The 57103-nt window shown below is 40.4% G+C and overlaps 9 protein-coding genes across 11 annotated transcripts in view; 5 read left to right on the top strand and 4 right to left on the bottom strand.

Annotated features, from left to right (window-relative positions):
- efemp2a (EGF containing fibulin extracellular matrix protein 2a) overlaps positions 1 to 5139 on the bottom strand; it is a 9405-nt gene extending 4266 nt beyond the window's left edge. Inside the window, exons 1-4 of the mRNA XM_068583031.1 lie at positions 5002 to 5139; positions 1077 to 1298; positions 425 to 473; positions 93 to 278 (exon numbers count right to left, since the gene is read on the bottom strand). Coding sequence (XP_068439132.1) covers positions 93 to 278; positions 425 to 473; positions 1077 to 1178 — 337 coding nt within the window. The 5' untranslated portion in view covers positions 1179 to 1298; positions 5002 to 5139. The remainder of the gene's footprint in view (positions 1 to 92; positions 279 to 424; positions 474 to 1076; positions 1299 to 5001) is intronic.
- Positions 5140 to 6553: 1414 nt separating this feature from the next.
- Positions 6554 to 12470, bottom strand: fibpa (fibroblast growth factor (acidic) intracellular binding protein a). 2 transcript variants are annotated; one of them, XM_068584318.1, is made up of 11 exons: positions 12154 to 12470; positions 11947 to 12031; positions 10565 to 10763; positions 9334 to 9460; positions 8968 to 9068; positions 8614 to 8747; positions 8003 to 8126; positions 7829 to 7892; positions 7635 to 7721; positions 7392 to 7489; positions 6554 to 6860 (listed from the first exon to the last, which is right to left on the bottom strand). In XM_068584318.1, the coding sequence occupies exons 2-11, from the start codon at positions 12029 to 12031 to the stop codon at positions 6791 to 6793; spliced, it is 1089 nt and encodes a 362-aa protein (XP_068440419.1). In that variant the 5' UTR covers positions 12154 to 12470; the 3' UTR covers positions 6554 to 6790. The 2 variants fall into 2 exon arrangements, with proteins under 2 accessions (XP_068440419.1, XP_068440428.1); XM_068584327.1 differs by having other exon boundaries at positions 8003 to 8111.
- Positions 12471 to 14975: 2505 nt separating this feature from the next.
- Positions 14976 to 17618, top strand: ccdc85b (coiled-coil domain containing 85B). Its single transcript, XM_068585993.1, has one exon. The coding sequence runs from the start codon at positions 15762 to 15764 to the stop codon at positions 16362 to 16364; it is 603 nt and encodes a 200-aa protein (XP_068442094.1). The 5' UTR covers positions 14976 to 15761; the 3' UTR covers positions 16365 to 17618.
- A 1421-nt stretch (positions 17619 to 19039) lies between these two features.
- On the bottom strand, positions 19040 to 21858 carry fosl1a (FOS like 1, AP-1 transcription factor subunit a). The gene is made up of 4 exons (XM_068592594.1): positions 21750 to 21858; positions 21159 to 21410; positions 19888 to 19995; positions 19040 to 19775 (listed from the first exon to the last, which is right to left on the bottom strand). The coding sequence occupies exons 1-4, from the start codon at positions 21852 to 21854 to the stop codon at positions 19230 to 19232; spliced, it is 1011 nt and encodes a 336-aa protein (XP_068448695.1). The 5' UTR covers positions 21855 to 21858; the 3' UTR covers positions 19040 to 19229.
- A 2718-nt stretch (positions 21859 to 24576) lies between these two features.
- On the top strand, positions 24577 to 29608 carry yif1a (Yip1 interacting factor homolog A (S. cerevisiae)). Of its 2 annotated transcripts, none has more exons than XM_068584494.1 (9): positions 24577 to 24696; positions 25072 to 25113; positions 25850 to 26091; positions 26607 to 26711; positions 27341 to 27419; positions 27507 to 27564; positions 27663 to 27818; positions 28020 to 28113; positions 28914 to 29608. In XM_068584494.1, the coding sequence occupies exons 2-9, from the start codon at positions 25083 to 25085 to the stop codon at positions 29070 to 29072; spliced, it is 924 nt and encodes a 307-aa protein (XP_068440595.1). In that variant the 5' UTR covers positions 24577 to 24696; positions 25072 to 25082; the 3' UTR covers positions 29073 to 29608. The 2 variants fall into 2 exon arrangements, with proteins under 2 accessions (XP_068440595.1, XP_068440604.1); XM_068584503.1 differs by lacking the exon at positions 24577 to 24696 and adding an exon at positions 24727 to 24996.
- Positions 29609 to 30597: 989 nt separating this feature from the next.
- Positions 30598 to 34856, top strand: si:ch211-145o7.3 (forkhead box protein N2). The gene is made up of 5 exons (XM_068590829.1): positions 30598 to 30736; positions 31624 to 32277; positions 32595 to 32716; positions 33124 to 33179; positions 33598 to 34856. The coding sequence occupies exons 2-5, from the start codon at positions 31666 to 31668 to the stop codon at positions 33948 to 33950; spliced, it is 1143 nt and encodes a 380-aa protein (XP_068446930.1). The 5' UTR covers positions 30598 to 30736; positions 31624 to 31665; the 3' UTR covers positions 33951 to 34856.
- A 401-nt stretch (positions 34857 to 35257) lies between these two features.
- On the top strand, positions 35258 to 44302 carry atl3 (atlastin 3). The gene is made up of 14 exons (XM_068589167.1): positions 35258 to 35524; positions 36637 to 36859; positions 37338 to 37472; positions 38484 to 38588; positions 38670 to 38720; positions 39100 to 39156; positions 39256 to 39348; positions 39440 to 39578; positions 39688 to 39815; positions 39897 to 39953; positions 40050 to 40121; positions 40250 to 40441; positions 40648 to 40887; positions 42097 to 44302. The coding sequence occupies exons 2-14, from the start codon at positions 36656 to 36658 to the stop codon at positions 42157 to 42159; spliced, it is 1536 nt and encodes a 511-aa protein (XP_068445268.1). The 5' UTR covers positions 35258 to 35524; positions 36637 to 36655; the 3' UTR covers positions 42160 to 44302.
- A 1932-nt stretch (positions 44303 to 46234) lies between these two features.
- cfl1 (cofilin 1) lies at positions 46235 to 50742 on the top strand. Its single transcript, XM_068589154.1, has 4 exons — positions 46235 to 46333; positions 49302 to 49612; positions 49697 to 49773; positions 50238 to 50742. The coding sequence occupies exons 1-4, from the start codon at positions 46331 to 46333 to the stop codon at positions 50348 to 50350; spliced, it is 504 nt and encodes a 167-aa protein (XP_068445255.1). The 5' UTR covers positions 46235 to 46330; the 3' UTR covers positions 50351 to 50742.
- A 1116-nt stretch (positions 50743 to 51858) lies between these two features.
- prss23 (serine protease 23) lies at positions 51859 to 55647 on the bottom strand. Its single transcript, XM_068586947.1, has 2 exons — positions 55392 to 55647; positions 51859 to 53650 (listed from the first exon to the last, which is right to left on the bottom strand). Exon 2 carries the CDS (start codon positions 53634 to 53636, stop codon positions 52473 to 52475), a length of 1164 nt encoding a protein of 387 aa, XP_068443048.1. The 5' UTR covers positions 53637 to 53650; positions 55392 to 55647; the 3' UTR covers positions 51859 to 52472.
- Between the last annotated feature and the right edge of the window lie 1456 nt (positions 55648 to 57103).

The raw sequence follows: 57103 nt of genomic DNA, 5'->3' as shown, positions 1-57103 counted from the left end.
ACACACACACACACACAAACATGCTTAATGATCACCCATCCTGTCGCCACCTGTCCACCTCCAACCCCCAGACACACAAACCAGACACCCACCCACACAGCTGTCTCCCTGCGCCTCGTAGCCCAGAGGGCAGGGGTTGGTCTCGATGGGCGTGATGGGGGGCTCTGGGGCCGGGATGACTGACGCGGAGCGGGGAAGGCACAGGTAACCTCCGTAGTGGTTGAAGCACTTCATTTCCCCTTTGCATGCATCTGGAATGGTCTCACACTCGTTTATGTCTGATGGGAGATGTAGAGACAAGGAATTTAGGAATTTATCAAAAGGACAAGACAGAGCATGGGGAGCTACGGGAGGATGCCAGCTGTTGCTGTAAACAAGAATCAGGCGGTGAGATAGGATATGTGTAGGTAAAAGAGTGCTTTACCTTTGCAGTGCTCAGTCTGATGGTCCCAGTGATACCCATCTGTGCATTCCTGCAAAAAGCACCAGAGAGAGAAAAGAGAGTGTGAGAAAATAATGGAAAGAAACAGGCATTCAGAGCCAAGTAGTTGCATAATAAATTCATAATAAATCCCCAGTAGTGGAACTTTAAAAAAGAAGCAGAGGATAGAGAAACTTGGTTCCTGTGTAGGGGTGTAGTGCTGGGCCAAGAAGACAAGACGGCTGCTGCCGTGAAAGTCTTTGTGACATTTTAAAATACTTTCCTTACGCCCAATGTCAGTTTAGAAACAAAGAAATTTATAGCCACTATTTGGAAAAAGGGTAATTATCATTCTGGAAAAAAATATGATGCTATGAGCTGCATGGAAAGAAAGTGTGGCATAAATAAACATGGAATTAAATTACCCCCAGCTACGATAACTATAAAAGGCCGGTAAGGGAAAACTGCTGTGGAATATTAAACAAGACGAATATGAGGAATTAAGAAATGGTGCTCAGAGAGAAGAAAGAGGATATGAGGTCAACATTTAAACACAAAACAAATGTGTGATGTATCATATAGAAGAAAGGAATATGCCCAGAAAGGAAAAGAAGAGAGAGAAGAGAAACAGGTAGTGAGATTTGTCCATCCTTACCGTGTAGGTGTCACTTTCTGTAGGTGACTGTGAAATAGCACTGCGGAGGAGCACAGACACACATATGCACACGCACAAGACTGACACACAAGCTCCCTGCATACTAATGCCCTAATGTGGGGAAGATGGGACGGTAACACACGTAAAACATGCACACAAACACTCTGCTATCACACAGGTAGCGCTGCTTTAAAGATGGGGGAGGCAGCCAAGAGGTGGTGTCTGTATTACACAGAGAGACAAAGAGAAAGACACAAAAAAGCAACATCAGAAACTCAGAATCACAAAATGGTCTGATTCAGTCTCATTCTGTGAGCTGCTCCCACAGCTGACATGGATAAATCAACCATTAATCAATCATTTTGAAGCGAAAGGTACTGGAGTCAGTTTTCTTTTAAGTAGACACGTCAGTGAGTAAGCGTCTTGGACTCGGTTCACTGTTTTTCAACCAAACAGTTCCCCGTTGATCGGAGCCGAAATAAATTGAATGAATCACTCTGCAAGGTAAAAACATAAACATTGTGACGTACTCCATCCCTCAGCTGAAAATAACAAAGTCAACATCACAGAAATACTTTCATATTAGCTGCTCACAGAAGACTCTCTGTGTCTCCAGACTGGCAGACTACAACTCACTGGAACGATGGTCTCGCCGCTCAATGCCTCCAGAGATTCGGTTCACTGTGTATCACAGCAGCGTCGCTTGGAGCCCATGAATTATGGCCATATTTTATAGCAGCATCTCCTGCTCTGCTGCTTCCATCCGTGAGGTAGATTTTAAGTTAATTTGTCTCTGTGACAAAGAATCTCCTCTGGAGAAGTGTTGTGTTTCATCATTGGTGCAAAGTAAGTCAAATACTATACATATTGTAATGTAATACGTCTAGTCCACTACTATTTCAGAGAGTAATTTATACACAGCAAAATGTGCAAAAAGTTGGAGGAGCCTTCTCGTGGAAGCTCAGTTTTAAGGTCATTTGATGTTTTGAAACATTATTATAGGCGCTGCAGGCGCTGTATCGTCATAAATACACTGGACCTTCTGATAGGTAACAGGCTAGTTTTGTATTTTATTATGATAAAGACATTTCTGCCACTGTGATGAAAAAAATGTTATGGAAGTCAAAATAATAAAAACACTTTCTAAAAATAAGTATGGCTAAATGAGAGATTTTCTCATTATAATTACTTATTTTAAATCACAGTGACGTAAATGGGCTTCCAGTGCGTTTGCACTATTAAAGGCTGTGAATCAGCGCGCTGCAGGCCCTTCTCTTGCTTTTAAAGTTTGCTGTCCGAGAGCCCAAAGGCACCTGATTTAGTTCCATTAAATCCATCTGAGGACTCATGTTAGTTACTTTGATTTTATATCCTGCAATATTGCTTCGTTCACATAATGGATCAAAGTACTTTACTACACTGGTATGTACAGTGTACACTGTAGAGTATTTCAAGGTATATTTATAGTGTATTATATTTGCTGAGTATTCTGAAAAACTGGGCTTTTCTCCCAGCAAAGACACAGTTACCCTTCAGTTAATGTTCCTGGAGAGAAGCTATAAGTGTTTAAGCTGACATAAACATAAACAAACATAAACAAATCACCTCGTCCAGCTCCCGCAGACCCAAAACGTAGAAAAAAAAAACTGGCTAATTGAAGGAATGAAACCGATTCTGAGAGAGTTGTGTTTGCAGAGCCAGTGAGCTGCAGCTAAAATACATGACAGGAACGTCACTGCCTGCCTACGTGCACAGGCACATGCTCGGATGTAAACTCAGGAGGCCACATCTGCAGGCGTGGCTTATTGTTCTACTTCATGTTGAGACAAACAGAAGGCCGCAGGGTGACGTGGACACACTCGAATACTTGATGGATGACATCACAGGCCGTTCGTGAACCTTTGCGTGGTCAAAAGCAGCCAAACATGCCCTCACCCTGTAAGCACAGACGGTAACACATACCACTGTGCAATCAGGCGGCCGCAGTACGTGACCTCTCTGAGTTGGCCCGCCGGACCTTTACAACCAGCAAGAATGTGACCCAAAACCACTCAAAAACAAAACTGACCATCGGTCCGGGGTCCAGGCACTCACTGGCTACTGAGAGTGGGCATGAGGGATGCATGGGTGTATCCCTGATGCTGCTGGAGACCAAGTGGCGGTGGACCTCTGGAATGCCCGTGGCAAGGATGTGGGCGCCAGTTCCCAGCTGGGATGCCCTGCCACGGCAGTGGTTCCCAGAGTATCAGGTTCTGGGAAACCCCCCATGGTTCACATAAGAGGATAGCTGGTGCCAAACCTCCAGCCACTGCTGCCCTAACCTCTCATCTCTCCTCGTTGTGTAGGTGGATGTCAGAGAATGTGAGCCAAGAGAACTCATCGCCTGGGTTGTTTGACGTAGAGAGAAACAGGTTGACTGTGAAACCACATCACTACAAAAAATGGTTTCATTGTTTCTGTTGGTTCGGACGGCCGGTCAGACAAAACAAGACATAGTTTCTGGAAACTTGTTCATGGGTATTTGTTTTAATTTTGGCATCTACTTGGTGGAACATTGAATATAGAAACTCGTCAGCAGATTAATCTGGAATAAAATAAGTTGTTGCCCAAACTATTACCGCTCTGACACCTGTTCTGTACAGCGGCGACACTACTTCTAATATAATTAACATTTCAAGCTAACCCAGGCCTCAGGAACAGTAAGCTGACTCATTTCTAAATCCACACAGTCAGCAAAATTTAACATGATGTCAGGCGGCTTATAAAAGTGACCATATGGGGACCAAGAAAAACACGCTGTTGGACCACACACACACACACAGACACACACATTAACACACACATGCACACAGAGTGCAAACTGCAGGATAGTCATGTGTTGTAGTGTATACATAGCTAACTTTGTGTTGTTCTGCTCGGTTGTGCATGGAGCAGCCTGAGAACATGGTGGCCCAGCGGGCTAACACTGTGCTATGTTAACTCTGTGGTAGTGAACCGGCAAATCCACAACCAGGGGGTCACTTTCAAACACACACACAAATACTCACACACACACACACACACACACACACGGCCTAACTCTTGTCCTGGAAAACTCCCTAGTCAGGGATGTATAGTAGCCTGCAGGAGAAATTCACACACTGTAACTAATAAATCCCTCTGGTGCGGTTTTGTTCTCCCAGAGGTGATACTGCTCTGTTTCCCTGTGTAAATTGGGGTTAAAGAGCTGTGATGTATTAGTTTATGCATACAGTATGGCACAAGATGATGGGCTGCTCTCAGGGGAACTGTGCCTGCTTCCGGTTGCCTTTATAATCCCACTGATTCATTACAGTGACGCTGGGGCCGTCACATGTTAGCTATTAGGAGTACACAGAATAAACAGTGACAAAATGCACTGTCAAATAGTTGTCAGGCAGCATCCTACGCTGTCTGTGAGGTTAGCCAGAGTGTTTTGTGCGTGTATGTTCCTGTAGCTGCCACCTGTTTCTTCCTTTTGTTCAAAAGACGCTGCTGCTTTCCCAGAAAAATCTTAACCGGATGGACTGAACTGAGATTGTGACACTGACTTCAAATGTTGTTCAAGAGGGATGATGTGGAAGAAGTTTTGTAACATACTGTGCGATAATACGTGCCCTGTGACTCATTACCTCTCTTCCTGTCCATCCCCCTATTACAGTGCCAAGAAGCAAACTACTCAGACTGGGAGCTATGTTATCTTGGCTTTTGTAAGCAGTGATATGAAGCTGGGAGAGCAGAGCCGAGAGCAGAAGTCGTGGTGCCACTGTGACGTGTATGGCCTGTACCAGAAAAGAAGTCATCTGAAAACTCTCACAAACATGATCAGTCATCCAAAGGTTCTCTTTTTCATAGAAATCTATTTGAACATGGGTGTTAGACATTAAAGAAACAAAAGGAAACTCACAAATGAATCTTTTTCGGATGGGTGTTCTCCTTCTGACCGGTGTTGTCCTTCTGCTGGCTGCGGTCGTCCCTGCTGAGTTGGCGCAAAGAAGTGGTCCCTTAAACTCCTGCCTGTCTGACCCTGAGAGAGTGAGTGGGGAGACCGACAGCTGGAGCAGCTGAACACATGCAAAGGGAGGGAGAGAGAGAGAGAGAGCAAGAGACGTAGAGAAGAGAGAGGGAGGAGAGAGGGACAGCCCATTCTTACCCCCCCCCCCCACCTCCTCCCCCTCTGGCCCCCTGCACTGCCATCCTCCTCTCTCCAAACCCCCTCTCCCTGACCCCCCAGGATGCAAATTCCTGGTCTGCGGCCCGAATACCGAAATTCCAAATCTGTCCAAATCGCAGGCCGAACAACAACTCACAGATTCACACACTTGCCCCCCCATCCTCTTACTCAGTGCCCCCTCTTACTGGTCCCGCAGCACACCTGGTTTCATTTAAACTAAACCCCCGCAAAAGCCCAAAGCTCTCCCACCCTTTCTTCCCTCCCTCCCTTTTCCCATTTACCCCCCATCTATCTATACTTATACCTCCCCCATCTTTTACTCTTTTTTTTTTCTTTCCATAAAGCGACTTAGACCTTCGCTCTCGTCCAATCTGACATGCAGGATATTTATAGCCGGGGAGAGAGAAGTTAATGGAATGTGGACAAAAATTAGAGAGTGGAAGAGAAACAAAGTGCAGACTTATTCGGAAAATTTGTCAGCTTATTTCTCAGAATAAACTGGAGGCGCTTTATGGGATGAAATAGAGAAAATAAAATACTATCATTATTCTTGACCAGCTTTGCTGCTTAGCATGACTAATCCATTACTGCACTTGGAATCATTTTAGCAGCACTTTGTCTTGCTAAATTATCAGTCTGCTTTGCAACCTGGTTAAAATGTTGCTTAACCCAGTTTTTATAAGTCAAATCCATTACAAAATCACTGCATGCATTCAAGATTAAAGCAACTTTTCTGTCATACTAATCTTTATGTTTTTAAGAGTGCACAATCATGCTGTTTTTTAACATTGTGGGAGCAATACGTTTACATTTTTTCTCATGTTTTTTGTTTTTTTTCTTAGTAAACTGTTCAAAATAACCTTTACTTAGCCCAAGATTGTTTATCTGTCCTTTCTTTCTGGGTGGTGGTAGAGATGGCAGCTGTCATTACGGGAGATGCTGTAAAAGTCACACTGACGACCCCCTACCTGGACCAACTGTGCCCCCCTGGCTGGTCCCTCATGCCCACGGCCACACACAGACACTGGAAGAGGTCTCAGTCCATGACACATGCAGTCTGCTGGCCATATTCAATTCTAAAACCCAATACAGTTTAGATTGATGAAGCAGGGCTTTAACAATCTGCCCTCTTCACTTCTGTACTATGATTTACATCTCTCTCTCTTTGTCTCTGACCTCCATCCAATTCTCAGCAGGATTAGTAAAAAGTTCCTGGAATGAGTTAAAGACAACAACTCCTCCATATAACACTGCAGATAAAATGATAACACAAAACAAAGTGACATTTTGATGTAAATTAGTTAATTTTTATTGACAAACAAAATGTACAGACACTGGAGGGACTCTATAGGTGCAAACAGGGAGACTGAAAGCAATAATGTGGCTTAAGAAGCAGAATTCATCACAGCTGACTAAACGAAACAAACCGAAGGGTTAAGATGATGGCTTCGGTGGGGGGGAGCCAGAAAACCAACGAGGGAAAAGCGTTGAGAAATGAGGGGCGAGCTGCGAAGAAACCGCTTCAGTCGTGATACATTTTGAAGATACAGCTCTTGACAACGCCCATGTATCTGTCCCACACAACCTGATGTCTGAGGGGCAGAAAAGAGAGAGACAGAAAGAGAGCAAGCTGTAAGTAAATGGAGCAAAGAGGTAACGCAAGACTCATGACAAACTGTAATTGTGAAATCTGTGTGAAGAGAGTAAATGAGGCAATCTTGGGCCACTCAGTGTAATACGTGGGGGGTGGGTTGTCTGTTTCTTTTTATGAATATCTCTTTGTTAAACATGTGCAGGGCTGTGTAAACCCTTAACTACATTCCTGAGTGTTTGCATGAGAAACAAGGTAACTACAGTTTGAGAAATCAGGGGCGAGATAGGGTGACACCCACTGGTGGAGCTGAGGCGTTAATATTAGAGAGGATTTAAAACACAACTTTATGCTTGAGCAGCTATAATGAGTGCCAAAGTGCATACTGTATATTAATTGGTTAGTTTTCTCAAAGAGCTGGGTCACAAAATACTAACTGTATTTTGCGGCCCCTGAAGAATTAAAAGTCCTGGTAGGGTTGGAGTCACGCTCTAACTGATAAACTTTACAGAATAAAAACACATCAACTCACTTGAATGTGTCAAGCATGTGTGCAGAGTTGTTGTAGTGAGTAAGGTAGAGTCTAATGTCCGCAACTGTCCATCGGTCGGAACGACACGGCTCAATAAACTGGGGGAGAAAAAGGAGGGGAGGACACATTACGTCACACAGTCTCAATGAAGACTTCAAGACTGGACTCAGAAATATGAGTTGAATGATCTGTCTTTGCGTCAAACGCATAAAGATAGAAACTACATTTTGTAGAAGAACACACCTTCTCCACAAGATCAATGAAGAAATCTCTGACATCCTTCGTGTTGGTTAACTTTGCGGCAATGTTGACAAGGCCTCTGGATAGATTCTACAAAAAGAAGGAAATAATAACGTTCTCAAACTATTATTTACTTTTACTGTAAAAGTTACTCACTGGTTAGATTTCTGATATTCTGAAGTTGTTATTTCTCTCACCTTAAAATTAGTCTCCATTTCATTAAAAGCTTTAGTCTTTCCTCTGAGAGCTGTGCAGACCAGACTGGAAGGAAAGGGGGGAAAAGAAAAATAGATATTGCTAGTACAAGAAAATGAAATGCCAAAAAAAAAATCGGAAATAGAAAAGAACGTTTAGGTTTTTCTTCATGTTACCTTTTGTGTTGATCCAACATATCTTTGTCAGTGATTAAAACCTTCAGCTCTTTCAGCTCTTGTAAAAACTCTTTATCGAGATCCACGTCCATGTCTTCCACCATGTTATCTACAAAGTCAGACACTGTCAAATCTGTTCAAAAGAGGGTTTCTTTTTTCCTTCTTTTTACTTCCATCACTGTTTAATAATTTTTCTGACAATTATTATCAGACTGGTCTACTCCAATTAACATTGTTCACTTGACACATTTTAATTTCATCTTTATTGTAAAAGGATCTGCAAAACCTGAAGGACCTCTGGTGGTCAGCTGCCCTCAGTGACAGAGGCACTGCTCTGAATGTTCCTCATGCTTAATAGAAAACATCAACAGCATACCTATTGTACTTATATGAGACATTTCATTAAAGTCCTCTTTATAGTTTGTGTTTTTTTTTCTATTTTGGTTGTTCTTGGATTTACTTCTTATGTTTTATCAATCTGTAAGCCTCAAACTAACAGATTTAGATGGTTACATGGTTGTTACGTAACTGAATAAAATGTTATACATGTCCTTTATATCTCAGATCAAAATGACAGCAAACAACTGAAGGAAACCAGACAGACGGCTCACCAACAGCCCCAACAGTCCAGTTGCTGATAAGCTGCCCAGCACAGAAAGCAAAGTCCTGGAATGTGAGATATTGCAGCTTTCTTTTCCCCGTCTCAAAGCGATTGTTTGCAAAGAAAACAATGGCAGCATAATCCCTGAAATAAACGAAAGAGGCATTATAAAAAGCTAACAAATAAATAACAAAGATTGTTTTATTTCCCTCGTTCAAATAACCATGAATTCAAGCCTTCCTTCACAGGAGAGGTTTTGTGAGAGTTAGCTAAAAATATAAACCCATGTAGTAATTCCTCATAACAACTGCAACAACACAGAGGCAGTCAGGGAGGTTTGTACTCTGCTCTTCACACGGATTACCTTGCAAGCTTGTCAGAAAGCAGAAAGTGGTGACGTATGTTCTCCACCAGGGGTCCCTTCAGCTCTTCCACAACTTTAAAAACACGTTTGAAGTTGTCAAACTGAAATTAAACATATGACACATGAGATTTACAAAATTTACAACAACATGTATAAAATCTGCACAAAATATATATCAGACAATAAAATAAATGTTAATTTTAAAATAATAGAAGTGTCAAGAATTCAGCTTTAGTCATATTAGGACCAGAACAAAAATATATCAATATTTTTTTTAACTGCTGAAGATTTCTCAGATTAATAGGGAGCAGTAACTATATTAAAACTTATAACACAGACAAACAGTCCTTGTGGTGTTGCTCTTACCTGTCGTCTGCAGCTCTTCAGCGTCACACCTGTCTTAGCTCCAATATCGTCCAAGTCTTTCTTGGTTCCTTTGGAGAGTTTCTTTCCCAGAACCTCACGGACAAATGCATCATCGAAGGTGTAATATCTAAACATGTAAATACAACTGTCAGAATATATTCTCATTAATTATGTCAGGAAACAAGAATAAAGTAGTGGTGTTTAATACAATTACAATACGGGTAGATGAAATGAAGCATTCTGATTGGTTGAGAGTGAGTCACAGGGTGTACTGTATTGAGCCATAAAGTCCTGTACAACCTGTTTACATCAATCAAAGCGGTCCATATCAATGCGCACTCAAAATAACGCGTAGATTTTGCACAACTGTTAGTTGTCATTTCAAGCTTAACAGTTACCAAACATGTTTCATGTAAACTTTGATATTTTTGGGGGAATTTTACTGAGAATGGCAGCGGTGAATGTTGGGGGCGAGTGGAGAGCTGATAACGCTCCGACTGAGCAGACTGATTAGCTAGTGTGCGTAAAATCGGAAACTAAGATGTGGAATGAAAAGGTTTTGATAGCTAATCACAAAATCGGATGATTTCCAGCGAGAGATAATTACCGTTGGTAATTTCCTGACGCGAGGCAAGTTCTCTAAACATCATGGAGGGGGGAAAAGTGACGGAGAAAAGATAAACAGAAAAGCAGCGAGAGCACTTCTTTACATCGGTGGCTGAGTGGCTGAGTCATCCCACAGCAATGTGAATGAATGATGATGTGAGATTGAGCTAGTCTAACAAACATGATGTTCCCAATGCTGTTTGTTATTGCATCGCAACAGCCACACATACGGGACCATTTTCTCTAGGCTACTGAAATGCGATACACAACGTTTGGTGGCTTCAACTATTTTGTACTATTTACTTACTATTCATAATGTTGCAGGCAACTGTATTATAAAAGCAATAAGGTACTCGAGGCAGTACTGTATCTACAGTGTATCTCCTGCTACGTGTCGGGCCTAACAACAAAGTAATACCTCTCCTACCTTAAGGCTCAAATACATGCTGTGATAATATCTGCCTTGAGAGAGGAATAACCTAGTTCAAGGAAGGGGCATATTTCCAAGATGAAATATCACATGAATGTTGATTAAATATTGGCGATAACGTGCATCATATACCCTCAGACACTGCAAACACATCAGAAATTTGAAGGTGTAAAAATCAGAGCATCATTACTGCACCTCTCTATGAGCATGGCTTGTCGATGAGGTGGGATCTGGAACAGTAGCTGGTTGCCTAGTTTGGATGGACTGTGCAGTAGACGCTCACACATCTGGAAAGTCCTGTATTGGTCCATGGTGTCACTCAGCAGAACATCTGCACTCGCCTCACACTCCTCCATCACTCCTCCATCTATTCGTACCTTCACTGCATCGTTCACTGTTGAATAAATCAGACGAGCTTTGTGATTCATCCGTAGCTGTGGTTATGTGTAATAACCTATCTGAAAAAAACTGCTGGTGTGAATATACAGCAGCACTACATAAGATAAGATGAAATAAGATAATCTTTTATTAGTCCTGCAGTGGGTAAATTGCAGGATTTCAGCAGCAAGAGACGCATGGTAAAATTAAAAACAATATAAATAAACAGCAAGACAGTAATAAAACAGTACAAAATCTACAATAACAGTATTATATATACATACATACACTTAAAATGTATTTATATTGCACCAGTTGAAGTAATTAAAGTGAGCAACATGATTTAAGTGTTATTAAGTGTTTATCTAAACATGGGAATACAACTGTCAGAACATATTCTCATTTATTATGTCAGGAAACAAGAATAAAGTAGTGGTGTTTAATCAAAGATACATGTTGAGGTAACATCTGCCTTGAGATTAAAATAACCTGTGTGTGTGTGTGTGTGTGTGTGTGTGTGTGTGTGTGTGTGTGCGCGCGCGTGCATGTTTTCATTACGTGTTTTCCAATCCTGTCACACCTTTAGCACATTCGAGGTTTCTAATCTTTAGCCTATTCAATTTACGACCCCAGCTGCACTGTGGTGTCGTGTCTGGCACTGTCAAATCACAGCAAGAGGGGCCCGGTTCAGTTCCCGTTCTGGGCAGTCGTTCTGTGTGGAGTGTGCATGTTCTCCCCGTGGCAGCCTATGTTCCCGCCAGGTTCTCCGAGTTCCTCCCACAGTCCAAAGACATGGAGCTCAGGTTAACAGGATACTCTAAATTGCCCGTAGGTCTGAATGTGAGCGTGGTTGTCTGTCTCCATATGTGGCTTGTGATAAACTGCCGACCTGTCCAGGCTGAACCCTGCCTTCACCCTATGTCAGCGAGGATCGGCTGCAGCTGACTTTGAGTAGGATAATGGCATTTACGACCCCTCAGATTATTCTTGTGACCTCTGGGTTGGTCCTGACCACCAGATGGTGAACCACTACATTTGAATTATATGTTCAGTAATAATACAATAAAAGCCTCATCGTGTTCATCTTTGTAAGATAACTCCAACAAACAATGACTATGTATAAGCACCGCTACTCATCAGTGTGTTCACACTCTGCTAGAGTACAATGTGACCTGGAGACCCACAAATCTGACTCATACCTGTGTATCCATCCAACCAGAGCTGGTACACCTCCTCGTCCATGATGGTGGTGTTACCCACAAACACATCCAGCTCCATTGTCATCTGCGTGGTGTCAGAAAAGTAAAAGCAAGGAGATATTTAGTTTAGCATCAGTAACGTTAGCCATCATCAATCAGCTGTCAGATTATCTCAAAGCCACTTGAAGCACCAAACACACACTATACCTTGGTATGAGTGTTTCCCCGAGCCGTTTCAAGCACAGAACTGCAATAAAAGCTGCAAAGTAACGTAAACGGTTAAATTGTATTGGCTGATCTGAACTCCTCTTGCCATGGCCGCCTAGCAAACTCCCTCCATTAGAGGCTGCTTCTTCTCCGAGCTCTGCGAGCAGCTTCAGCGGAGACTGAACCGACAACCAGACAACAAAACGGCAAACTGAGATCAAATGAACGTTAGCGCACGTGTTTTGAAAGAGGATCGTCCACCAAATGGCAGGGTACTGTATTGCTATGGGCGCTCGGTGTCAACAACCGCAGTTACGCCAAACGGATTTCCGGTTTCGTGACGTCACAGGAAAGGTTCTATACGTTACTGTAAATGTCCATTTCATTACACATCTTCTCAAAACACAACTGGCCTTTTGTTATTCAATGCTTTCCATTGTAATCTTAATGTCGGGTTACAACGTAGTTTATATGTCAAATTATAATATATTATTAAGTGCAGATCAGAGGAAGTGTCCTTGCATACAGTAGAGTATAGTTAATAGTTTTACCCAAATCCACATCCGAGCACACATTTTAAAAGCATTGTTACCACATAGCCTGCTGATCCTAGTGCATGATGATAGTGTAAGATTGTTTGTTTTCAATTTATTCATTTTTTTTTTAATTTAACATATTTGTAGAAATTTTGCTTTTATTCTGAAACTACCTCGTGTGTCATTTTTGCTCTATCATCCGTTTATTGTCAGTCTAAGGTACTTCCCCTGTCAGAGCGTCGTATATGATCTACTATTTGCATGGCTTCAACAATCTTAGTATCTGTGTTCTTTTCTGCCTCCTGTCTCTTTTATTCGCTACATTGTAACACTGAACGCTCCAACGAACACAGTGACGAGTCTGTGTGTTCGACTGCTGCAGTCACAGCCAGAGCAGACGTCTCTGAGCCATCGGGGTTCAAATATGGCACAATCCCGATATGATAACGCTTCTAAAGTATGCTTCGTAAGAAAAGTATTATATATATATATATATTTAATATATAAATTTAATTGTGTCTTTGGTTGAAATACACATGTATGTCTGACTAGTGAATATACGACTGCAGACAAAATTGTGGTGTAGACAATTTAATTAATTAATTAACATGGAATCACTGATGAAAACAGAAATGGACAGCGTTTTGTAGGTTTCTACCAAATTCAATCGATTTGAATTGGATATATTTGAGGGATCATTTGTCGTAACACTATTTCATTAAGGATTATAACCACTTTAATCGTGGTGCTAACAATTGACCTCGGGTTGTTTTGTTTATTTCCACTGTGTTCATCGTCCTACTTCTAAACCCAAATCTACAGTTGAGGATGTCTTGCCGTTCCCAAAATGCGTATACTCAGAACCCTTAACGACCTACTGCATATGCGCCGCAAAGTTGGCCTGTGTTTAATCCTGTTGGCAAGAATTCATTTCAAGTAACAAACCCGCCAATGGCTAGAAGAAATTAACAATATGAACGATAATGTAAAGACTCAAATCACTACAGCACATCTGTCAGCCAGTAGCCATTTCTGCCCTTCCATTTGTGCTCTTAAGTTATTTTTAAAATATGTATACGATCCGAGATCTGTGTGAGCACAAGGCCCGTGCCTGCTTGCTGCGTGTTCACAATCTGCTCTCTTTTCCTCCGGCGATTAATCTAAATAAATCCCTGCAAATCCCTCTCCTCGCCCTCCCTTTTGGTGTTTCTGCATGTGTCCTTCAAAATCACAACATAAGGGAAAACGGCTCAGTCAACACGTCTTTTTTTGTGGGATCTCTCGCTGCACATCAACACTCTCACTTCTAACCCCACATGACACCCTGATTCCATCCCCAGCTCCCTCTTGCACGGTTAACACCCTACATTGTTATGGCCTCAGCTAAACAATGGAGGTGGGACAGAGGGCGGAAGGATGTGGCTGAATGCCTCAGCATAAACTCATGGGAAAAAAAGCCTGCAGTCACACTTTCCGCCAATGTTCTTTGAAAAGAAACAAGTACAGCCACAAGTCACTCATGATACTTCTGCATTGTACTGCACAATGCATGAAGGCATGGAGGTCCTATATTGATGTATCTCATATGTTTGGCAACGGTTTGGGCAGAGCTAAGATCTGGTCAAACAGCATGTTTTGGGTTTTTGAGGATGATGAGACCAAGCTGATCAGATAATCCAAGATGCGCAGACCTTTCCGAGTCATTTCCTTCAAGAAATGTGCATATCCATGTTGTTTTTGGATTCACGGCATGATAAAGGTAAAAGTAAAATCCAAATGGGGGCGCACATGTTCCTCTCTGAGAGGACACATGCAGCAGGTCTCACCCCTCACATCGGGTGCTTTTCATAGCTGAGAATGCCAGAGTCAGATCAGCGAGATCACTGAGCTCAGCTGTTCAATTATATGTTGTCATTCTTCACTACCATGTTGCAGGCCCTATGGTATACAAAGAGCCTCAGAGGAAACCACATTAACGTGTCCGATTGCTCTCTAACCGACGTGTCAAAACAGCAGTCATCGCAAAAAAGTGAAACTTCCGGAAAAAAAACATTAAAAATAACTTGATTGTTGAGGGACATGGCTGTATTGAAACCTGACAAAGACAAATGTCAATACAAGTAAAAACGTTGATGAGTAAAAAGTCTACATTGTAGTTAAATACAATATGTTCTCACTATTTTCATTAAAAAAAAGGTAACAAGTCGATGCTCTTATTTTGAAAGCGTCAATTATTGTTTCCGGTTGTCTCCAGCTTGACGAGCAGCTTGCTACTTGGTGGAGTCACAGCCGTGAAAAGTGGCGGAGGCGGACATTGTTGTGGTAACAGTCCAGCCCCAGAGGATGAACAGCGACGATGCATTCATTTTGAGCGGATAAAGAGCGAGATTGTATTTTAATTTGTTTTGTTTGTTTTTTATCTAAACATTAGTCCGTTTTCAAGAACCGGGGGAAAGTCGCTGCACCGTACGGTTCCTACACCGGGAAACGGAGTTCATTCAGCCGAGGCGAGCGGAGCACAGTCTGGTGAGACGATGCCAGCGACGTGAAAAACACAACATCTGCAGGGTGTGCATCCGACGAAGCTGCTGGATTTAAGCCTCCGTGGATCGCGCGGTCCTTTGCACATAAAGGCCGACGAAGAGCCCACGGGGCGGCTGTCGCCTTCAAATACTGAGAGAGGAGGTAAAATAAGGACAGTTGTACTCCTGGAGGCCTTTGGAGAACACAGTCTGCTGTTGAGAAGATGACAGATTGACATTAATGTGGGTCCGCGGCGCAACACGACCTCATTAAGACAGCATCCACGGAGAACTGGGTTCAGCACAAATTAGGGCTTAAGTCACAGAGCCTTGGAGAAAGCCATCTAAAAAAAAAAACGAAAATCACATTTTTGTGCCATGATTTGGCCTCCGGTGCTGTGGTGATCGCATAGGCTGACATCTGGAAAACACTGTATGCAGAGGAAGAAGATGTGATGGCTCTGTGTTAAGCAGTGAAGCACCCAGCTACACCTCAGCGCTTTTAATACATTCTCAGGTACCCTCTAGTGTAGTTTTTTTTAAATAGAAAATGGGTAGCGACGGCGAGATAATAAATAGAGAGCTGTCAAAGATGTCTGACGAGGATTTGCTGGCGTGCTCCAAAGAGGAGCTGGTGAGCCGGCTGCGTAAAGAGGAGTCGGAGAAAATATCAGCTCTCATCCAACGAGGAAGGCTGATAAAAGAGGTAAATAAACAGCTACAGGGACACCTCCTTGAAATCAGGGAACTGAAAGTCATCAATCAGCGCCTGCAGGAGGAAAACGTGGAGCTGCGGGACCTGTGCTGCTTCTTGGACGACGACCGGCTCAAAGTGAAGAAGCTGGCCAGGGAATGGCAGCTGTTCGGGCATCACGCGGCTAAAGTGATGAGGGAGGACCTGGGCGGGTACTTGAAAAAGCTTGCCGACCTCGAGCGCATGCAGGACGGGCTGATGAAGGAGAATTTGGACCTGAAGGAGCTGTGTCTGGTCCTGGAGGAGGAGTGTGTCAGCAGGAGTGACTCCAGCCCCGGAGGGTCCACCGAGCTCAACCTGCCCTGCATGGTGGCCCGGGACCTTGGGGACGGAAGCTCGAGCACAGGCAGCGTGGGAAGCCCAGACCAGCTCCACCTGGTGTGCTCACCTGATGACTGATGGCAGGTTTATGTCAGCAGTCAGGGCTTCTCCGACTCAAATGAAGAATCTGTAGACTAGGGGTGGTGTGGTTGACATAATGGAGACACAGAAGCTTTGACAGACTATACAAATCAATTTGGTGCAAAAGCATCAGGCCTTCTGAATGCTGCAAAGATGTGTGTGTGTCACCAGGTTTAGACTTGACAAAGAATCTACCACTATTGACATTTTCAGGACTTTACAAAGACGTTTAATAGATGTTTGCCAGATGATAATGTATCAACATTTTACAGTATTTGTTTTCTAATGAGTCCTCTGTTTTGGGGAAATCCTCCTTTTTCAGTGGTCTGTTGAAAAAAGAAATGGGACCAAAAGAATGGGTCACATATACAAATTTATCTCATGCACTGGACTAGCCTACACTGGTAGAAGCCTTTTTTTCTATTGCACTGGACAGCATTATCACGGATCTTTAAATCCCAGATCTAAAGATTAATTTCAATCCAGTTTTGAGCCATATTTAGTCCACTGAATTCCAATAGCACTGAAATAGAGTTGTGATAAAAGAAAAAAATGAAACTATTTGATATTTGCTTTTGCTAGATGCCCAATAATGTGTACTATTTTATGCACTCTCTTCCTCAGGACAGGATTGGAGTGCCATATGTGCATGATGATTGTCACAATTTGTACAGGCCTGTTATCCAGTCTGATGTGAGGGCCCTTCAGGTTTACTGTGGGTGGGGCTGCTGTGCATAATGTGCATGTGCTAGCTGGAGTCTAGAGCCAGCACACATGTTATAGTTTGGGGTCAGACATGGTAGATGTCCTTGGACCTCACTCAGAGCTGAACTGAACAAGTTCTGTCACTTTTTTAAAAATCCAACTGGAAACTCTTTGTATCAAACTGGAAGGTCTACAAGTTTTAATGATTTATATTCTATTCAAACCAAGTTGTTTAATTCACTTGTATTACATTTTTCTTACATTGTTGTTGATGTTCAATTAGCATATCACAGAGTTTGTTTAAGTTGATGACAGTCAGCTTTGTCTTCTGTAACTCATGCTTTGTATTTATCCTGTAACATTAACTTTGACCCTTCTTTATCTTGATTTATCTGTATTAACTAGCATTAGGCTACTAACCGATTTCAGTTTCAATCATAGATAATGCACATGGATTAGAAAAGATTTATTTTGTTGTTAGCTGTTTATTGGTGGGCTATGCTCGTAGTGCATTGAAGAGCTTTAAATACAGTGGGTATGACACTTCATGCTGTTCTGACCTTTCTTTGTGTGTTTGACTTTGTAGAAACATGTGTCATGTACACATTTACGTGACAAAAAATGAACGAATGAATGATTTCTGCACTTGTTTTGACCTTTGTGTCGAAACCAACTGCACTTGATAGATGCTCCCGTCATGTCACACAGACTGACTTTATGGATGTTCATCAGTTTTATTTTTGGATCCCAGTCCGGAGAGCTGAACAGAGCAGTAATGCTTTTAACCACTTAGCGATGCACAGACGTCCTGTGACAGCAGCAAACTCACCATTTTTTTTCTTCATCATGCTCCATAGCTCTCAATCTGACTCTCGTTCCATCTCTATTTCTCTCTCCAACCCCATTTTAGCAGAGCAACCCAATTCCCTCTGAGCCATGTATGTATTAGCAGGAGATTCACTTTTTTGAAATGGTGAAACAGAGAACACAGTGTTCATGGTTGAGGGACGTAGTGCTGTCATTCTTGCAGTAGAATCACTTCTAACAAGTGTCAGTAAAGGGGTCAGGACTATTTTCATTTAATATAATTATCTCAATTAGTTGTTTCTTCTAATGTAAGAAAGGAGAGAGAAATAAGGCCATTATAATTGGGTCAAAGGTCATGTCTTTATTTTTTTGACCAACACACACAGATATTCAGTTTTCAATTATATAAAACACTGCAGCACATCCTCACATTGAATAAGATGCCACCTGAAAATATTCAGCTTTCTTTTTTTGGGGGGATTAATCGCAAAATATCTGCAGAATAATCTTCTATCAGATGACTAATCAAATACTCGTGTCAGTCCAACAGTATTTTCAATTGAATTTGATGAATGTCTTGATTTTGAGATGTAGTTAAGTCTCCTTCTTTTGTTTGTTTTTTACATTAATAATATTGCATCACAAATGTCACACAGTCATGGACAACAGTATATTTGCTCTTTATTGTCTTTGAAGTAGTACAGTTTTAAGAAGAGATTAATAAGGCACTGCCCATCAAAACAGTTCATCTGTCAGATACAATAAAAACAATACCAAAAATATATTACACTCTCAAGAATAAATATGTGGTAATACGATCTATGTAATAACTCCTATGGCCCAGCCTTAGTGGTCAAATATTTGCATAGACAATATTCGTTATCATAAAAGATTGATAGAAAAATAAGTACTCTATTTCCCTAGGTGAGAAAATTCATAAAATGTTACATAACAATAAGGTTATATTAAGTTATGCAATGTTATATTAAGTTATCGTTATTAATAAATTATTAGATAGTTATCACAGTTGTCTTATTCTATAATTCTGCATGCAATACTGTGTTTTGAAAAACAAATTAATTTTACCTGATAGCTTTTAAAATGAGAAATATAAAGACTTTAGATCAATACTTGAAAAAGAGTAACATTCGTATCCTGATAGTGCAACTAACTTACATATTATATAAGTAAATAATTAACTTTCTAAAGAAAAGAAATGACAGATGCACACAGCTCATTTTGAAATGGTTAACAGAATCATCATTTTCATTTCCCTCATGTTTTCCAAAGATCCTTTTTGTCACATATGAAATCAACATTAGTGTTTTGCTTGGACGAGACGGCAGTAAATCACAGAGTGAGGATAGTCGGGGAGTGCAGGGAGTGATCTGATTGGTCTCCACTGCTGCTGCTGCGGCGATGAGCTATTCCACAAGGCTGTGGGATCTGAGACTGGTGGATGTTTCCCTGGTGTAATGTAGCATGGGATGTGATGGAGGCGCTGGTGTCTAAAGAGGCAGACGGATAGGTGAATACCATACCAGCTGTGAAGGGTAGGAGAGAGGGAGTGGATGTGAGAACCGGGGTGTGGAGAGATTCTGATTCAGAGGCAGCCAACGTCACATGCTTCGTGGGGATGGTTATCTTTGGTTTAGGCTTCTCCATCTTTGGTGGCAGTTTGGTCGAGGGTCCGGGTCTGCTGAACTCCTGTGGCTCTAGTTTGATGACTCCCAAAGAGGAAGTTGATGGAATCGGGTCAGAATCCGAATCTGAGTCCTCAATTTTACAAATGGGACGGTGAGCCTCCAGGACCAGCTCAAGCTTGTCTCGCTCCTTTTGTAATTCAGCTATTTCCTTCTGTAATTTGGACTTTTCATCCTCCAGCTCGTCAGTCTCCTACACCCCGGGAAAGCACAGAGAGACAGACGTATGTGTTAAGTCCCTTATCTCTCATTAACGCCAATGTCTTGTGTGTCAATCATTAATGTTTTGTACAATGTTCACTTACGTTTTGCAGTGTGTCTGTCAGCTCGCGACGGCGATTGCGACATTTTGCTGCAGCCAACTTATTCCTCTCCCTTCGTATTCTACGTCTCTGCAACTCTTCCTGCGACAACTTTGATGAGAAATGGAAGATTAAAGATTAAAATACATACAATAAGTTAATCTGATGCAGAGAGTCAAACTCTAAACACCATTGACAGTCTAAAGTTGGATTGTGAAACCTTGCTTTGGGTAGAAAACCAAAATCATGAAATGTACAGAGAGATAGTTTGGGACGCCATCAAACACTACATCACACATGTGAAATACTACCACCATGTGTGTGCACTGAGTCATCACAGTCATCACAGTCATGGCGGCTGAACGATCTTGAAATGTCTGAGCTTTTGTGCCTTTGTAAAACCCTAACTCTGACTTCATCCAGCACCCTGCTGAATAATTGCTGTTGATCAAATATTTCCCGCCCTTTCAGGGTGATGAGTCACCCTCAAACCCCAGTGGTGACTCAGGTGTGAGTCACAGAACATGACTTGCCCCTGTGAGTCACATGACAGTCCACTTCCTGTACAATGAAATTACAGCAGAATGTGTGCCAACATGTGTCTGGTGAAACCAAAAAACTTGTGATGGTGGTAAAAATGCTGATGGTTTTTAAGGTCAAAGTTGAGTTGAACTGGGTCACTTTAACATCTCTGATATTGTGTTCTGGCATGTGACATTGCTCTGGTCACCAAAAGCAGATCTTTGAAAACAATGTATTCCAGGTGATCATTTCACTAAGTCAACAAAGACTCAAAGCAAACAACATCAAAGAACATGAAGAGTGTGTGTTGGACTCTGGAGAGAAAATGTCTCTTTTTCAAAACTTATTTAGATAAACTATTCAATAAACTTTTTATATTGTCTTATAGTGTCCTTCACCCGATTATAAATTGATTCACCTGATATTTAAATCTAAAGGAAATGACAAAGAGCATTACAGGATATTACACACTAGTTATGAAATAAGTGAACTACTGTCCACACCTCACTAGCTGCATCTCGAACAGGGAAAGTATGTCTCCCACAATACCTATTTTAATTTCCTCTCTTGCTGACACGCAAGAAATCCACAATCACCAGTGTCTAAATCAGTGTGTGTGTGTGTGTGTGTATATATATATATATATATATATATATATATATATATATATATATATATATATATATATATATATATATATATATATATATATATGTTTGTAAAGAAACAGAATCTGTTATTTATTTTCTTACATATTCATCGTTCCTGCGCCTTGTTGAAGTAGTAGTGTTTGTGGCTGCTCTTATGACCCCTGGTCTGAGAAGATGGGAAGGTGGTGGACCCAGAGGCCGGGCCCCTGAGAGGGTTGGGTAGGGAGGTACTGGAGATCGGGAAGGGCCCGGTGGATGCATAAGAGAGGGCTGGACCAACCACTGGAGGTCCTGGTTGGTTGTGATGGCATTAAGGCTTGGTACAAACTGATTGCTGCCAGCCATTGTAAACTTCTGGAAAAAATAGATTGAAAATATTGATTAGATCAAGTTAATGGAAGTAACACCATGTGATCAATAACAAAACATATAGCTTCTATAGTCTAAATGGAACATATTTAATGTAAAACATAACTGATGATGAAGCTCATCATGGTTACATACACCTACAGAAGGACAGCTTGTATGACTACACAAGTTACAAATTATGTGACGTTTATAGTTTATACTATATTGAAGCTTGAAATTCTAAACTTTTAAAAAGATTTTTACTCTTACAGTTTAATTTAGATTCTGTTTGACCCCTTTAAGTCTCTGAGGTAAGTTGTAGCACACCTATGAAGATACACCTACCTGATCCTGCTGTGTAGTTGTTGTAGTGTTGGAGGTTCCCAGGGAGTTTGACCCAGAGGCGCTGCCTGTGTACACCGGGTTGCCTCTTCCAAAGTTTCGATACATCCTTTCTGTTTAAATGAAAAGAAAATTTGATCCGGCTTCGGTTATAGAGATCTCAGGTACCAAAACGATACTTTAGGGTTGAATCTCGTGTGTCAATTCAAAACTTAGGGTAAGCCCACCTTATTGCAGTAAATCGGTAGAGTCCAAACGGGTGCGCCTTCAAGGGGGACAAGGAAAGAAATATCGCGTTGCTTTTTTTCCAAATCGCCTTAAAACTTCCAAAAAACACTTTCAGTGCACCCTCTTGTCGTTAGTCATACATCTAGAAGCCCGAGTCTGGGAATGATTGTGAGGTTGTAAACTCTTAAAGCGGCACTATAGGTTCACCACGCCCCTCTACAGTTACGGGAAATAATGTTGTCTGGAACCTCTCACGAATACAACCACGTGCCGTGACGTCATTGACCATATATGGTGAGAGTTTCCTCCTGAACGCAGCACCCGGGATTCCTCAGACTGAAACCACTTCTGATGCAGTAGTACTACAATTTCCTACTTCAGTGGAAGTACTGTCACTTATGTAATATATTCTATTCATGCTAAGATGAAATATGTTAATTTAAAATCAAACTGAACAGATATTTAAATTGAAGCATAAAGTCGATTAGTTTTGTCTTTATTATGACAAATAGATGTACTGTTTTTTTTCATTTCCAATGCTTACGGGAAATATACACCATGTATGTGAATTTGTACAGTCGCCTATACTACTTGGAAAAACCTTACGTCAAAGTTAAATTAATAAATTGATTTGAATATACATCATAGGATTTAATGCAATTGATTCATATTTTATGACTAACTTGAAGTGAATGAGTATGTTGAACAATTTAAATGTAACTTAACTTAAAATGTTCTTTTTCAGAATACAAATATCTAGAAATTTTAAAAACTATATGCTTTATGAATAAATAAATAAACAGTGAACCTTACTAATTCTTTACTAATGTTAATGTTACATTATTGACCATACAATGTATTTATAAAAGTACAAAAACTTTTAAAAGTAAATTCCATTTATTGTTTAGCTGTCAGGTCTGATAATAATTTCAAAAATTAAAAGCAGGAATAAAAAAACATCATACACCATACTCTTATATTATAAATATAAATTTCCAGGTTGCATTGTGTTTCAGTGTCGGTTATTAAATAGTTTTTAAAGTGTGGGTGAAGCTGGGTCCATGCTGTGCCTAATTGAGGTTTTTGGCAGTCACTCTCACTTTACAAACCACATCAATGTGTATACATGCCTGTGGAGATGAGTCAGTGCATTGCCACAAAGTTGCTCATTTATACCATCATCCTTTTTAACCAACATTTTTACTTGAAAGCACAATATAGGTGCTAGTAAAAATTAAAAAAAACTGCACGCTGTAAATTCAGTTAGTGTAGTCTGTCACAGCTGCTGACCTTGCAGTCCCAAAGGACAGAGTTCCCGGCAATGGTTGACTTCCTCTAGCTGTTGATGCACCAGTGTCTCACATTACAGAGTCACTAAAGTTAATTGAAAAGACTGTAGTCTTTTTTGGGGGGGGAACGAAACAGAACAAAATAGTGCTGATTAATCGTCCTTATCTATGAGTCGTGGCCTTCTGTCTCATCATAACTTATGAATAAGAATGGAGACAAAGACCAAACACCGAAACTGCCAAGAGCATGGAACTTAATAAAGCCTATACCTGATGCTCATTGGCCCCTTTCACTGACTCTCAGATTTCAGATTTTACCAAATTGCATTCTGTCATAAAGAAGGCACACATGCAGGATGTTTTACTTTCAATGTGGTTGATGGTATCATCTGAAGGGAATATGGGGTAAAGGTGATTGCCAGATGACTAAAGTGTCAGGAATGCATGATGCCACACTTGCTATAATTGTGACATGCCCCAACATGTGTCCCCTGATTACTCCATTCAACCACCAGCTGTTTTGGTTATGTCTTATTTGATTAGGACATGAATGCTTATCAGACATGCACATGTGGGTAAAAAAAATAACGTTTTATTTTAAGTTTGTGTATATTCACATGTGTAAGTAAGTTGTTTTCAGATTCTCTTCAAATTTTCACAACAGAAGTTTAAAATTGTCTGGAGTGTATAAAGAAAATTTAGATTGTATTACTATTTACTCACCCTACAAACACTTCTCTACACCCACACACATAGTGTACCGTTCTGTTTTGCATATGCCTGTACAAAAACCGGATTGTCCAGGTCATGGTTTGGTCAGGTAAATATCAAGAAACAACTATTTAAATAAAATCCAATTTGAATATCAAATGACTACAATCCAAATGGTTTGAGAAATGTTATTTAACTTGGTATTAAACATGTTAAACGTACATTAGCAGTTTAATGTAGCGTTACTCAGGAAAGTAGGGTTCTTATTTTGAAGCACTGTAGAGGTGGTAATAGTAAAAATCCTTAAAGATATAAACACCTCAATATAGTAAAACTGTTGGAAGCATTAACAACCAAATGTTCTTAAAGTAGTTTAAGTCCAGATGGAGCTCATTCTAACGGTGTTTAGTTATGTCATATTAAGTTTTATGAATATAAATAAATATTATGTTAATAACTTGCATGCATTGGGTTACATTGCATACAGTATCGTTGCATTCAAACAAAAAAACGCACAATAGTTCCTCCAAACGCAGTGGAGCAACGTTATACGTGTACAGTAAGAGTCTCGCGTGTTAGCAGCGGCAGTAACGCTGTACTTTAGTGGTTATAGTACTGTCTTCGTGATCTGCCACGCAGGCAAAGTGAAGTCGACCAACCGCAGTGGATGGGAGGGTCCTAAGCAGCAGCCACGTAGCGAGCTAACAACGTTAGCCGTGCAGGTGAGTGCTCTCTCTCGTCGTTTACTTCATTACATTGTCCATCAGACAAACCGTGTGGGCATTTTACACGTTACTGTTAAATTGTGTTTCTCAAATGTGCGGCTCCACCACGTGTTACTTGAAAATATGAGTTATATTAACTTAGATGGCCTGACGAGCTCGTTAGCATGAACCGGTTGCCATAGTGGTAATCGTTGGAGATGTTTCTACTGAGGTTAGTTAGCAGGTGTGAGTCTCTTACTAATATCGTTTTAACTATTAATTCACTGTTCTCATTGCCAGCGGGGCTATAACACAACGGTGTGTAATCTATCTGTGAGTTAACTAGCTAGCTAAGCGGAAACGTAGCTAACGTGTCATTGTTTTTGTTTTAAGCGAACGTCACAATGGACTTGCCACATCAAGGCTACAGACCAAGTAAGTGGAAATATGAATCACCGCGGTACCATATGTTATGCATTTTGTAAAATATATTTGCAAAATACCCCTCCGTGGTTTCTACTTCCTATTTTCTTACTTAAGCTCAACAAACTGCTGTCACGTAACGGGTTATATACAGTAACATGATCCCAGTGTATTAGGTAACCTCAGGCCTACTTTTATGCAGTTTAATACACCAGTAACTTGAATAAATCCTACTTGCAAGAGGGTTATAGTGACTATGCTATTTGATTATCATGGGGTGGAGGATCTATTGTCATACATGTTAGTATAATGCAATACAATTTAACAGCACCACAAACTACAGCCTCCCAAATGTCCATACCATTTACTTGTTCACCTGTTTAAAACATTTTGAACAAAATCTTACACATAACCTTTGTGAATGATTTATTGCAAAACTGCATTAGTTTTAACTTAAGGTACCTAACAAACTGGCAACTAAGTGTAAACCTTCACTCGCAGTATTTTAGAGCCTATTCGTATTTGATTGTGTTGATAATTAGATAGTAACTGTACTATATGTGAATAATGTCAGTTTTTGGGATATATTTATATATATATATATATATATATATATATATATATTTATATATATATATATATATATATATATATATATATATATATATATATATATATATCATTTTTATTTATTTATTTTTTTTTTTAAATGTCCCTCATTTACTCTATTGTGTCCATCCATTCACAGCTAAACCGAGGGCTCGTGCAGCTCCTACGGCAGATGCTATCCTGTTTGATGACACCAGCTCTGTAGCGCCAGCAATGAACCATCAAGGCTACTACACTCCTGGGTACAATATGGCAGGACCCTCAAATGACATGCAAGGAGGTGCTGTGCCAAACAACATGTTTGCTGACCCAATGGCCAATGCTGCAATGATGTACGGCTCCTCATTAGCCAACCAAGGAAAAGATATGGTGAACAAAGAGGTGAGAAAAAATAGAATGTAGTACGGTGTCCTTCAGATGTGACATGCTACAGATTGGGGTGTTATTCCAGTAACCTATGAATACAGTTAACTTTAACTGCTTTACACCTGCCACAAAATGTGTCTTGGGGGATTCAATCTCAAGTTGACAGTTGTAAATACTGAGATGCACCAATTGCAATGTGTTGGGCCTATTTAAATTTATTCTTTTTCAAGTTTGACCTGTCAATTCAAATTTTCTGTCTTTCTAAAAACTACGATTGAAAGCATACACAAATATTAAGTAAATCCAAACCGTCCAAAGTTACGGGACCTTATTCTTGCCCACACTTAGTTTTTAAGGATTTTTCTCCAGGGCTTTTTCTTTTTTGATATACCGGTGTTACAAACTGTGAAACCGATGTTGTTCTACTAGATTGTTAGTGTTCAGAAGTGACTCAACTGTATTAATTGCCCGTTGGCAGAATGTCACTTTTCCTCTGTAGAGTTAATGTTTGCACTTCCTTTCTTTTTCAGATCAGCAGATACATGTCCGTGAACAAGCTTAAGTACTTCTTTGCAGTTGACACCAAATATGTATTGAAGAAACTTATGATCCTCATGTTCCCTTACACGCATCAGGTAATCAGTGCCATTCACCTATCACACTTTGTCCTTCATCAACATACAGGGAGACACAAAACATTCAATAGCATGCATAACTGCTTGATAATTTCCCCTGGTATCATATTTTCACCCACTTATCAATTGAAACCACGCAAACAATTTAATCAGCCACTTAATCACCACTCCAGCTTTATTTATGAACATGAGAATGCCTTGATTGCCAGTGTGGATATAAAAGCACATTAAGGTCAGTTCATTCCCACACACTTTATCTTATTGAGATTGTAAATTAAGTCACCACTCCAAACATGTTGTGCCTTGATAATGTACGAACAACACAGAGTGCAAACTCTCCTTACAAGACCAGGGTAACAAAAAGACTTGTCTTTATTTACTTTTCCCACAATGTGATATTGACCTTTTAAGGGGAATATTTATTCCTGTATTTACTCCTTTCTTACTATTATTATTGAGCTTTAATCTTATTAAGTTTAAATTTACTTTCATTAATGATATTGTTTCATCTAAGCTAAGATGTTCCATCTTGTAAATGGAGTAAAGAAAAGAAGACCAAACATAATTTGCTTAAATCATTTTTTAGTTCAGTCAGGATGATGCATACTGTACTTGTGTGTTCATGGTAGGATTGGGAAGTTCGTTACCATCGGGATACGCCACTGACTCCAAGACAAGATGTAAATGCACCAGATCTTTACATACCAAGTAAGTTTCCTATAAAAACAAAATGATCAAAAGCAGAGCAGTTTGTGATGCCTATCTAAAGTTCTAGGTGTACGTTTTGTCTTTTAGCGATGGCTTTCATTACCTACATTTTACTTGCTGGAATGGCCCTCGGCATACAAAAACGGTGAGTAACTCTTCCTTATCTCATTGAGTTCATCACTCAAAGTAAATTTGTTTTGTATCAAATATGTTAAATACAGACTGTATTTTCTTTTTGTGAAGATTCAGTCCAGAGGTTCTTGGATTGTGTGCCAGCACCGCCCTCGTGTGGGTCATCATCGAGGTCTTGGTGATGTTGTTGAGTTTGTACCTGCTGACGGTACACAGCGACCTCTCAACCTTTGATCTCATTGCCTACAGTGGATACAAATATGTTGGGTAAATGTCATGTTATACTTGTGAAGATATGAGGGTTTGTTTTAGAACAAAGCAAAGATGTAAATATACTTACTTCGTTCTGTAGTTTTAAAGTACATTTTGTAAATAAGACATTTATATATTTAACTTGGCTTATGGTAGTATCATTTAAAAATTAATATTGAAGGACATTATAAATATTTGTTCATGCTTCTCCTCTAGGATGATCTTCACAGTGTTGTGTGGCTTATTGTTCGGCAGCGATGGATATTATGTGGCACTTGCGTGGTCCTCTTGCGCCCTTATGTTCTTCATTGTAAGTATTTTGAGCAAATTCTTAAAGTTAATTTAGTAGTCCTTACTCTTAAGCCAAAAATGAATGTTAGTTTAAGTCCCATTTTCGGCATTTTTATCCTGCATAGTCAATTTTCGTCTAAATCTTTGCTATTTTTTATTTATTCTGCCAGTCAAATGTTTCAGTCATTCAATCATATTAAACATTTCAGTCAATCGAGTTTAGCCATAATTTCTCATTTAGTACAAGTTATTTTCACATAAAACTGTATCTTGTCATTATCTAAATAAAAAAAAAAAACTCTGATTGTATGATTAAGATTGCAGCTTAGTAGTTATTACATTTACTTAATTTACTTCAGAGAAACATTTTTGTACTCAAGAAAAGTAAATTATAATCTATAATATAGTATATATTATATACTATATAAGTAGGTCAGATATTATGTACATATTTAGAAACTGATTTTCAAGTTCAGTTCCTTCCCAGAGTGTTTTAAATAACAACAATAACAAAGAAAAAGATAAGAGTACATGCAACAAAGTACAGCAAATACACACTAAACATTATAGATAATCCTCAGGTTTAGGCTTCGCAGTGCAATCATCAAGTGTTATAGATACTATCTTGTGCAACAAAAAAGTACACTATCTTGCATTAATTAGTATTACAATGTGTTGTGTTGTTATGCTATATTACATGTTGTAACTAAAATACCTCAACAATAACTAATTGCTTCACATATCCTACAATGTTTTACTGAAAAACATACTTTTGGTTGTAGCCTTATTTGCAGTTTACAGATGTTTCTGTCTTTGCAGGTTCGATCTCTGAAAATGAAGATCATTCCCTCTCTCTCTACGGACTCCATTGGAACTGGATCAAGTGCCAAACCCCAATTTCGCCTTTATATCACTGTGGCGACTGCAGTGTTTCAGCCAATTGTTATATACTGGTTAACCTCTCATTTGGTCAGGTGACCGTGATGCATTCAATAACTTCAAGTCCAATTTTATTGGAGCTAAAACATTTTGTTGTTGAGTGTTTGTACACCGGCCTTTTATACGCTTGTTGGTCAGTCAACTCAAAACATATGTAGAAGTTGTTGAACTGCAGCGTGTGTTGAGGTTATTAATGAAATGTTTCACTGATTTAACCACAAAGTGTGACACAGAAAATGTCTCGTGGACAGTAACTCTGACAAATGCTTGTTTTTGGCCACCTAATTTTGAAGATGAGAGCTTTCTTTGTGAGATCTGTTTAATCATAACTTTGATTCAGTTCAAATGTCCTTTTATATAATGTTCCTGGATCTGCTTCACAGTATTTCACCCCACAGAACACACATTAAAATGCACATTACAACACATAATTTCAAGTACTATTTTTCTGGTATTGTGGGTATGTTACTGCATTATCCCCCTTCTCTTGTGAGTCGTGGATCATATTTATCTACATTTGACAGAGCATGACAATGTTTGGATTTTTTGTAGAAAAAAGAATAAATATATTTAGCTTTGTGTACTACATTTTACCTGTTTGTGAGATCTTTTTTATTGTCTGCAAATAGAAAAAAATAGTCATGATGCTGCATTATAACTGCGTTTGATACTTAAAGTACTATTTGCTGACTACATTTTTAATGGCAAGACATTTACTTATAAAAGTATTTTTTACACTGTGGTCAAATTACTTTAACTTTAGTAAAAAAAACTGAAGACTTATTTCACTACTGACATTTTGGTACGGGTCATCGTTTCCTTCTTAACTTTTGCACATTACTTTAAAAAGTTTCTGTGTGTTACAAACCCAAATTATATACCCGTTCACGTTAAATATTTAAACCAACTTCAGTTCTGATCATTACTACCAAATAAAATATCCTTATGAATGTTAACCCCAGTACACAGCCACTGTTATAATACATGACTCAATATCGGTTTGGAGGCTATACTAAATGCTTTTTTTAACAACGATGTGTCAAATGATGAGCAACAAAATATATTTTGATGCATTGCATCAAATGCATAAAATCAGCAGCAATGCCCCTAGTGGAAGCCAGGAAATATCCTCATAGCTTCATAGGGCAAAAGAGAAAATGGCTCAATCTGGTGGAAAATAGTGAAAACTACAATTTGAAGCCAAGGCTTTAGATTGTAAGTCTGATAAAAAGGCTGTGGGATCAAGTTTTTCGGTTTCAATTAATTGGGACATGTATGTCCTTCAGGGTCTCAGTATCTTTTGGCTATACACAGTTTATTGACTGAAGAGCTGAGGTTGAACTTTACAAATTTGAAGAAAGAAAAAACAGAGCCTTGTCATAACTTGAGCCATATAAACTGCCAAACTGATCAACGGGGTAAAAAAAAATCCAAATCATGATGTATTTAACTTCGGGACTTTGCAATTTTAGCCTTATAAGTTATTGCGCAAGACGCAAGACTATAATTTGAGCGGGAGCGCGCATGTGAACGCGCACACGGCAAAGCGTCCTTTTCGTTTCCATGGAGACCTCGGACGGCAACAGAACACGATAGGTGTCCGACCCCGAGTCTCGCCTAATTTCACCTTTAACTCTTGAACAAAGTGTTTTGAACATTCAAGGAGCTCCGCACTCTGCCTGAATCCTCGTTTGGGGTATTTGGTGAGTAACTCGTTCATATTGGTCGTTTTGAAGCACAAGGTAACACCACCTGGGAGAGGACGAGATGTAACTTTATATTCCTCCGCCATTTGCCTGCTGAACTGCTTTGTAGAGCCATGTGGCATTACATGAAGGAAACAACTTTCAGAGTGAATACGAATGGGATTTCTCTAGCATTGTTAGTTTGGTAAAACCATTTTTTATCGATTTCAGCGTATAGCTTCAGTATGGATACGAGCAACAGAGACTTTATAGAGCTGCACCTGTCCACTGGTTTTTGTATTTAGTAAATCGGGAGATGGAAAGCTGCTCTGACTGGACGAGTGTTCACATCGTGGACTTTGTACGTTGAGGGGATGTTCACCAGAGGGGAACTGAAAGCTAACATTTAACAGAAATGTTTTTTCTTTACTGCAGCATTTTCCATCATCTCTTTTAATCAATATGCGAGTACACTTGAAGAGGTGGACCTGAAGGCAGAAAGCCCATCCTGCATGTTTAAAAAGTTTAGTTTACTATGCCTTTACAAAGGGTAAAAACAATGCAAATACTTACAACTTGCAATTTTACGATTGTTATTTCTGTTCACTCAAAAGATGCATATGCTGAACAGATTGTAATGTTCTTTGTAATTTGTGATTTTAGGCTGTATGGATCAAACTGACAGTCTCTCTGCCTTCAGATTAAATTAAGTTAGATTAAACTTTATTATTATTGCATGGATTACAGGTATAAGAAATTCAGTTTAGCATTTAGCAAAAAATAGAGTAATGTATAATGTTCTAGAATAAACAGCAAAGGATAGATATCAATACACTACATATATATTCCATATGAACATGTGCAACAGTTATAGTAATGTTTGTACTTTCTTTCTTTTCTTGCAGCACTGTGCTGAATGACCCTGGAAGTTTCTGCCAGGGAGCGAGATGGAGAACAGCTCTTATACGCTGCCGCCCTCGTCACCATGTCCTCCCACTTTTGAAGGGTCCCTACCTTTCTCCTCCTCGCCGCAGCAGACCGGCTCAGACGGCCATCTTTCACTCCCACTTTCACCTATTTCATTCCCCCCGTCCCCAGCCTCCCTTTCTCCAGCAACAGCAGAGTCATTTCATTCTTCCTCGCCCTTTTCACACTGCACAGCCTCTCACTGCCTCGAAGGACAAAACATACAGTGCCTCAGCCCAGTGAACGTATCTGACCAGGATGACCTGACCTGCCTCAACTGGCTGCATCAGAGGGGCAACCTGCTACCGCTGAAGTCCCTTCATAAAATGACACCACTGCCCCAGCTAGAGTCCTCTGTACCGACCCGTCCTCTTTCTCCTGCCTCAGCTAAGCCACCGTATTCCTTCAGTAGTCTGATTTTCATGGCAATAGAAGACTCATCTGACAGGAGGCTTCCAGTGAAGGACATCTACAATTGGATTGTGAATAATTTCCCCTACTACCGGACAGCCTCTGGAGGTTGGAGGAACTCCGTCAGACACAACCTGTCCCTGAGCAAGAGCTTCCGTCGTATTCAAAGGGACAAGAGCCAGGTGGGGGCATGACTTACCACATTAAGAGCCACTTGATAGTGTGTGCTTAAATTATAGGACAGATGTTCAATCATCCACATCACTGAATCAGAATCAGAACCATTTATTTGCTAGGTATGTTACACATACAAAGAATTTGTTTTGCCGATGTCTTGGAAATGTCCTTGAGTTTACCCAATTTACCCTGAATGCTAAACTGCCCTACAGGGAATATTCAAATTATGTAAATGTGTTGAGGTTGTGATTTTGTCTTCTGTCAGTGTTGCTTCAAACTAAAATCTTCCTTGTTTCAAGTGTTTTTGTGTGTTTTTTTTCAGTCAGTGGGTAAGGGATCACTGTGGCGTGTGTGTTCAGAGTATCGGCCGGCACTCCTCGAGGTGCTGAGGAAGACCCACAGTTATCATAGCACCAACATCAATCTGTTAAACAAACCTGCACTGTGAGTACAATCACACAATATGAGCAAAAAATATTTTTACTATGATGTGTTCGCATTCGCTTCTCAAATGTGAGAATTTACTGCATTTATTTGGACTGATAGTCCGAAATAAATGATTTGGATTCCATTTGGTTGGACAAAACACACAATTTGAAGATTTTTCCTTTGGCTATTGCAAATTGCAATAGGAATCATTCAGTGATTTCCTTAGATGAATTTGTTTAATTGTAAAAAATAAAAAAAAATTGTACAAAATGTGACTTTCGTCAGCATTCCTGGATTGTTTTTTTTGTCTGTTGACAGTACAATCTCTGGATTTCTTTCTAACCAGAGCGGTGAGTTGTAGCCAAACAACACTTATAGCATTTTCTGTACTTTTCTAACAATTCTTGCCATTTTATGTGCAGGTTGGAGGGAGCCGAATTTGCCGTGCCTGCAGTGTGCGACTCTATTGAAATGTCAGGTTAGTGACGAGGTGATCCGCAGCACTTAATTAGTACATGAGCTCACACATTTGACCCATTATGAATTTCTTTTAGTCTGCATTATTTTATCAATGGAGTAACTTGTCTCTGGGACACGTTTATTACCTGCAACTTTTCTCTCTCCCTGCAGCTTCCTCAGCATGCAACATTGTTCTTGTGTTTGTGTTCCGTTGTCACAGCAACAACCTTCTATTACCTTGGCAACCCGGCAATAGTGCTCAGTCTCCATTATGTCCCCTCATTTCATTTCCGGGTGCAATATGGGCCCATGTGCTCACTGATAGTCTAACCAGTGGTTGTTCAACCAGCACTGCATCAAAACAAGTTATTAATATTCTTGTCTTACTTTATTTTTTTTTACTATTCTGCTTGATGTATTATTTTTCTCTCACGCAGATCCTCTCTCTCATGCCCTCCTCCTCTCCACACCCTCATCCCAAATACTGACCATGGACAACCCATCTTTCTCTGACAACCCACCGTGCCCTTTGACCCCAGACCACGAGGAGCTTGTCACCATGGAGTCGGTTGAATACCAGCAGGGGGAGGTCGGTGAGGAGATGGAGCAGGACCCTCTGTCAGACAGCGGCTACATCGAGCTACACTATTATCAGTCTCACCAGTACCAATACCTGGTGCTGCCGGGTGACACAGAGTTGGACCTAGAGACTGTCGAGATCCTTCAGCTCGATGCCGAGGCTCAGGAGGCTGCCGGGTCACTGCTGGACCTGGCAGGTGGCGGATACTAATGTTATATCCCATCTAACAATTTACAACTAATAGAAAGCTTCAATCCATTGTACGCAAATACTCCAACAAAGAAAAATGAATAGGGATTTATGTTTTAAAGTCGTAAATGATAATGGATGGGGTGATGTTGATGCAAGTTAGTTGCGAGACGTTGGCACTGCCCTAAGGCTTGTTTTGTAGTTAGGTAAATAGTATAGATCAAATTTGTGATAGACTAACAAGAACATGAATCATATAACTTAATATGTGTTCAGGCACTTTCAATGCAAAAGATACCATACAATACCATACAATGACAATATGGACAAAGACACGAGGAGGGGAAAGTATTAATAGAGAATGGAGAATGATCTTCCCTACAATACATTTTTTGATTTTTCAATATTTTTTTTACTCATTAAGTTCATTCTCAGGGTGGAAGAAGTGCTTCCAGCTCAAGTATAAGTATAGTACTTAAAAGTAAAAGTACTTATTCTCAAGTTAAAGTAAGTGACCACATTTTCTTTATAAGAAGGTTTTTAGAGGTTACTTTATGAAGACAACAAACTTAGGTTAAATATCTTGTCTTTAACACTGTTATTATAGCTTGTTCAGAAAATGCTGCCTTTTTAAAAGTAGTTGAGTATCATACCTGATTTGAAAGTACTTTAATTTATAATGTGGTTGCAATTGTAGATTGCTCTCAAAAGCCCGGGACAGCTCTACTCAATTAGTACTGCCAATTTGTGTTTATAATGTATATATTTCTACCTGTTATCATTCATCTCATAATGTTTGCAAAAGTTGACATCAGATATGATGTTATGTTACTGAAGTTCTTTTAATTTTCTTGTCAACTAAACTAAATTGTCTTCGATCAGGCATAGTTTAATTGGAATTTTGAATTAAAATGCAAAAATGAACTCACTGCCATTTAAATGACTTTACATAAAATGTGTAAATTGCATGTATTTTCAAAAACGTTAAATCGTTTAATCTAACAAATGTAATATGTTATGCTGTTCTTGTGAATAAAATTAGCTTGTTTTTAATGTTTGTCTTTTTTTTTTTAATTGCATTGCAGTTTCTGAGCGACTTCGTCATCTATTCTGCATTGTTATTGTTTACACAAAAGAAACAATTAATGATAGATTCAATTCGGATACTTGACTATTAACCTTATGGCATCAAGCCCTGTTTTCCAAAAATCCAAATGGTTAATATACCCATACTAAATTTCGATGATCACCTCAACCACCAGGCCTATTATACACATACATGTTTTTATTTGAATACACGCAAAACGCCAGACTTGTGTTTTACGTCACCTGTCGAGTAGTTCCGTATTCGTTTAACGATTTAGCTTTACATTAAAAACTACATTTTTCAAAGCATTGACGCAGGGTCGGCATGTTGGGAAGTGTCGTTTGTCGACGGACTGAACCACGAGCAGGAAGCCATAGTTGAAACTGCATTTCCCAGACAACGTTGCGCAGGAAAAAGACGGAAGTGTGAGTTTCGTGGTGGAAAAAGTTCTCAGCTATTTGCAGTCGTTAATCCACGACTGTGTTGAAGCCGTTTGAAGACACCAAAGGTAACAATGCACTGGAGAGAAACACGTTGTTTTAATTTATATCTAGAGAGCTTTATATAAGAAAAGATCGCTAGATCGTTCTTCGTTGTAACACTCGTTCCCTTAAACAGTAAACAACAGATACGCGTTAGCTTTGAACTGTTTAGTCTGAGTTCACGCGTGCAAACAGACTACTAACTACAGCCGATAACAAGTTGAAAAGACAGTAAATATGTCTTCTTTTTTAAAAATCTTGGTAGCCGATTAACGCCAACATCAACGTTGGAGATCTGCTTCGCTTTACCACCCTGGTGCCAATTGAGCTAACACGGCTGTCTATGCCAAGTGGCAGTTACAAAGACGTTAGTTAATTATAGAGAAAGTACTGCGGAGTGAGGTTTGTTTCACGTGGGACTTGCTCATAACAAAGTGAAGGCAGATTGCAAAATAGGAGTTTGATTCTCAGAGTTGCAGCGTTGAATTTTTCAACATTACAACACACTCACTGCAGATAAATGCGAGGCATGCTGCTGCTGGGTGCCACACCTATTTGAGTTTTTGGTGGAAGGATAAAGCGAGCTTTAGCTGTTATACTCACAGACAGAGCGACACGCAGTGCACCTCCCTGTCTTAGTCATCGTAAGAGCAACAACAATGAAGTCTACAGAGACTGCTAAAATGAGAGCATGGTGAATCCACGAGCTGGAGGCCAGGCAGCATGACACCACAGCAGACGGGCCACACAGAGCAACACGTTGTGTCTGAAGGACCAATGCGTGTCTGATGTTTAGCATTATTGTTGGTCAATTCGGTTGGATTATCATCCAAATGTCATATTTTATTGATGCTTCAAAGAACGTTATTTATAATTTCTGGCCATGGACAGACAATAACTCTGTTGTAAAATTTCCCTTAAAAGTAACAAAAGTCCCTAAACTGTCTTAAACTCTGGTTGTGACATCAGCCAACACAAGAAAAAAATAATTGTTAGTGATTCATGTGAAAGATTCCCCATTCACACTTTCCTGATGTAATTATTTGCTGCTTGTCATGTCATTGTAGATTGACATTTGTTTTACTTTTCGGGTATAGATTCTGTACTAATCTCATGTTTTTGTCTATGATGTTCACAGAGACCAGTACCTCTTGAAGATGCCGAGTACACCAGGCCCAATCCAGATCGTCAACGTGTGTAAGGAGGAACACTCCTTTACTTTGGACACAGAGGCTTTGGCCAAGGTTCTGTTAGACCCCAAGGTCAGAGACAAGAATGTGGTGGTGCTGTCAGTGGCTGGAGCCTTCAGAAAGGGCAAGAGCTTCCTGCTTGATTTCATGCTGCGCTACATGTACAGAAAGGTGAGTCGTACTCTGTAACAGGACCTATCACTGTCTCCCCAAACATCACCTGTCGACTGTACTCTGAGGCCACATCACCTAAAGGGGACTCGTTGATGTTGAAACGTTGTCATACTAACTAATGAGTGCTAATAATACTGACTAGTTCATCCTCTTTAATTCAAGGTGTGATAACCTGGAAAATTACTCATGCCCAACCCTGCTGAAACATGTGAACTAACTAGTTCACTTAACAGGATTTTTGAGAACAGAGTTGTGATCTAGTACTAGGGCTTGTGCTGTTTTTGAACATCTGCGGTTTCGATTTTACAATTCAGAGTAAAATGTGTGCAGCTGCTGCTATATTCTTCAGAATTAATCAGAACTACCTGACAAGGCATGTTTACTTGTTTTGTATAAGCCAGAAAGTGTTTATGCAGAGTGTAGAAGCCCCAGCTTGCCCCCAACTGATCTCGAAAGTGTATTTCTATTTCTGCAGGGTGAAGACAACTGGCTGGGTGAGGATGACGAACCGCTGACTGGATTTTCTTGGAGAGGGGGTTCTGAACCAGAGACAACAGGCATCCAGCTTTGGAGTGAAGTTTTCCTCATCCAGAAGAGCGATGGAACAGAGGTACATTACATATATTTGTTCATGTACCCTATGTTTGTCAAGAAACATAGGATTTAGAACTAGGATAATGTTGTCAAATAATATCTATTAAAGGTCTTCGCCTATGGTCATTATCTGATTTATTAAGCTGGTTTCTTCAAAAATCCCCCCATAGTATCCTCTTATCGAGCTTTTCACCCTCCATCTTGAAGCTACACTTTCTCATGTCTTACCCTGACTTGCATGTTTATTGTACTGGAAAAAAATCTACAATAACAATTTGGCTAATCAAAAAAAATAGTTTGAGACTTTTATAAAAAGAAATGTTAAACTGGTTGCTACTTCTTGGCCGGGGGCATTAAATTCCTGCATGTAACATTCTTGTGAATGTGATATCTCAGAAACGCCAGAAGGGAATTTCTTCAAATTTGACACAAACGTCCATCTGGATTCAGGAATGAACCGATTATTATATTTTGGTGGTCGAAGGTCAGTGAGAGCTCACAAAACACATATTTGGCCATAACTAAAGGATTCATATTCTCTTTATGACAATGTCGCACGGAAGTCTAATAAATTATGGTGTGATGACATTTTGGACAGACATGGATGTAAACTTGACTTTACTGGTTTACATACGACTGCAAATTCAATTTTTTTAATCCTATTTATATCAATATAAATTATACTTTGTTGTATTTTTGTTAGTTGTTTAAATAAAACAAGCAATCTGTAGATATTGCCTTGAGTTTTGGGAATTTACAATATGCATTTTGTACACTAAAATATAAATAATGCAATCAATAAAATATATAATCACAATGATTTCTTTTCCTTTCTGTTCTGGTAGTGTTCATTTAAAAGTTTAAAATCTGTATTTTCTATATGGCTCAAATCTGTTCACGTTATCTGTGTTTAATCAGGATTAAAATCAATCTTTACATACATATATACTTATACATGTTTGACAGAAATGTGAATATTTTTCTATTTGCACACAGTGTAAATGTCATGTGCTGTGTTTTGTGGCAGGTGGCAGTATTGTTGATGGACACGCAGGGAGCCTTCGATAACCAGTCCACCGTGAAGGACTGTGCCACCATCTTTGCGCTCAGCACCATGACCAGCTCGATACAGGTGACTGATCTCTGGCTGTCCGTGATTTTATCGTTTATTTTTATTTGTGTAATGTATGCTCATACAGCTTCTCTTTTGTAGATCTATAATCTGTCACAGAATGTGCAAGAGGACGATCTGCAGCAGCTACAGGTCTGTTTACTTTAGCGTGAGATCAGATTAGTCTGATTTAGATATAGTGCCTTTCTAGTCTTCTGACTTCTCAAGGCGCTTTAATCTACATGTCAACATTCCCCTGTGTGTAGTGTACACACACACACACACACACACACACACACACACACACACACACACACACACACACACACACACACATTCATACTGTTCTTGCCATGCAAAGAGCCAAACTGCCAGTCGGTATCTATTCTAATGCTCATTCACACACCAAAGGCACTGCTGAGAAGCAATTTGGAGCTCAGTATCTTTCCCAAGGAAACTCTAACATGTGGATTGGAGGAGCTTGGTACTCTCCTGATTTTTGTGTCTCAGTAATAACTTTGTATCATCATAGCTGTTCACAGAGTATGGCCGTCTTGCCATGGATGAGATCTTTCAGAAGCCCTTCCAGGTGAGAGAAACCACAACATGTGATTGATTCATTGCTGATGTTTGACATTTATCCGATTGTAATTTCTTTAATTTAACACCTTTCATTTTCCTCTTACAGTCTTTAATGTTCCTAATCAGGGACTGGAGCTTTCCCTATGAATATTCCTACGGGTTTAAAGGAGGCAATGATTTCCTGGATAAAAGGTTACAGGTAAAGGTTCCAATCTTATTGAATATTATTAATACACTTAGCTAATTTAGATACTGAGTTTGGGATTTTGATTTACTATTGATGTCTTAAGGTCAATGAGTCCCAGCATGAGGAGCTGCAAACGGTGAGGGATCACATCCATTCATGCTTCACCAACATCTCCTGCTTCTTGTTACCTCACCCCGGGTTGAAGGTTGCCACCAGTCCTATTTTCAAGGGACAGCTGAATGGTAGGAGCCCTGTTTTCAAACTATTCTAATGTGTTTATGGTTCATATTTAGCGAAATTCCGAATGTAATATGTGCTGTCTCAACTTTTGGTATATATTTATTACCTCAGCTGTTGCCCCAGAGTTTAAAGAGGGGCTGAGGAGCCTGATCCCTAAACTGCTACGTCCCGATCGTCTGTCTGAGAAAGAAATCAATGGAAACAAAGTCACTTGCAGGGGCCTGCTGGAGTACTTCAAGGTAACTTCTTCTTCATCTGAGTTCTACTGCTAAACTAGAGTTTTTTTGTGATGTCTAATGTTGTAATATTTGTCCTACCAGGCTTACATTAAGATTTACCAGGGAGAAGATTTGCCACAGCCAAAGACAATGCTCATGGTATGTACAGAGTTGACGCATATGCGTTTTAACATGAACATTTTGTTTTATTTTTTACTCCAACTCAATTAACATGTGCCACTTTTGCTTCATCAGGCTACGGCAGAGGCCAATAATCTGGCAGCCGTGGCAAGCGCCAAAGATCAGTATAGCAAGAACATGGAGAGAGTGGGTTTCACTTCAACAATGCATCAATTACACTTCTTCACTGTGTTTATCATCTTAGGACATTGAAACACCACAAGAGGTATTTTCACATAATCCTGACGACAAATGTTCATTCTTTCCGCTCTAAGGTGTGCGGAGGAGACTTGCCATATGTGGCTCCCGACTCTCTGGAGGAAAAGCATCAATTTAACTTACGAGAGGCTCTTCATGACTTCTCCAAGACCAAGAAGATGGGCGGACAAGAGTTTTGTGACCGCTACCAAGCAGAGCTGGAAAAAGAGCTGGAGGAAATGTGGCAGTCACTCAGCAAGCACAACCAGGTAAGAGACTAGTTTATAATCATTAGAGTCTTTATTTGACATTCGAATAAATATTTTTGTTTTTGATTTGTCAATCAAAATGCATCAGTTGTACCACTTAAACTGATTGATTGCTGTGTAGTAATATTATATTTTTATTGCATTCATTGCTGTTTAGGCAGTGGCATTATTTCTTAATCATCGTTTTTTTCTCTTTGCTGTAAAAGGCAAAAAACCTCTTCAGCGCTTTCCGGACACCTGCAGTGCTGTTTGTCCTGGTGTGCCTTCTCTATGTGCTGTCAGGTGTGTTGCTCTTTGTTGGCCTGTCTACCTTCGCCTTGGTATGTGACTGTACTCTGGGTGTGGTCATGATGTCCATGCTGACGTGGGCCTTCATCCGCTACTCTGGTCGGTACGGGAATGTTGGAGGAGCCATTGACCAGGCCGCAGGTGTCGTCCTGGAACAGGTGAGAATCATGCAGCTGGTGTCTATCTATAAGGCTTTCAGAGCTTTAGTTATGTCATTATTGACTTATTTTATCACTGCATGTACCAAGAAAAGTCACTAGAGGGAGCAATAGATTTTAGAAGAACAAAAATGGTATCCAGCAATCATAGGGTCAGAGACATTTGTAATAATATAGATATTGATTTAATATGTAAGGAGTTTAATTTTAGTGTAGAGTTGTGTACTTTATGACAAGTTGAACGATTGGTTTGTAACATGTAGCAACTTCAAGAACACAATGGAAGGAGAGGGTTTTCAGATACATTTCAAACACCTCCCAAGTACTTTAGTTGGTGTGTACTGGGTAGTATACTTATCATCCCATTAGTGCCAATCTGCTTGATGCTTGACAAGGTTCACCAGGTATTCGCTAACTTGGTGCGCCTGCTTGTTTTAGTGCTGGACAGGTTGCATACAGTGGGTTTACCAGAGCTTGTTTGCTTCTTGAAACAGGGTTGATGAGTGATGAGACTGAGCCATACAGTACACTGTAAATGTGTATTTAAAAAAACAATGTACTGTACTATATCTGCAGGGTTAATTGATAATTATTTGTGTGTTCTTAAAGACGTTTTATAATAGCATTGCAGGAGGTGTACGTTTTATATTGTAGCTGGTAAATCTGTGAAAACAGAATGTGATTGAGTTTTAATTTGTATATTTAACCCTCCTCCTCCTGATTGAACGTGGCAGGTTAGGGAGGCATGAGCGCCACATCTAGTTAATGGTTTTGCAAAGCCACGCCCAGAAAAAAAGGAAAATTCAATCCCATGTTAATGTTTAATTTATATTCCTCTAGTAAGTGAACCCCACCTACATATTCTATTGCACAAGGAGTTTCTCTCTTACTTTAAATATTGCTTTTTGCTTTAGTTATACTGACAATCCATAGAGTTCAAATAGAAAATGAAACTAACAATGGGGAGAGTCTGAAAGTCTTCATAGGCAGTTTAGAGTTAATTTTCAACTTCACGCCTTTTACTTACACAAAACCAGAAGTGTTTTTTTTATTGATTTGAATCCTCACTTCCTGACAGATGAGGCTGAGAGGCTTCAGTGAATTAACCACAACACCAAAAAACAGAAGTCGGCAAGCATTGCAAAACACACGACACACACAGTCTGCCGTCATATTCATTGTCCCTTTTCGTTTCTTCTCTGCTTCCAGGCCACCGTGGTGTTGAACAAGTCGAGGGGTGCGGGCACTGGTGACCAGAAGAAATCCAGTTAAAGGACCTCTGGACCTTCGTAATCTTGATGCAATGCTACCAGCACACAACACAAGCACACAACACAAGCACACATTCAGCACTAAAGCCTTATCATGCCTCCCATTGGAACAAACACACAGCTCAACCACACTGGCACAAGGTACAACCAAGATGCCGATCCACCAGCATCGTTATTATGCACGTTACTCTGCCTGTTAAAGTCCAGGCTTGTGTAAAGGTGAGGCAGGGAGTTAACCCATCTCAACCCCTCTTATTGATACTTCATGTCTTAAATTGACACTGCCATCATTTTACAAGTTTACAATTGGTCTTAATAGACATGTCGATGTTTACCTTTAAACTTATAAAACACATACTTGGTTCTGCAAAGGGGGTACATAGGGTAATTATCAAAGAAAGCTTCTGCAGTATATCTTATTTCCTTAAAAAAAGACTGGCTTTGAAGCTTATACATTTATACATATCACTTTGTGGCTATATTTTTTTACTTTGCGGCCTTAAAACCTTCCATTCTGTTTGTAGATTTGCTTTATATTTGATATAAACTAGCATTTCTACTTTGAAAGGAGAACTGGAAACACTTTCTATATAGCACAGCAGATTTTGGAAGTTGCATGTAATCTAATTTGTTTCAAATGCTTTGCTGTTTGTTCCTTGATGGAAGGTGTGACACTTTATAGATTTTGATACTATATACGAGACTCTTCTCGCAAAATTATATATAAGGACTTGTATTCTGGACATTTTTCCGCTCCAAAGATAAGACATGATTAGAATACTCAAAGGTGTTCAACGCACAACATAATAAAACTAGCGACCAGTCAGCCAAAGAGTTAGTTTTTAATATTTGATTCAAACTTTGACCTTGTACTAAGTGGCTACAATAAACTCAATGGGAAAAAAAACTTTTTCAATCAAACATATCAAGGTTTGAACAAATAAAAAGCAGAATGTTTTGAACAGTAATAAGAACAAGAAGTAGAAACCTGAAAAAAAAATTAAATTGACTGCAGCATGTTGTCAAAAATCCTGAACATGTCGTCATGTTTGCACCTCAGATTAATTCTTGATGAAATGCTTTTAGTGGCCATTTTTAGCCTTTTCTATTAGCCCCACAGTGAGAAAACACTCAGATTCATCACTATTACACATTGCTCACCCATTGGTGATCTGGCTGCAGCTAAAGGGTATATTTTTAAAACTATTTCAGGTTCAAATTCTGCATCAAGGTTTAATGTGATCATTACTAAACTCGGAAAACTTGGTCAATGTAAAACTTCTTATTTTGTTATGATAAATATTTTTGGTAAAATAATCACTTTAGGTGGCTATGAATGCAGCTTAAAACTATTGCGTGCTTTGGTTAAACCTTTGCTTCAATTGAACTGCATGCAATGAGACCATGTTACAGAAAAGGAAAACTAATACATTTAAACTTGTTACTTTGGTCCTCGGTTACCTGCAGCTGTTACATATGGAATTTAAAAGGTAGACTACAAAGTGGTTTTATTATGTTTTTGTTTTCCTTTGCGGGGCCAAGCAAGACATCTCAGGCCAACTCGGCAACACAGCATTGGATTAAAGGACTATTTGAAGCTATGCCCAACATCTCTGAACATGAGGGTTGGGCTCTTTCAGAAAACATTCATTTGGAGAAGTGGAAAGGCAAGGATTTCATATTGTATAATAGGTCTTTTAAATGCCACAAGATTGTGAGACCTAAGAGCGAAAGTAGGATAATACAGTTTGTATTGATTTTGCATTGTTTAACAACTAACCATATATTTCCTGCGTTCTAATACAGAATGGACAAAAAAAACGCTAATAAACAGTCCATTAATCTAAGTGGTATTGTAGGTATAAATCATACAAGGTCAAAAAAGACATGCAAATATGGATGATGGGAGACTTTAGATTTTTGACCATCATTTAGCACATTCCATGTCTGTCCATCTGCACAAGAGGAAACAAGCACTTTCTTTTCCACCCCCCCTCCTCTTTGGTGCTTTTTGCACTCTGCTCATTCCAAAGGTAAATGCATGCAATATTGTAGTTAAAAGATAATGTAATAATCTCTTGCAGGGGTATTGTGGCCTTGACTTGAGAAATGCTGTTTTCTAAAGAATAAAGCTTGAAACTGTTGATGTGCAATTCCAATCCATTCTTTTGTTTAAAAAGTGGCATCAGAAAACCTCTGTCGTAAAGGTTGTACAAAACCGAAAAGAGTGTGTGTACAATATTTTGAGGTCACATTTAGCAGCAGATTACCCTTTAAAAACACTTTCTTTGTTTTGAAATATAGGTGTAATGTATACAATTTAAACATAAAATGTAATTTGTAATTTGAGTTAATGTAGCTATGAACAGTAACTAAACATAAGCAATGAACCTGCTGCCATAGCTGCTGCACATACTCTATCTTAGCACATATTAAGGCTACTAATGGCTTTTTATTCTAAATGTCCTATTTATTCTTTATTACTCTGAACTTAGTGCTTTTTGTGCTTCTCGTGAGATGTGAAACTGAATTTCTTTGTCTTAGTACTTGTAAGCTGTCATGATAATTAAGTTGAATCTGATTTAATATTTATCATTAATATATTATGAATAGTAGGATTTGTGAGTACTGGATGTTATGTGGAGCATGAACAAATATCTGAAGAAAATAAGATGGGACCTTTTTATATTCTCTCAGCTATAGTGGGAAACTATTTTATGAATAGAAGCTATGGATAATATTGAGAACAGATAAGTTCATGTGTCTTTTATTGAGCTAGTTTCGCTTGTGTGGCAGCATAATGAATGTGGGTCATATTTTGCAGGCTTTGTGTTTACAACCACAGCACCGTTAAGCCATAGTCCACATCAAAACAACAGCCCTGCCTCGGTATGAATTGACCTTTGCTGTGATATTATAGCGTTTAATTCATTTTATTCTCCGGAGAAATGTGTGTGTGCATCTCCCGCCCCTCTCATCCTCACACTGGCCCTCTCTGTCTGTCTCTCTCTCTCTCTCCCCCTCGACGCGATGCCGTGTACAGAAATCTGCTACGCCGAATTTTGTGTCCCTTGTTTCCTTATATGGTGATCAGCGTCGTGGCCCGACCCTCCTCGCGCTGTGAGCGAGGCGCGTGCACTGACCGCCGCCGCTCACCGTTCACTTCCATATTTGGAAGTGAGTCTAACAAAAACCGCACGGAGGGGAGGGGAGAGAGAGAGAGGGAGGGAGAGAGAGAGAGAAAGGGAGAGAGAGAAAGAGAGAGAGAAAGAGGGAGAGAGAGAGAGAGAGAGGGGGGGGGGGGAGAAGAGGGAGAGGGAGGGAGGGAGGGAAGGAGGGAGGGGGTTGATGGCGGATAAATTCCTCCCATCCTGAAAACCGCTTTGCGCCTGACTGGTTGCTGAATTTCGGTTAAAACAGCAGCAGCACAATAGTTTTACTTATTCATCTCCTCGCGCCACTAGAGTATTAATTAGCAGCCCATATGCACGTACTTGAACACTGAAAATATCGTGTTACAGTCACAATATATAACGGTTTTATATACGTAGGGAAGCTTGTGCTCAGGTTGTCTATAATTTAGTCAAAGGTTACGATGAAATTAAATACAAATCTTAGGTCTATAGTTGCGTTAAGGGCTGAAAGATGCGGTCTGACCAAGGTTTTTTTTATTTTGGTTTCAAGCATTTATTAAGCAATGTAATATTTCATAATGTACATCCGATATCATCAGGGATTTTTAGGTTTATTCATGTACCAGGCACACACATATTCCCATAATGCTCTTCGCCAACTGTTTGGTATGTTTGATTTGTTCATCAGTGCTGGCCGAGACCGCCAAAGGAAATAAAACGTATTAATATAATTCTTATTAACTTGGGTGTATAAAACATTGAGTTAATGCTAATTAATATGTAGATTATAAACGCGGCCCTCTTTGTGCCATCACAAGTGACAAAATACTGAAATCAATAGTAAACCCGAAGCAGCAAATACAGCCGTCGGATAATTATGGGTACAGACAAGCGCTCCCGCTCGTGCACCTGGCTCGATTCAGGGACGCGCATATAGGCGCGTTCACGTTGTGTATCCAGTGTGTGAGCGAGACCGACAATTCATCATCACAGCTCATTCAATTCCTCCCAGACGTCGACCAGTCCAGAGCAGCAGCCATGGTAGGTCTAACGGCGGCTTCATCACGAGTTTGTGCTCTTGCTATGCCTGCTCACTAATGTCGACTTAACATTCAGACTCGGTGAGGTTTGTGTGCGAGTTGCGTTTATTTTATAGGGGATGGAATCGTTTTTTAAATACCGTTAGACGTAGCTAACCGTTAGCCGGTTGCGTACCGCAGGAGCCGTAGCTAGCTCGGCAGTCAGCGGCTCCGTCGTCCCAACGGTGTGGCGAACAAAGCGTTCACACTGCGGCCATTCGCGTGTTATATTTATCTTGGTCCGACCTATATAGTTGATGATTAAGATTCTTCCCCGTGCGGCGTTAACGTGATTAACAAGGTTGTGAGAATAGACCAGGAAACCAAATAACGGCTCTCCAACAACTGGCGCCATTTCGTTCATCTCGCGCACAAAAACCCACACAAGGGTCTTTATCTTAACGCGAACACTGTTGTCATGACCACCGTGTTTTCCCCGCATCATGTGTCCCCTCGGCTCGTCGACACTTCGCCTCCACAACAGGTGCAGCAGCAGCGGCGCCCCGGGGCCAACCTGCTAACGGTATTGTGAGCTAGCTGCTATTAGCTCGGGCACAACACGACGTTACGGCCAAGCTAGCCGAGATTTTCCTGTTCTTTGTCTCTCCGCTGCTGTCTCGCGCACCGTGTTTGTAGTCGCCGGTTGTTCGCGCGCACCAGCTCGAGTCTCCACAATACCTCAGTGACACAGACTCACGTCGACAATTAACCTAGTGGGTTTATGGTCGAGTGGCTCGCTGACCCTAAATGTGTTAATTGACAACGGGACGGTCCGTTTGAGTGGAGCTTTTCCTTATATAGCACGTGCGTGTGCTGCATTCATGGCCCCACCCTAAATTTGGTGCAAAGACATTTTTTTTTTTTTTTACTGTTTTTGCAATGAGATCTAATTGCCTGATATTTCCCGTGTAAACGGTTTACCATGTATGTAATTGGGATGTAGCTCATATTTGACGTTATTGTCAACATTATATAAGACTCCGCTTTGGATCCACTCGCGACTAGCTGAAGCTAACGGGCCGCTGGATTTTCATAGTCGGTAATGCGCATCTTTTTTTTGTTGCGCATCTCATTTGTCCTGCCGTTTATACACTCATCACGCCATTAAACTACTTTATAATTTAAACGTAATAATAGACGGACACCTCAGTTAATTAATACATATAAAAACATTAGTCATTTTTGTGCATTACTGCAATGCGAAAAATAATCATACTGTTCCATATATGTAATATTGTATATACTGTGAATCTGATATTTACCTAAATCTGCCACTGCAAACTTTACATTTGCATTGTTTTCATTTCCAAGTTTGGATATAAACCCGTCAGGCCTGTTTGCTAGTGAAATTGACCCATATGAGGCCTGTATCCTTAACTGTTACTCTCTGTAAAGGAATTCACGACTTGGATTGTGGCTGCATTTATGTTGAGTCACTTGAACCTTGACTTCTGTAAAGAAAAGTATCTCTGATTTTAAGATTAGATATGGCTTGAGTCTACTAATCACCATAGTGTAACTAGCTTGCTGCTACAACAAAAAAAAACAAAGAACACACAGTATCTTAAGAATTGGAAACTTTAACATTGACTTTATTGTTTGTGTACAGAATAATTAGATGTCTAAACCACCATGAGTAAGCTTATGTGTTGTCTCGCATGTAAAGAGTGTACATTTGTAAATTTCACTAATATTTTGGAGACTGGCCTGGGTTAGTGCCCCCCCAACCTCCTCCTTCATGTTCCTTATTTATAGTAAGGCACAATTATGTTATTGATGCTTTGGTGTTAAGGAAGCAAGGAAGTTTGTTTTCTGGTTAATTATTACTCTAAAAGGCACTGTTGCCGGTCTTTTACGCCTTGAGCAAACATACCAAGCCTGCCTGTGCTGCTTTGCAGTTGGGTTCCTTTTCTGTCTTTCCTTCCCCCATTATTTCCTTTTCTTTGTTGTGTCTCTTTTTCCATTGGCACATTGCTGGTAGACAGCAGTTTTCTTCTCCTGAGACTGCATTTTCCTGTTTTTAAATGCCTTAAACAGAAGTCAGAAGACTCAATTGAGTTATGACGGGGCAGTGACTCGGCAATGTGACTATACTAGTTTCTTCAAAAGCCCCCATTGTTGGAGTCTGAACTCTGCTTTAATGCTTAATTCCTGACCACACCCTCACCCACATGATCATCTTCATGGTAGAGATACATGGCTTTTTCACTCGGAAAACACATAATGGTCACAGTCAGAAACTTGGACACACCTGTTTTTCATGTTCAAGATGGACTTTGGACATGCAGTACTGGCCACATAGTTTATTTCTGTTTATTATTCTTACAGTTTGACCTTTTTATACATATTAAATTAAACGGCTGTACTGACTGAATCATGAGTGTTTGTTTATTTCATTCGTGTCAACTTTGACGACATGAGAACTTTAAGAATGCACGACACAACTTAACTCTTCGACTACTATGATCAACAGCTTATCACGGCCATAGCTTTGCATTTCAAACCTCCTAATCAGACGTCCTCATAAGGAGCATTCCTGCTGTGTGCGAGAGCGTGGTGTCTGTCTTTTCTTCCGTTATGTCTGTATTATTTATTGTACTGAAGTAGTCACTTCTGGCCTGTTGAGCACAACGCCTTCTGTAGACTCATCCAGGCAAAAATCTCACGTTGAAGGAAGGGTGAAACCAACAATTACTTCCATTGGCAATGATTTCTTTTTTTATTTACTCTTTGTTCAATGTGTCATTAACACCCACGTTGAGATATCTGACCAGCAATTCAAAACCTAAATATTAATTTGGTTTAATGACAAGACGAGAACAAGCAAATAGATCCTAGCAATGAATTTTTCTCTGAAAAAGAAGATGGACAACTATGTTGAACTGTAAATACTTGTAAACGTTTGCGTTAACAGATTGCTCTCTCCACAGGCCTCCGGTGTGAAAGTCACAGATGAAGTTATCGCAGTCTTCAATGACATGAAGGTGCGTAAGGCTCAGGCGAATGAGGAAGAGAAGAGGAAAAGAAAGAAGGCCATTCTGTTCTGTATGAGCAAGGACCTCAAGAACATTGTTCTGGATGAGGGCAAGGAGATCCTTCTGGGTGACTTGGGAACCACCGTCCAGGACCCGTACCAGCACTTTGTGAAGATGCTGCCCCCAAACGACTGTCGCTACGCTCTGTATGACGCCACCTATGAGACCAAAGAAACAAAGAAGGAGGACTTGGTCTTTATCTTCTGGTAAGTGCTGCAATTATTGGACATTCATAGGTCTAACAATAAAAACAACAATTGGCTTTAATGCTGTTTCTCCCGTCCTTGCAGGGCTCCAGACAGTGCCCCCTTGAAGAGCAAGATGATCTATGCCAGCTCAAAAGACGCCATCAAGAGAAAATTTGAAGGTAAATAGCAGCGTGTACATGCGTTTTTGATTTTGTTCGATTTATTCATGCATACAACTGTTATTTAATCTCATAGCTCATTGAAAGAAAGCTCTCATTTACAATAATGTTGACAATATAGAACACATATTTGAAGCAAAACCAATAGCAGAAAAGTCATTCAGTACACAATTTAAAAGCAACTGCAGACTGGGGTGAAATGTCCAATGCATTGAGTTCTAAAGTACACTACAAAGCACACAGAAGCTAAAGGCAGGCTTCCCAAGTTTCCCAACTCTGTGTGCTTTTAGAGTCAGCCAATCACTGTAGCGAGTCTAGTATGGTTCAGACCAATATTTTCAGAAAACATGCCATATTATGACAATCTGGCTTATATTAACAGGAAGTATGTATTTCTTTGTCTGAACACTTGTACAACTTTGTAATTGGGACACTTTTTTTAAACACTCTTTTTATTATTTCAGGTATTAAGCACGAGTGGCAGGTGAATGGTTTGGAAGACCTTAAAGACCGGCACACCCTGGCAGAAAAGCTTGGCGGCTCATCAGTAGTCAGTCTGGAAGGATCCCCTATATAAATACCCCTCTTCCTCTGGCTACGATCGAGGCCTTTCAGACACATCTGTTGGGTTCAGCTGTTCATTCCAGTGTGGTTTGGAGACGGGCAAAAGCAGAACCTGCACCATTTGCGTGACTTTTGGGGTGGGATATTGTGGGTGGGTTTGGGATCAAGTGACAGTTTAAAAAAACTAAAAGAAATTCCGAAAATGCAAACTGTCATTCCACTTCACGCAACATAAAGAATATGAACAAAACGTACACAAAGGAACAACATTAAGATACAACTGAGGAAGGATGATGACGTTAAAACCTAATACACATATTTTTCATGTTTTAAAGATGGGGTTTTGTTTTTTTTCAGGTTCCATTTGAATGATTGCAGAGAAAGGGACAGACGATAATCGTTTTAGTTTCCAACTGTTGAATCCCAAAAAATAATTGTTCCAACTACATTTTTTTTTGCCAAACTTCTAGTTAAGTTTTGTAAACGTGTGTAGTTGAGACTAGTTATAGTATAAACTAATTCATAAGATCGATCAAAACCTTCTCTGGGGGGGCGGGAACACGGTTAAATATATATATTTCTTTTTGTTTTGTTATTCCATTTGTATTTGTTTGTTTATTTCTTTTTGAACAGGCAAATTCCCCAATTTGAGAAATTTTCCTTTTTTTCCAGTTCTCGGTCAGATAACCATGGCATTTGATGTAGTTAACAGACGACATTCCTTGTATTTGTTAAAACCAGGATATCCTTGAATTAAAAACGTTGGTGTTATGAAGGTCTGATGGGAGCGATGTGTATATGAAAGAGCAGCGGTCAGAGTTTAGACTGAATATTGAATGGTGGATGTTTTGTATCGTCTCCTTATCTCTAATAAAAAGCACTAAACTACTGACTTGTTCTGCTCTTTTTCCATTTTTTTTTTACTTTACGAAAATCAACAAATAAAGCTGTTCGCCTACTGTTTTTCATGTGGTGTTGGAGGTTTTACTCATTGGTCACGCATAGTTTCTTATCTATAATAGCCTCATGGTTGTGGTGAATAACACCTATTAAGTGAGTTTAAGGATGACTATCAGGCCTCAATGCCCAATTATTATGATAAAGAATCTGCTCATCCAATTAAGTAGGGCTGCAACCAACTACTATATTCATAGGACTTGATTGTTTTGTCAATTAAATGTCAAATAGTTTTAATGGATGTCCTTTACATTTGTTCAAAATCCCAAATTGAACTATTCCAACCCAAAAACCAACAGATGTACAGATTAACAGCAAGTATTTACACCTGAGAATTTGGGAGCAGTGATTTCTTTTTCAAATATATTTGAAAACAATGGCCTTGGTGCTGCTTAATTTTTTGTGAATCATTTAATCAATTAAATCAACTCTGGATTAAATTCAAATCGAAGAATTGTGTTGCAGTACTTGTTCAGACCACAAGAGGGCATCACAACATCACTTGAAATTGTCAAAGTAAAAACTACTGACACGAGCAGTGTTATAAATCTCTTTAATAAAATATATCACACATTTCTCCAAAAAATTAAATTAACACTGTCTCTCCAGTCCACATTGAGAAGAGCATAATGTCTGAAATGTCAAGAAGCATCAGTGGTGTTCAAGAACAGTTTTTAAATCTATGTATTGTGTTGGTGTGTATGCAGATCAAGTGACTAAATCAAATGATCCTTAAAAGGGGCAAACACATACTAAACCATTTCCCTCAAAGTCAAGAAAGATGTAGAAGACTAAATGTCAATTGTCTGCTGTCATCCACAGAAGGAAAAATATTCTGGTGCTACTGACGCACTGCACACCCATGGACAAGTGTTTTTTCCCTCTTATAAAAAGTGGCTTAAGTTAATAGGCTTCTGCGGAAACAGTGACTGTGGGCAAATACACATGAAAAGATGCCGTGTTGATGACCTCACAAGCAGAGTTGTCCTATAGGCCCAGAGGTTAAAGGAGAGAAATACCTCAATGAAGGATCCTAAAGTTATGTATCTGCTATACTGGTGCATCACTGAAGAGTGTTATTTGTTATTTGATTTAAACTTGTTTCACTCTTCTTTCTTTAGAGGAAAAGACCTTTCACCCTGTATTATTTTACACTTTGTGCTTTGCTAAGGTCCTTCTCAGTCCTGAACGCAGTCTAGTCGGTTTCCATGCACCCAGTAACAGATCTGAGCGAACTTCAGAGGAGTGATTCGCACTGCTACATTGTAATCCCTGTTCTCCCCGTCGATTTCCAGCCACTGGTGTCCAGAGAAAATGCCGATGACCTTCCTTTCCCAGCGCTCTAAACTGTTGTCCCACACTCTCCCATACACTCCAGAGCCGCTGGCTCCAGGTCGGGCGTCGCAGTGCTGGTAAATCAGGTCGCTGGACTCTTCTTCTACTGGACAAAATCTGTACACCAGCTCCCCGGATCTGTCGCTGTCAAAGCCAGAGAAGTGGATGCGATTCCCTGCCAGGTCATCAGAGGAGGGAGCGACAGAGAGGCGCATGAAGGGGCGTCTGTGAGGCCAACGCAGCTCCAGCAGGGCGTAATCAAAGTCCATGCTGACCTCCTGAGGGCCCTGGATCCAGCCCTTTGGCACACGGGTACGTTTCACCCTCACCCAGCGAACCAGAGGCTTCTTGGAAGAGGTGCGGCCGGCTTTAGTGCCGTTGATGGATGGAGGAATCAGGAATCCCACCCTGAGCTTGCGTGCCCCCTTGACATAATCCTTTCCATCATGCACACAGTGGGCAGCCGTGAGGACGTGCAGCTGAGACACAAGCACGCCGGTGCAGCCGGTGGAGATCCGCACGGCCGTTGAGAAAGGGTAATCCAACAGGAAGTTGTCCCCTTGGATGTTAAAGCGTCCGTCTGCTCCGTAGATCTGCCGCCTCACGCGTTTGTGCCTGGACTTCGCTCTCCGCCCTCTCCCAGGCGAAGGGTGAGTGAAGTGGTCTCCTTCAAACTCCTCATCAGCCTCCACATCTACAGTGGTGAGAGTGCGGGAGCCGTCGGCGTACAGCGTCTCAAACGCCAGTTTCTCCGTGAGCTGCTCCTTCTGGGCCTCCGGCTCTCCTCTGTGGAAGCAGCTGGAGTTGCAGTGAGTGGTGAAGTCCAGCTGAGCCCGAGCGCTGAAGCGGGAGCGGACGAGAGGCGTCGGTGCGTGAGGGACGAGCGTGGGGACGTGGACGGGCGGAGGGTGAGGAGGGTGAAGAAGGGACAAGGTGAGAGGAAGGAGGAGCTGGAGGAGCATGAGCAGGTGTGTCAGCAAGAGGGAGCACTCACGTGGCGTAATCATGGTGACGGAAAACACTGCAACAACACAAAAAAAACTGCTTAGATTGCATGAATTCCTACATGTTTATCAAGATAACAACCGGGGAAAACATTCCTAAACAAGCCGTCTAATCCCCATAATTCTGGACTTTTCACAGTTGATTGTAGATTGTAGATCTGCAGCAGTGATGTGTGAGGTCAGCTCACAAAATCGAATGTTGCAACGCACGCCTGGGTTTCATCTGGTGTGACGGGGCAACAATGACCCTCTTGTTCCTGTAATATAGATTAACTGGAAAGTAGGACTTGAACCTGATGGAAACAAACAAGCATTTTATGTCAAACATCACAGATAAATTCCAAAAGGAGAAAAGAAAAGTTCAATCAGAGAGGAAGCAAAGTGGCCACAGACATAGCTGAGAAGCCAGAACAAAGCAGAGTGGTCAACACTAACAGGGAAAGAAATGCAGTGTGTGATTACTTCAGACATCATTTAAAAAGACTGCCTTTCCTCGACGTGATCCACAAGGCAGACATTCTGCATTGATGCAGACTCAACCAGAAGTTGGGAGGTTACAGTGAAACCCCTCCGATCAAATATTTGTCAAAGCTCAGAGGTAAGACGTTGTTTTCTATCAAACATTAACAACTTCACAGTGTGCGTGGGCCTTTCAGGGCAGATTAGCAGCAACAAGGAGATACTTGATCCCCTCTAAAGGCCGTGGACTCGGAGGCACTCGTGGCAAGAAGAGAGCAGGTGTGTAAAAAGTGAAGAAAAAAAACAAGTCGAGGCACGGCGGCAAAACAGAGCACTATTTCTAACAAAGGGCAGGGTGGGGCCAGTGCACACACCTATGTGCAGTTTCTATTAACACTACAAAGGAGGAAGAGTTACAAAAAGGGCTTCTGCAAGCAGGGAAAGTACAAACTTCCTTCCATGTTGAAGTGTCAGAAACTTGACAGCGGTGCCAGACAGTTACAGAGGATCTTAAGAGGTAAATTGGCTGTTGAAGAAGTTGTAATCTGTGACTTAAACTTGTAGTACAACTTATTAAAAACAGGGAGAGTGATATGTTCATGACCACTGTCATCCAGGCTGTCGTGAGGTTTTTGGGTCGTAAAGGCATGAAATAACAGATTTTTGAGATTTTCAAACTCTAATAAAAATGACCACAACTCTTCCTGAGGTTTTGGGACTCATTCTGGAGGAAACCACAGGAGAATGATCCAGAGGACATCCCTGTGCAAAAGGGACAACATATAACTAGAGAGTGTTGCTTTGTGCTGGGACATTTTGGTGCATTTTTTAAGCATCAATACATATCTTTATCAGGGTATATTGCACATAACAGTACACAAATCACAAGCAGTCTAAAGGTGACGTATAACGTGTGCAGCAGAGTCAAATGCAGTTCAGCTGCTTTAGCATGTGTTATACAACAATGAAGCACAAGTTTCTTTTCTCTTTTCAGTTTTTACAAGGATTCAGTGTAGAAACACCTGGAACCTCATACAGACTGCTCCTTATATCATGTGTTTAATGTCCAATCTTTGGCCATCATTTCTACCTACTGGGTAATATTTGACCTAAATACCAACCACATATATGGCTGCATGAGGCTGAAAAAAAACCTCCTTCCATTTATGGAAACACCTATAAATGCTATAGTGGTGGTCTGCCCGAAACTGGTCAGGTTTAGGTTGGTTCAGGCATCCCAGTAGTTAGAAAACAAACCCTGTGCAATCCTCAATCAACTCAATAAATCTAATACATTACCTTCGGATTAGAGATCGGTTGCTCGTGTTTACATCCCAGTCGTGTCTTCCTCTCCATCAGAGGAGTTCCTCGGGATCCTTCCCCGGGTTTCCCCTCATCCTCTCCGGTGACAGGCAGGTAGTGTTTCCGCGCTCGTCCTCCCCCAAAGGGGAAACCTCTGCTGGCTCTTTTACAGCGTGTTCAAATAAAGCTTAGTTGCTCTGCATGTCCGGACCCGGACCCGCTACTGCAGCTGAAAGCTGCTCAGCTCAGACACCGAGACACAAATAAATGTCCCTGAAAAGAAGTGTTTACTCTCTCTGGAGCTTCACGGGTCTGGCGCCCCGCCTCCGCTGCTTGTTTGCTGAGGGGAGGGGAGTTCATGTTTGATATCAACTTATTCTCACAGAGGACTTTACATGCGTTATCACACGAAGTGGACACGTGTTAAACCGATACCATACGATGACACGTTTCATATCTTTTTTTTCTCTTTATTTTTGGAGTCATTCTTTTCCTCAATTATTTGTTGACAGTAGCTTAGGTTACAAAGCAGACATTCTTACCAGCAAACATGGCATCCACAGTTTTTCAAAGTTGACTGACTTTGTACAATTCGGGAAAGTGCACACATAAAAAAACAAAAAAAAACAAACGTGTCTCTTTATGCCAATATATATTAGCGTGACACCTTAACTGAGGTCATTATCCTTGAACCACAGGAACCTGCAGAGGTAATTGCGGTGATCTTCTTCGACCCTAAAGCAGTAAAACATCTGTTGAACATCCTTGGTAAAAGCTACTTGTTCCCTCTGAAAGAGCAGTAAGACACCTTGCATATTATTGTCTGGTCCCCTGACCACTATCATCCAAGGAGACGCCTTTAAATGGGCACTTGAATCGAAAAATAACCCAAATCTTCCCTGGTTTCTGGAGATGATACATCACAAATGTGGGCAAGTACTAACACTCTTCACGTTGCCTTGAGGCTCCTGCTAGGTCATAAGGGTGCCACCCAGTGGTTAGCCTCACTGGTGGAGACTTATCTGTCCATTACCTCCAGAGAGTAGCCGTCTTTGACAGACAGAGCAAGTGGTGGAATTTTGTCTGCAACTGTTTCCAGGTTATGGAAGTATTGTGTGGCACAGGAATGTCAGATATGTGATATTGCACTACCTGGGTTTCACATGGAGTCCTTCCTGCTGTCTCCATTATGCCCTGAGTACATCTTCAGAGTAGGAGGATGGATCTCCACTGATGCCAAACAGATCTCTCAGGCTGGGTGTGGGAGACATTGGTGGAGGGGATAAAGTGAATAGTCCGTTCTCTGCATGTCCTTTACGGTCTCTTCTGTACTGCGGCAATAGCAGAAAACTTGAACGTTGAACTGCCTTTAGCTGGCGGTTTCTCTGCATGTGAGTGTTACAGGCAGTTGCTGAGAGACTGGAGCTAATCTGTGATAAGTCTTCAAGAGGTTCCTCTTCTATTTAAGCTGCTGCTTCATTGACTGTTGCTTCAGGTGAGGCTGCTTGTGGCACTCCTCTTTTTCTAGATCATAGAGGCTTCTGCACTGGACAGTGTGTCTGAGCACGGCTCGACCGACAGCAAACAAAAACTCCAATAAAGCCTGAATCTGGAATTGTTTCTGGGAAAAAAATAAAAATAAAAATACAAAGCATGTATTAATATTCTGCACCAGTGAATATATACATATGAATTGTACTACGGTAAGT

Source organism: Clinocottus analis, unplaced genomic scaffold (genome assembly GCF_023055335.1).
Source record: "Clinocottus analis isolate CAN_PGR_092001 unplaced genomic scaffold, fCliAna1.0.p SCAF_10, whole genome shotgun sequence".
NCBI lineage: Eukaryota > Metazoa > Chordata > Actinopteri > Perciformes > Cottidae > Clinocottus > Clinocottus analis.
The sequence above is the reverse complement of the archived record's forward strand: the minus strand, read 5'-3'. Positions and strand labels throughout refer to the sequence as shown.

What these genes read in the sequence shown, in the direction of transcription:
- fibpa (XM_068584318.1), bottom strand. Translation starts at nt 12,031, where the DNA reads ATGACAATGGAGCTGGATGTGTTTGTGGGTAACACCACCATCATGGAC. An exon ending in CAAGCCATGCTCATAGAGAG is followed by an intron (nt 9,461 to 10,564) that starts GTGCAGTAATGA and finishes TTACATGTTTAG; the next exon opens with ATATTACACCTTCGATGATG. An exon ending in ATGTTGGATCAACACAAAAG is followed by an intron (nt 7,893 to 8,002) that starts GTAACATGAAGA and finishes CTTTCCTTCCAG; the next exon opens with TCTGGTCTGCACAGCTCTCA.
- ccdc85b (XM_068585993.1), top strand. Translation starts at nt 15,762, where the DNA reads ATGGGTAGCGACGGCGAGATAATAAATAGAGAGCTGTCAAAGATGTCT.
- fosl1a (XM_068592594.1), bottom strand. Translation starts at nt 21,854, where the DNA reads ATGTATCGAAACTTTGGAAGAGGCAACCCGGTGTACACAGGCAGCGCC. An exon ending in CAACTACACAGCAGGATCAG is followed by an intron (nt 21,411 to 21,749) that starts GTAGGTGTATCT and finishes TATTTTTTCCAG; the next exon opens with AAGTTTACAATGGCTGGCAG. An exon ending in TGACAGACACACTGCAAAAC is followed by an intron (nt 19,776 to 19,887) that starts GTAAGTGAACAT and finishes CCCGGGGTGTAG; the next exon opens with GAGACTGACGAGCTGGAGGA.
- yif1a (XM_068584494.1), top strand. Translation starts at nt 25,083, where the DNA reads ATGGACTTGCCACATCAAGGCTACAGACCAA. An exon ending in AAGATATGGTGAACAAAGAG is followed by an intron (nt 26,092 to 26,606) that starts GTGAGAAAAAAT and finishes TTTCTTTTTCAG; the next exon opens with ATCAGCAGATACATGTCCGT. An exon ending in TGTTCCCTTACACGCATCAG is followed by an intron (nt 26,712 to 27,340) that starts GTAATCAGTGCC and finishes TGTTCATGGTAG; the next exon opens with GATTGGGAAGTTCGTTACCA.
- si:ch211-145o7.3 (XM_068590829.1), top strand. Translation starts at nt 31,666, where the DNA reads ATGGAGAACAGCTCTTATACGCTGCCGCCCTCGTCACCATGTCCTCCC. An exon ending in CTGTTAAACAAACCTGCACT is followed by an intron (nt 32,717 to 33,123) that starts GTGAGTACAATC and finishes TTTTATGTGCAG; the next exon opens with GTTGGAGGGAGCCGAATTTG. An exon ending in CGACTCTATTGAAATGTCAG is followed by an intron (nt 33,180 to 33,597) that starts GTTAGTGACGAG and finishes TCTCTCACGCAG; the next exon opens with ATCCTCTCTCTCATGCCCTC.
- atl3 (XM_068589167.1), top strand. Translation starts at nt 36,656, where the DNA reads ATGCCGAGTACACCAGGCCCAATCCAGATCGTCAACGTGTGTAAGGAG. An exon ending in ATAGCAAGAACATGGAGAGA is followed by an intron (nt 40,122 to 40,249) that starts GTGGGTTTCACT and finishes TTCCGCTCTAAG; the next exon opens with GTGTGCGGAGGAGACTTGCC. An exon ending in CAGGTGTCGTCCTGGAACAG is followed by an intron (nt 40,888 to 42,096) that starts GTGAGAATCATG and finishes CTCTGCTTCCAG; the next exon opens with GCCACCGTGGTGTTGAACAA.
- cfl1 (XM_068589154.1), top strand. An exon ending in GACTTGGTCTTTATCTTCTG is followed by an intron (nt 49,613 to 49,696) that starts GTAAGTGCTGCA and finishes CCGTCCTTGCAG; the next exon opens with GGCTCCAGACAGTGCCCCCT. An exon ending in CATCAAGAGAAAATTTGAAG is followed by an intron (nt 49,774 to 50,237) that starts GTAAATAGCAGC and finishes TTATTATTTCAG; the next exon opens with GTATTAAGCACGAGTGGCAG.
- prss23 (XM_068586947.1), bottom strand. Translation starts at nt 53,636, where the DNA reads ATGATTACGCCACGTGAGTGCTCCCTCTTGCTGACACACCTGCTCATG.